Source organism: Chenopodium album, chromosome 16 (genome assembly GCF_948465745.1).
Source record: "Chenopodium album chromosome 16, dcCheAlbu1.1, whole genome shotgun sequence".
In the NCBI taxonomy this organism is placed as follows: domain Eukaryota; kingdom Viridiplantae; phylum Streptophyta; class Magnoliopsida; order Caryophyllales; family Amaranthaceae; genus Chenopodium; species Chenopodium album.
This window is the reverse complement of record NC_137849.1, coordinates 14,992,900-15,064,988: the sequence shown is the minus strand read 5'-3', so window position 1 is coordinate 15,064,988 and position 72,089 is coordinate 14,992,900. Positions and strand designations below refer to the sequence as shown.

The 72,089-nt window shown below is 36.6% G+C and overlaps 1 protein-coding gene across 1 annotated transcript; it reads left to right on the top strand.

The window, feature by feature from the left end:
- The first annotated feature begins 28,504 nt into the window (after window positions 1–28,504).
- Window positions 28,505–52,202, top strand: LOC145586259 (uncharacterized). Its single transcript, XM_081643041.1, has 21 exons — window positions 28,505–28,798; window positions 32,472–32,567; window positions 33,788–33,939; window positions 37,498–37,570; window positions 38,271–38,393; window positions 40,097–40,205; window positions 42,429–42,508; window positions 42,696–42,777; window positions 43,037–43,176; window positions 43,294–43,404; window positions 43,578–43,694; window positions 43,855–43,944; window positions 45,469–45,522; window positions 46,222–46,296; window positions 46,620–46,695; window positions 46,796–46,895; window positions 48,153–48,222; window positions 48,634–48,695; window positions 49,819–49,928; window positions 50,623–50,901; window positions 51,629–52,202. Exons 1-21 carry the CDS (start codon window positions 28,673–28,675, stop codon window positions 51,898–51,900), a joined length of 2,397 nt encoding a protein of 798 aa, XP_081499167.1. The 5' UTR covers window positions 28,505–28,672; the 3' UTR covers window positions 51,901–52,202.
- Window positions 52,203–72,089: the final 19,887 nt, after the last annotated feature.

Sequence of the window (72,089 nt, the reverse complement as noted above, 5' to 3'; positions counted from 1 at the left end):
TTTTCCATTTTTTATAATTCACTTTAGTTCTCAATTGGTTTTTACGAGTTTTTCATATTTTTAGTTGATAATTCATAATTTTAGTTTTAGTTTTACCTTGTTACGCTTCCTCTCTTTGTTTTATTTGTGTTTTGTAGGTGAAAAATCAAGTCAAATTGCTCATTTTGGGACTGCCATGTTCGCGGGCATCATCTCGAGTGCACTGATGATGGGGATGCTCGGGAGCACGGATTTTGATCAAGCAAGCGAAGGAGCCAAAGCCTATGCATCGCACAAGGGTGCGCGCGCGGCACAAGGGTACGTGCGCGCAGACCCAGCTGTGTGCGCGCGCGGCTGGGCTGTGCGTGCGCACGGCCTGTGCGGCCCTCTTCGCTCGATTTTTCTTATTTATAGATTTTGACTTTCTTTTTGAGGGACGACTTAACTTTGTACTAGAGAGAGAATTTTTCCAGAAATAGTAGAGAGAGAAAGTAGAGAGAGAAGCTTAAGATTTACTTGTTTGTACTTGAATTTGATCTTAGATTTCAATTTAATTTTGAAATTCCTTCTTCAATTCAATGAATATTTGTAAGATTTCTTTCCCTTGATTTACTTTTAATGCAATTTCTTCTAGTTTCTTGGATTTTGATTGAGATTACATTCCTTGCTTTAGAAATTGTTGATTGATTGATTTTCTTTTGATTTAGCTTTAAATGAATATGAATTTGATTGAATTTGTTTTGTTTCTAAATTCCACCGTGTTTAGTGAGTAGATTAGTTGCTAGGGAGAAGGGGAAGCATGCTTGATTGATGATTTTTGCTAGTTGATGATGCTAAATTGATTTGAATGGTGCAATTGAATTGGTTGACATAGTTGTGCATGTGATTGATTAGATTAGGAGTGATCAACCTATAAGATTAATCTAGATTGCATTGCAAATTTCAATGACATGAACCCTTGATTTGAGAATTGCTTTAATTGATTGAATTTGATTGTGATTTTCCTAGCTAGCCATTCATAGTGACCCCTAGCTTGGCTTATAGGAGATAGCCCTTGAATTCCTTTGATTGCAACTATTGTTTGTCCTTTGCAATGTTTAAATTGATTGAGTGATCTTTCAATTAGCATAATCATTGAGCTTGCATGTGGAACCCACATCCCTAGTGTTTAGTATATTGAATTTCTCGATTCATCTAGATTTCTTGATACCTTAGTTACCAACCGCATCTTCCGCAAACTTCGAAGTAGCTTGACTTAGGCTATAGCTTACACCTATTCATTCTCTTGGGTTCGACCCTTGACTTACCATATACTCGTATTAGGTTGGTCGAGTGTTTATAAATTTTCTTTGACTCTAGGAAAGGGTAGAGGACGACCTACATTTTCCTCGTGTCACTTGTGTTTATGAATAAGTCTTAATAAACTAACCAATGACTTAAGGACTTTTCTTAATTAATTAATCAATTAATTTGAGCTAATATATATGTCTAAAATCGAGTCATAGTTCCTTTGAGTCAACCCGGATTTTTATTCCCGTATACTGCACAAGCGTTTACTTGTTTTGGTCATAACCAGAGTTTTATAAAGAATTACAAGTCGTAAACGTATGGATCTATAGCCCCGAGTTTTACCTTTCATTTGGTGTTGGTTTCGTCCAATTCGGAGGCACAGATAAAAAGTTATGATTGAAATACTACAGCCTATCCAGTTTAGTGTATATACATGAGGTCTTAACTTAGTCTTTGTACGAGTCTAATCACATGTCTAGTCACATGGTCATGACACGAGTCTTAAAAATATCACTTACACTCACTAGTCTTAGCACACACTTTGTATATACTTCCTTCACACCATGATCATGTCTTAGGTTCATACATGAGTCGTCCTTTCCGTTATTCGAGTTGGGGGTCCATCTTATTCCAAAAATTTCTATAGCTTCCCACATTCTTTCACATCACTTTTTCATACATTACATAACTCACACATTTCTTCCATAACACTTTCCACTATCATCTTACATACTTTCTCCATACATATCATTCTCCTCATTCTTCCATGATCTCTTCCCATCTATGCATGTTGAATCGAGTTTAAGTCAAACAATTAACAATAAGTATTCATGACATCCCTTTCCACAACACTTGGTCAAGAAGAGAAGGGAGATTAATCAAGGACAACACCTTCATTCAAGTTCTACTCCTCGATAAGCCCATTAGACATAGGAAAAAGTTTGTACTAATGGCTACCCAACAAGAAGTTAATGCATTGAAACAAAACATGACTAACTTGACCGAGATCTTCAAAATTCTCGCTCTTCAAGTCAATGACCCTAGTAACCAACAACAGCTTGAGCGTATGGAAGAAAGCTTGAGCAAATTTTCCAATGACTATAAATTTCAGGGAATTAGCTCACAAGGGTCTCAATAGACAAAGAACTTCTTCTACAGAAGTTCAACGCTAATGACATCCCTAAGTTCAAACCAACTGATAATCTTTACTTCCATTTAAGAGCTTTCGAGACCATAATGAACATTAAGGCAGTTGATAATAAGGTATTTCCTTCGCTATTCTCACTATCTCTTGAGACCGTTTGTCAACAATGGTTTTTCTCCTTAGATAAGGAGAAGATTGCTTCTTGGGAAACCATTACAAACGCTTTCATTGATAGGTAAAAATGCAACATTCAAGTTGAAACCGACTATAGATAACTTGAGATGCTGAAACAAAAGGAAAACAAAGGATTTACTTCCTTCTTCAACAGGTGGAGGGAAACTTCTGCTAAGATGGTAGAGGTTCCTACTAAAAAGGAGTCTGTAAGAATGTTCATTAAGAACCTCTAAGAGAAGTATTCAAAGCATTTGAAATACCAACACAACTTAAATACCTTCAAAGCTGTTTACAACATAGGCATTGATATCGAAGACAACATTTTGAAAGTTGATAATGCGAAAGGAAAGAAGAACGACCATCTTTTTTCTCCCTCTCCCATTAATGAAGTACATGCTACAAACACCTCTAAACAACGAATCCAAAGGTCGAAAAGAGTGTTCACTCCACTTAGTATAACTTACGAGACAACCTTCGAAAAACTACACCATAAAGGACTAGTCATGCCCATAGGACCTATCAAAGACCCAGTCCCAGAAGCCAGGCCACCTAAGTGGGATCCCAATAAACACTCTAAGTATCATCAAGGAAGGGGTCACGATACAGAGGAATGTTGGAAACTCAAAGAAGCTATCCAAGACTTGATCGATGACAATAAAACTTTCGAGATTCTAGCCATCACAAAAGATCAAATATCCTTCGATCCTTCTCTCCTTATCACACCTGTAGATGAGCCCATGATCAATGCAGTATATATAACCTCTATCGATGAAGTGACCATGATTGAGGAGGATGAAGGAGTTTTCTTAGATGATACCAAGGAAAACTCGACGAGTCTAAAAGAAGACGTTCATAAACTGCAGAATGTCATTGCCATGCTCTTGAATATGGTGAAAGACCTAGCAAATCGAATGTCAGTAATAGAATAACGGTATCATCACCAGGACCGGAAGAATGAAAAGAACGACCACCTTCTTTCTTCTTCTTCCCGTTAACAACTTAAGGAAAAATCAGTGCTCCTAAGCCACGGGCAAAACGGACCATTGAAGAATACACTCCAATAGGAATGACTTATAATGAAGCTTTCGTCTATTTTCATGGTCGAAATATCATTCATCCCATCGGTCCAATTCAAGACCCACCACCTGAGAAACGGCTTCCTAACTGGGATCCAAACTCCTATTACAGATATCATAGAGGCCATGGTCACACCACTGAAAAGTGCTTCACCCTTAAGGATCGCATTCAAGATCTCGTTAATTCAAATTGCCTTCATGTTCCTCCAAGCAATAAGAAAGTCAAAATCAATAACAATATTGCCTTTGATCGACTCCTTGCTAAGGGACTCATCAATCCAATTGGGCCTATGCAAGATCCTCCTCCTAAAAGGAGAACACTCGAATGGAACCCGGACTCCTATTTCAAGTATCATCAAAGCAACGATCATATTACAAATCAGTGTTGCAAGTTTCAAAATCTCATTCAAGACCTCATCGATGCAAACAAGCTTTCATTCCCTCCAGCTGGCAAGTAGACCGAGTGATGATAAGCGCAAGACACGAGGCGGGCTTCAGCAATAAGGTTCCATGATGTTTTTTCTCCTTTTTTGATTTCCCCTCCCCTTAATAAGTCTAGCATAGGCACCCTTTGTCTTTCTTAGATTTATTCCATAGGTCTTTCTTTTTTCCCTTTAATAAAATGAGTATTTATTTCCTTGCATATGATCTTTGCATTACAAAAAAATAAAAAATAAAAAAAATATCCATGCCGAACTAAGCACAAGGTATACTAGTGATTCGAGGCACCCTTGTAGCCATATTATATCACTTTCACCTTTCAAATATATAATTCTTTTTATGATAAACCACTTTGAGCCTCGTCTAACGATATAACTTTCTTTTTTCAACCCACATTTACCTAACCTTGGGATGGGATGGTGTGCAACTTATGCAAGTTCTAAATACAAAAGCTTGAGTGATTTTACCTAGATCTCAAAAATCCAAAAAAGAAAAAAGCAATAAAAGTGTGCAAAAGGGCCAGTGTTCTAATGTCTTTGATGTGAACATATCTTTGATATGAACACGTCTCAGATTGTGGCTCTTATCGAGTGCTCGGTACCGTGCCTGAGAAACATGAATGCCAAGTGAGTGATAGACCGCAAGATCGGGATTGCCCACGCTTATAAAAAAAGGGTTTGAATTTGAAAAAATGAAAGAAAAAAGAAAAAAAAGAGCAAAAAATAATAAACAAAAGAGTTCAAAAGTGAAAAACCTCAAGCATACAAATACAAAGATTCAAAAGCAAGGTTGCACACCTTGGGGGCTTATCTAGGGTCTTGATCATTTATCCCTTCTTCTTCAACCTTTAGCCTAACCCCATTACAACCCTTCAAAAGACCTCTTTGAGGTATACACGCACTTGTGCGAGGTTCGGCTAGAGCTACGTTCGGCCTGATTCCTAACGGATACATAGGCAACCTCACATTGGGGTGCGGCCGTAATAAAAATGCATTCATTCACATTCGCATTCATACATGATCATATCAAGGGATCTCTAATGCTCATCCCTATCTATTTAGAGCTAGACCTGGGGGCTTAATCCCTACATCATCAGCCTACCCAGCTTAAGAGTCACCATCATTTGACTCTTCTCAAAATATTTTTCCATACCGTTAGCCTTTGTAACCTAACTTTAGAGTCACTTTCACACACATCACAGATACTTGACCAAATAAAGCTTCCCATAGGAACCCTTTGTCATGAAATCTTAACACAACTTTGAAGCATGCCTTGTCATATCAAAATCACCCACTATCATAATCATCATTACATCACAAAGTATGAAGTACTTAACCTCTGTGCCTAAGTTACCTAAATACTTTCATCATCAAACCATCAATCGAGATAGTTTAGGATTATCAATCTTCGCAGCACGAGATACAACGATCAACGCATACATTTGACTAAGCTCATTCAACATGCACCGCAAACACTCAAACACTTTACATCTTTCTTTTCACGTCTTTCTTTTTCGGGAGAAAGTCGGTACCCTCCACAAAAATGACGGAAAATTTTTGCTTTTTCTGCATCTCGAGTCACACAAGCACAATCACATTACAATGCACACACGAGTCATGCACATTAAGTCATGTCGTGTCATATCACATCAAGTCGAGTCTAACACATGTGTCAAAACACATTAAGTCACACAAGAGTCAAATACACTAAATCTTGAGTCAACCTCAAGTCAAAGTAATCACAATGAGTCAAGTACACCAAGCCTTAGTTCAACCCTAAGAAAAACACCAGCAAAGTCTTTTGGCAATATTTGATTTTACAGGATATAGCCAATCATTAAAGCTCCTAGTCACAGTCAACCAAACGATCTCAACAAACATTCAAAGCTCTTGTGTTTAGAGACGCATGGACATTTCAATCAAAAATTTTTTGTTCAGAGACGCACGTGGAAATATAAATCAAGCTCTTTTGCTCAGAGACGCATGGGCATCCTATTAAAGATCTTTTGTTCAGAGACGCGTGGACATTCCTTTCAAAGCTCTTTTGTTCGGAGACGCGTGGACATGTCATCCAAAGCTCCATCGTTCACAGACGAGTGAACATTCCTCAAGAAAACTCTTTTGTTCATAGACGAGTGAGCATCAACAGCGGCGAAGCACGACCACAATAGCTACAAGCAGCGGTCTTTTATAGTGGCGAAGCACTGCCGTGGCGAGGTAATGCCACAAAATTGGAGAAAGCTACAAGCAGCGATCTTCGACGACGTCTCGAGGTAAAGAGGAAATTATCTACAACGGCGAGGTACTACCGTGGCAAGGTGTTGCCACAACAACGGAGATGGCTACAAGTAGTCACCTTCGACGGTGTTCCCTAGCTTGAGGAAGATTGTCACATCAAAAATTGAAGATGGCTACAAGTAGTCACCTTCAATGATGGCGTTCCCTAACTTGTGGAAGGTCGTCACAACAAAAATGCAGCAAACAAAAATCGGTTACTCTAGAGACGTGTGCTTGACGGTGCAAGATACGCGTTTCTACTCTTTTATCTATTAACAAACGCTAGTTTGCAGGTATCGGCGTTGCAAGAATAATTTAGGATCGCAAAACGTTCTGAATCATTCTCCGTCCTTATCGCTACTTTGACTTTTGTTTTCGAAACTTACGTTTCTCCAAACTCAGTCAAAGTGGGGGCTTCGGTAGACACCAAATTGTGTCTCCCCAAAAACCAAACCCAGTGATGAATATCTTTCACGTCATTGATATCGAGTAAGGTGAAATGTTGAAGAGTCTCATGAATTCTTCTGTTTTCTAAAATGTGTTAATAAAAGTACTTCTTTCTGTTTTCGAAGAAACTTCATTTCGTATCCTATTTATGAAAAACGTCCAATCTAGTTTAGTATAGTCCATAATCAAGGTTCAATAATTGTGTAGTTGGATGGGGCTAGAAAAGACATTTACCCCCGATGACTGATATGTCTGTTTTATATAGTGATTTACCCCCGTCCCTTGGTCATAATTAGTAGTTCTTTTGGCTCTTTAGAGCCACTTTTATTACTAATTTGTGTTTTCTAGTGTCTTCGTAGTTTTGGTTGAGTTTTGTAGGGAATTGCACATTTGGAGCATTTTCCCGGGATTATTTAGAGCAACTACGAGCATTGGAGGAGCATGACCACCTTTCGTAGCCCAAGGCCGGATAGAGTCATCAAACCGGCGATTAAGAGCTCGACATATGGGATACCGAGGCATTGGACTGAGTTATCAAGTCCCAAAAGAGGAAATCTGAATTGGGCTAAAGAATTGGAGCCCAATCAAGAGTCCAAGAGCCTCGCTTGTCCGGATAGGGCCTCGTCCGAAGGCGCGCCTGACCGGGCGGGGCGGATGAAGAAGAGAAGCACTCTTCGCCCGAGCTCGTGCCCGACCGGGCGCGAGGGAAGCTTCGTGGAATAAAAAGGCGCGCCCGACCGGGCGGTGCTTCGCCCTACCGGGCGCGTGTTTTGGAGAGGCATTTTCGACGTTTTTCACTTAGTTTCTAATTAGGATTTTTAGGAGTTTGTATAAATATGTTTTAATAGCTTTAGATACAATTATCTCTATTCATTAGTTTTAATCTTCTCTTAAGCTTATACTTCTTGTTTTTTCTCTCTACAACTTTGTTCCTTAATTCAACTCATTGTTTCCGTTAACTTTGGTGACGATTTCTTCCTTATTAATTTCAGTAATTCAATTTCTTTAATTTGTCATGTCTTGTTTATTTACTTTGATTAGTTTAGATTTAATTATGTGTGAATAGTTTTCTTTCTAGGTTTGTGGGGATCCATAAATAATATGAAGGGGTAATTTATTGTTGTTGATTGTCAATGCTTGATTAATTTTCTATTGATTGATTACATGCTATGCAATTAGATTAGGCCTGGTTTAATTGTTTGAGTTATGCAATATTGATTCGAGATTCGAGAGATGAGAATTGATGTTTAGGCTTAGTTTCAATAGGCAGGCTAATTTATAAATGGTTAAGTCGAGATTCGAGAGATGAGATTTAATACCGCTAAATTAACTTTGTGATTGTAATACGTAGCGAAAGCCCTTTATGATCTGATTAATTGATGCATTGATGATTGATTATTATGTTTTACCCTGGAATATTGTTTATTGGTGAACCTATACCCTAGGCTTTTATTAATTGATTTCTCCCTACTTTTATCTCCTTAAGTTTAATTTCATCATATCTATAATTTAGTTACTATATAATTTAAATTATATTAATTAATTAGGAATAGGAAGACTTGTTTCCCTGTACATCGACCCTTCTTCCCTATCTACATAGTTAGAGGAACTTAGGAATTATTTTTGACTAGGTGATACGAATTTATCCTGTCAATGACCTGGTAAATACCTGATGGGAAATTTGGAAAAAAAAAAAACTGTTTTTTCGGGTCGGGACATGGGCCGCATTTTTTAATTATCGGGTACCCGATTACCCAATAATAAATTAATATTTAAAAAAAAACCCTCCCTCAAACTAAGCCCAGCCCATTTAGTTTAGACATTCAGTTTGCAAATTAGGGTTCTCATCAAACGCCGCTCTTTCTCTTTCTCTCTTGATCTTCCTCTCTCGCTCCCTACTTCAGTTTTTCCTGCCTCTCTCTCTCTCTTCCTGCCTTCCTTCTTCCTTGAGTTCCTTCACGGATATGCCTTCATTCAAGCCCTTCATGAGTTCATGCGAGTTCAAGCGACTCAATCCTCAGTTCACGCGAGTTCAAGCGACTCAAACCTTCAATCTCAGGTAATTTCTATTCTCACGCGAGTTTATTTAGGGGTATTTTTAATTTCGTTGTAATTTGTGGTAGATTTGAATTTATGTAATCCAATTGATAGTATTATCGTGGTAATTGGACTAAATCCATAGTGTATTTCGTTGAATTTGTGGTATTGCGTTTGTCTATGACTCTCTATTCTTCAATGTTCATGGAATCCCGACTGTCATGTAAATCATTTGTTTCCCTGGTTTTTTTTTCTCCATTGATCTCACAATTGTATCTCAAATTTATAAATATCATAACAAGCATTTATAATTGAAGAAATGAAATATGTTGATATATGTCTTGAATTTGTATGTCTGACTGTCTGTATTTGTGTATTAACATGTATAGCCTGAGGATTTGTCACCAGATTTCTATGTGCAGTATATTCCTTGTTTTCTTCACCCTATATCCTGTGACTCTCCTTGTATCAATATTACACGAAGAAGTAATGAGATTTTCGTAGATATATTCATTTACTGGTTGTATAATCTGTAAGCTTAACAGTTAACTATTAGGTTTCTAGTCCTCTTGATAGTATTATGGTTGATTTCTTAACTATCAGTTGTGATTATGTTTGTTTTTTTACCAAAAAATGTTAAATTCTGATGACTTGATGGTGACAAATTCAAATGAAACAGTTGGGAACCAAAGCTCTGATGATAGTGATGAGGCAGAGGTTTTGGAGGAGGCTCCTAAAACATGGCCTAAGAAGAAGAGAGCGGGGAAGAAACCAAAAGCTGAAAACAATGGAGGTAAGAAGAAAAAAACCTCTGATGCTTGGGAACACTTTCAAGTGATTGCAACTGATGTAAATCATGCTAAATGTATTTACTGTGGAAGAAAGATTGGTTGTGATCCTAAAAAATGGAACTAATGGCATGAAACGACACACTGCTAGGTGTAAAAAAATCTCCATTTTACAAAGATAAAAGTCAAACAATCTTAGATTTTGAGTCTGGGACAAAAATCTATACTGATGGGAGTGTTTAGACTATTATTGTTCCTAAATTGTGGAGATATAATTATCATGAGATTAGAAAAGCACTTGCTAAGATGTTGATTGTAGATGAGTTGCCTTTTGCTTTTGTTGAACGTGAATTCGTCAGTTTTGTAAAGTTGCTTGTCCTGAATTTGTTCCTCCGTCGCGTGCTACAGTTACAAAGGATTGTTATGGTCTTTTTATTCAAAAAAGGAAGGAGTTAAAGAAATTTTTCAAAAATTTGTCCTCTAGAGTATGTCTTACTACAGATACATGGACTTCGGGTCAAAATTTGTCATATATGTGTCTTACTGCTCATTTCATTGATGATAATTGGAAATTACATAAGAGAATCATTAACTTCTGTCCTGTTACTTGTCATTCTGGGGAGCTTATTGGTAAATCTGTTGAAAAATGTTTGTTAGAATGGAATGTAAAGAGGGTTTTAACTACAACAGTTGACAATGCTAGCTCAAATGATTTGGCTATAAAATACTTGAAAAAAATCTTTAATCTTTGGGATGGGTGTGTGTTGAATTCTGAGTTTTTGCATGTGAGATGTGCCACACATATTTTGAATTTGGTTGTCAAAGATGGCTTGAAAGATGTGAATGTGTCTGTTTTAAAAGTCTAAAGTCTGAGCTGCTGTGAAATATGTGAGGTCTTCTCCTTCTAGGCTTCAAAAGTTCAAGTCTTGTGTTGAAGAGGAGAAAATACTTCCAAAGGTCTTGTTTGCCTAGATGTTGAAACAAGGTGGAATTCCACCTATTTGATACTTAAGATTGCTTTAGTGTTTAGGAAAGCCTTTAAGAATATGAAAACAAAGTTCTCTCCTTACACTAAAGAGCTTATGAAGCAACTAGTAGGGGGTGCTCCCGATGATGAGGATTAGGATAAAATTCAAAGTTTCTTGCCTTTTCTTGAAATTTTTTATAATGCTACTTTGAAGTTGTCTGGATCCCATTATGTGACGGGAAATACTTTTGTGAAAGAGATTTATGATATTGGGTACACAATATATGACTATGTTAGTGATCCGAATAATGATGTTAAGAAAATGGCAAAACAAATGAAGTTAAAATTTGACAAGTATTGGGCAAATGTTCATAATATTAATATTTTGATGTTCATTGCATTGATTCTTGATCCAAGGAATAAGATGAAGTATACGGAGCATATTGTGCGTAATTCTTATGGTGCTAGTAGTTCCTATACTTTGTGTTAACGCATTCAAGATGCATTGAATTCATTATATGAATCTTATGCACAAAAAGTAGAGTCATCTTCTACTAACCTTGCCTCTACAAGTTAAAGTGAAAAGGGTGGACAAGAGCAAAAAAAGGTCTTAACAATGTATCTCGGTTGAGGGATAGGAATGATTCATCTTCCAAAGGAATGACCGAATTGGAAAAGTATTTAGGGGATAAATTAGAGCCTAGTGATGTAGATTTTGATATTTTGGTAAGGTGGAGTGGACAAGGAAAAACATACCCAATACTTATGACTATGGCTCGTGATATTCTTGCTATTCCGGTTTCTTCCGTTGCTTCCGAGTCCGCTTTTAGCACTGGAGGACGTGTTCCAGATTCCTTTCGCACTTCTTTGAGCACAAAAATGGTAGAAACTCTTGTGTGTGGCCAAGATTGGATGCGTAGTTCTAGTGTCCCTATTACTATAGAGGAAAGCTTGCTTGAGTTGGAAAGTATGGAAGAAGAAGGTGATTTAATTAACTTAATCTATTACTTTATTTTACTACTTTGTTATACATAATATATTTGATATGTAATTATGTGTTTGCATTATTTGGTTTTGTAGGAATGAAAGACTTGATTTTGGAGTAACCAATGATTGTGATTTATGAGACAATTGAAGTTTCAGATCTCACAAGTGAATGAAACACGACCTCCCATCTTATTTAATTTGCATTGTGGCTTTGTTATATTATTTTACTTTGTAACTTGTATGTTTTTAATTATGTAACTAATGACTTCCCCTAAACTTTAGTTTTTACTAGTACTTTAATATGTTAAAACATGTACTTTAATATGTTAAAACAGGTTATAAACAGTAGGTTTTTACCATAATATAGCAAGTACTCAAGGGCTCAAGGCATGTAAATACATGCATCTAGCAGATTTTTACAGAATTACTAGCAGAACAGGTTTTTGTTTATTATATATAGGCACTATAAATCTGGAAATCTGGAATTTTAACAAAACAAATGCAGCAAGTTTTTTTATTAAAAAAATAAATAAATCACAGCAGGTATAAATTCATAAAATAAAGTAAAAAGTTATTTAAAAAAATTAAAAAGAAATCCGTGTACCCTATGTCCCGACCCGAATAATTTGGGTACCCGGAACCTGGGTACCCGAGATATTTGGGTCGGGACATGGGACAAATTAACAACTACCCGAAACTCTAAGTACCCGTATTTTTGGGTACCCGAAAACCCGGTTATCCGGATTTGAACACCCCTACCAACTGGGTATCTGGCAACTTGCCCCCCAACTCTTAGGTCAACATCATGGGCTTCATTGCCGCCTGCGAGATGCTTAAGGTAGAGCCAAGCTTCGAGGCCTTTACCCACATGCACTACCTCAGCTGGACCCCAAAATTAAGTAGTACCGGATGGTTCACCCTTACTAGCCACAAGGGTTATATGATGACAGTTGGGAAAGAGTCCAAGTGGAAGGACTGGAGGAGAAAGTTTTACATCATCTCCTCCCCTAGTCGTCTACGAAACAAAATATACAACCGGTGGAACTAGAACCCTCCCTTTCTTTCTGGATGTGCTGCCTGCCGCCTGTCCCTAGGAAGGTGAAGGAGCAAATTTTTTATCGGGGTCTCTTTTCTGTGACCGTCCGAACCAACGAAAGGACGGGGGACAAGTAAGTCACCTCCCAAAGCTACATTCCCCGCCACGAGTGGCTATCTGATGAGGTTTATTTGGCCACTTGCGGTCTGAGTTTTGAGAGGCCGAGAGGTAGTCGAGTCATATGTTTACTCATGCTTTCTTTTAGTCTTGACTTTATTTAATTTATAATCACTTGACTTGTTGTGCAGACAAAGCTATGAAGAAACTGTTGGCCTCAAAGAAACCGGCTTCTCACTCGACCGCTTATTACCCTTCGTCCATTGGAAAACGGAAGAACGATGATCAGGTTATGGAACGAACGCCCAAGGTGAGTTTACACTTGGACACTTATGTTGCACAAGTAGATTCAAACTTTTCGCCTGCTTTTCTAACTCTTTAAGTTCGTGCAAAGCGGGTCTTCCAAACCATCTCCTTCTTCTCAGAAAGACCCAAAACTTCAGAAGAGGACGGATGGTGATGTAGGTATTTCTAGCAAGTCTAGAAAGCACGTTGCCCACAAGCCTGGCAAGAAGGTAGCTGACGGCTCCCACCCCCCAACTGGTCGAACACCAAACAAGCCGGATGCCCATGAGGCGTCAAAGAGTGGCTTTAAGCCACTCAACACTGCTAGCGGCTCAGCAGTGGGTGGGAGCAAATCTCCCGGGGAAGAGGCAGAAGGTATAACTGCTTTTAAACCTTTACCCTATCCTTGTAGGGTAAAGTTCAATAAGCAGCCGTCCAGCAACTCAGAAGATACTCGGTCCTTCGGCCGGATTTACAACGTCTATTTACAAAATGTTGAATGTGCAGATGCCCCCCAGAGGCTAGATGTCCAACAACTGGCGAAGACGGTGATGAGGGCGATTAACCCTAAGGACAAAGCATCCGTCAGAGGAGTCGGATCCCTCAACCTTGACGCTTCTCTGTGAGTTACAACACTTGTGAAATATTTTTAACTTGTATAATGTATGTGGGCTTTTGATTCTAACCCCTTCTTCATTTGGCCGAATGTAGGCAATGCTGCGAGTAAACGGCCTTAAAAGGCCGATTCTTGAGAAGAACAAAGAGGTAAAGGCTGTGAAAGCTCGGGCCGCCTCATCTCTAAATATAGCAAATTTTGAGATTGCCCAAAACGAGCTTCTAACACTTGATATGATGTATTCCCAGGCGTCGGCCAACCTACAGGTCAAGACCGACTTGGACGCAGCGAGGAGACGGATAATAAAGCTCTAGAATGAGGTCAAGGATCTAAAGGCCAAGCTTGAGCCCCTCCAAGAGACGGACAGGAAGGTTGATGGGCTTAAGGAAACTGTCTGTAAGCTAAAGAGCCGGCTGGAAAACCAGGAGGCTCAACTTGGGAAAAAATACAAGTCCTGAGTTGAGTAAGAGAAGGAAGACCTGGTCAAACGAATGATGGAGGATTACAACGCCGTCATGCGGATGACCTGGAAATCCATTCATCCGAGTTTCGACTACAAAAGTAAGAAGGAAAAGTTTAATGCGGGCAATGATGAATTCAATGCCCAACTTTTAAAGCAGGTCGAGGAGGCGGTGGCAGACGAGGCCAGGGTTGAGTCGTCCGACTCTACTGGGGAGTCGTCCTCTGCAAAAGATTAGGAGGAGGAGGATAAGGAAAATGATGAGCAGCCGCCTGGGGGTGATGAGTGTCATTTATGGCACTCATTTGTTCTCTTGTAGGGTGATTTTAGATTGCTTTTATACCTCTTTTCTTTCCTTTTTCCTTAGTTTTGCTCTTTATTTCTTTAGTTTGCACTTTCCTTAGTTGATTTTCCATTTTCATGCATTTCTTGGTTTATTTTGTCTTTTTCCCTTTTATTTGTTTGTTTTCTTTTATTTTCAAGTTAAGATCGTTGTCCAAGGTTTCCCGAGGTTTCTTCTCGAGTTTGTAATAACCATGAACTAGGACCATCTGCTCATTGTACAGATGACATTTTATCCGGCCATTGGCCTCATATTGTAGGTTTTACCGGCAGCATTCCCAGTAAGAGATGTTTGTAATAAACAATATGAACAGCATAAGAAAAAACAAAAAGCAATTTTTTTCATTGATAGGCTTTTCATTTTACAAAAATTTACAAGGCTCGGAAGTAGTACTTTTTTAAGTAGTCTACATTCCAAGTTCTGGCTAGGTGCCTACCGTCTGGTGTTTCAAGTAGGTAGGTACCGCCTCTTACTTCCTCACAGGTCCGGTAGGGGCCTTCCCAATTGGGTGTTAGCTTGCCTTGCTCATTGCCCCTACCTGTTGCCTCCATCTTTCGTAACACAAATTCCCCTACTTTCGTAGGCCTTTTGTGTACTCTTCTGTTGTAGGCTCTCGTCATTCTCAGACGGTAGATCTCATGACGCGAGGAGGCATTACCCCTGCGTTTTGGGAGTGACTCCAGTGCTAGCCGCATGGCCTCCCAGTTCGCCTCTTCATCATATAGCATGACTCGGAGGGTTGGTTCATAGTGCTCAATAGGCAAAATGACCTCTGCACCATACACCATGAGAAATGGGGTCTCACCATTTGCCCCTTTTTTAGTTGTTTTGATGGCCGATAGGACATGATTCAACTCCTCTGCCTAGGTCGTTGGCTCTTTTAATCTTCTTTTTGATGCCGTCTGAGATTAGTTTGTTGAAGGCTTCAACTTGGCCATTTGCTTGGGGTCGGCCGACTGATGCAAAGCAATGTGAGATCCCTTGATCTCCCAACCAATTCTTGAGCTGAGCGACTCAAACTGAGGACCGTTATTAAAAACCATGGACATAGGTACCCCAAACCGGGTGATGATATTCTTCCAGATGAAGGAGATGGCATCCTTTGTCTTGATGTTTTTTACCGCCTTTACCTCTACCCATTTGGTGAAGTAGTTGACAGCAACTAAGATGTACCGCCGTCCGCCTGGTGCAGGAGTGTATGGTCCTAGGATGTCCATGCCTAATTTGGAGAATGGAATTGGACTATGAACGGCCGTCAGATTAGTGGCCAGACGGTGGATTAGCTTGCCAAATTGTTAACACTTGTCACACTTCTTCACTATTACCATGGCATCTGCCTCGAGAGTGGGCCAAAAGTAGCCCTACCGCCTGGTCCTAATTGCTTAGGACCTACCGCCTATATGAGAGGCACAGTAGCCCGAAAGTAGTTCCTCTAGAACCTCATGCCCCTTTTCAGAGGTGATGCACTTCAAAATAGGCTTTAGAAAACCCTTTTTGAAGAGCTCTCCATTTTTTATCTCAAAATTTACCGCATGCTTTTTTAGTACGGATGCTTCTGAAGCCAAGTCTGACAAGGTACCGTCTAGCAGATAGGCCCAGATGCCATCCATCCAGGTTGAGCTTCGATCAAGTACTCCAATGGGATCTTCCTCAACAATATTTCGTTTTTCCATTACTTCCCAAAAGACTGGCCGAGGCGTATCACAGGAGGCAGATGATGCCAGTTTTAACAAAGCATCCGCCCGATTGTTCTCAAACCTGGGCACTTAACTCGGATGGAATTCTTCAAGTGTCCCAGCTTCAACTTTGACCGCCTGAAGGTATTTGATCATAGCCGGATGGGTGACCTCATTGTCACCGTGGTATTAGCTAATGACCAATTGTGAATCAGAACAGGCGTCAATTTTTATCGCCCCTGCTGCCTTACACATGCGGATGCCAGCTACCAAGGCTTCGTACTCTGCTTCATTATTTGAGGCCTAGAACTTGAACCGTAGTGCATACTCATACTTGTCCCCTTCAGGATACTAGCAGATAATGCCTGCACTACAGTCGTTCATAGTAAGCTCCCGTCCACATACACTTTCTAAACTTGATCATGACTTTCCAGAGCAGCCAACCTTGTCATTTCGACAATAAAGTTGGCAAACGCGTGGCCCTTCACTTCCTTCCTTGGTTCGAAAGTGATTCCAAAACTTTGCATTTCAATAGCCCATTTGAGCATTCTACCGGATGACTCCAAGGTCGTCATTGGCCGCTTGAGAGGTTGGTCTGTATAGACCACGACCGGATGTGCCAAGAAGTAAGGTTTCAATTTCTTGACAGCCATGTAAAGAGCAAGACCAAATTTTTCAACCATGGGGTATCGCAGCTCAGCATTTCTAAGTACATGGCTAATGAAATAGACCGGGAGCTGGATGTCATCTCTCTAAGCAAGGAGAACATCACTGAGGGCATGATCTGAAATGGGCTAAATACATGTAAAGAATCTCTTTGGGAAAGGGCTAACAAGCCTTGGCAGAGAGTGTAGATGTTCTTTCAATTTTTGAAAGGCCGCCACAGCATCATCCCCCCATTCGAACCTTGTCTTCTTTCTGATCGCTTGGAAGAAATAGAGGCACTTGTCACCTGACCGGCTGAGGAATCTCCTCAGATCCGCCAGACAACCTATTAGCTTTTGGACTTCTTTGACAGTGTGGGGTGACTTAATGTCAATTTCGGGGTTGGCCTCTATCCCCCTTTGATCAATTAAGGATCCGAGAAACTTCCCAGACTCAACACCAAAGACACATTTCTTAGGATTAAGCATGACCTTCTGCCACCTGAGTGTGGTGAATTTTTCTCGGAGGTCAGCAAGGTGATCCGCCTGTTGCTTGGATTTGACTATCATGTCATCAATGTACGCCTCTACGTTCCTCCCAATCTGATTAATGAAGATAATATTAATCATTCGTTGGAAAGTAGCAGGCGCATTCTTTAAGCCAAACGGCATCACAGTATAACAGAATAACCTCTGATCAGTGACGAATGTCGTCTTCTCTTAATCTTTTTTCCAGAGGGATATCTGGTGAAAGCCTGAGTAGGCGTCCATAAAACTCATCAAGGCATGCCCGGCTATAGAGTCGACTAGACTATCGATCTTTGGAAGCGGGTAACTATCTTTGGGACATGCCTTGTTCAAGTCAGTGTAGTCAACACACATACGCCAGGTACCATTCGGCTTTTTTACAAGCACAACATTCGCAACCCAATCAAGGAAGTTACATGGCCGAATGAACCCAGCGTCTAACAGCTTTTTGACCTCGGCAGTTGCCGCCTGACTTCTCTCTTCACCGTGATTTATTTTCTTTTGCCTGATAGGCTTCTTTTTGGTTCCATATCAAGTTTGTAGACAGCAAGATCCGGGCTGATGCCCGGCATCTCTTCTGCTTCAAAGGCAAAGATGTTTTTAAATTCCTTCAACAGAAAGTGCAAGTCTTCCACCAACTTTGCAAAAGCAACCGTCCCCACCTTAACAATTTGCTCTAGACGGCTATCGTCTAGAGGAATATCAATGTGATCACCAGCCGGCTGGGGACGAAGTTCATCTGACCGTTCCTTGGTCAATGATTGCTATTGCTTCTCTTTTTTCACGACCACTTGTTGGCTGGCCTTTCTCTTTTTGTCAGTTTCTGCAGGAGCAGGCTCGGCTTCCTTGACATTGTAAGGTCTATTGGCTCCTCCCCTTGGCCGGCTGCCGCCGCCGTGGGCTTGACGTCTGAGAGATAACACTCTTGGGCCATCTTCTGGTCCCCGTTCAAGGAGCCAACAAAGCCATCGTCCCTTTCATACTTAACCAACATGAGGGAGGGGATGATGACTGCCTTGGATTCGTTGAGAGTCGGACGCCCTAAGATAAGATTGTAGGCAGTCAGCTATTCAACGACCAAGAACCGGACTACCAAATGGCATCCTTTTCCTGTCTCTCCCAGTCGGATGGGCAGGTCTACCCGTTCGAATGGGTGCACGACTCCTCCCCCAAAGCCAACAAGAGGGTAGGAGACGTCGTGCATGCTGTCCACCTTATACCTAAGATTGGACATGCACTTGTAGCTAATGATGTCAGACGAGCTACCAGTGTCAATTAGGATGCGGTCAACCAGCTGGTTGGCCACTTTGCATTCAATAACCACGGGGTCATCATACGGCCGGCGGACTTTACCTCTGTCCTTTTCAGCGATAACGACCTCCTGGAATGTGCTGGTAGATAGCTGACCTTCCTCAGCACAATTAACATCCATTTTCCTCAAATGATCCTTGGTGCCCCGGATGGTAGGGCCCCCTCTAGCAAAACCACCTGCTATTGTGTAGATCGGATCTTTGTCAGTTTCCAAACTACTAGTAGGCTGGGCAGTCTTTTTGGACGACTACCCCCGGTTTGTCTTCGGAGTAACCTTGGCCTTGAGGATGTAGGACTTCAACACCCCCTTATCAGTCAAACGGTCTAACAGCCGCTTGAGGTTATAGCAGTCGTTGGTGTCATGGCCGATGTCCTCATGGAAATGGCAGTACTTGTTTTTGTTCTGATTTTGGGCGAAACCTTTCATTGCAGCTGGCTTTTCAATGGTCAGCTGGTCTTTTATCTCCATGAGGATGGAGTAGTAGTCTTTATTAAACTCGTACTTGGGTTCGTACAGTTTGAATTCCCTCTTTTTCTTCTGGGACGGGTGATCAGAGTCACCAACTGCCCATATCTCTTTTCTCTTTTTGCTCTCTTTAGCCTTGGGAGCCGGCTGAGCAAGCCGACTCTCTTTTTGTTTGTCAGACTTTTTAGAGTCCGACTGGTTACTAGGCGATTAGAGGTCGGTCGCTTGTATATAGGCTTCCGCCTCCATCAACTCCTCTTGGAGAGTGAAGACTCTCTTTCGGACGAGGTCGAACTTAAAAGTTGACCCGTCCTTTAAACACTTGAAGAAGTCTGTATAGGCAACTTCATCAGACAGTCCTTGAATCTGGATTCTCACCAGATTGAACCGCCTGACATAGAAGCGAAGTCCATCTCTCTCTCCCTGCCGAATGGTGCTCAGATCGAGGCTTGTTTTCTTAGCAGAGATGTTCCTTGAGAAGTTGGAAGCAAACAAGAAGGCTAGCCTCTTGAAGCTATCAATACATCTGGTCGGCAGGTTGTCGAACCATTGTTGGGAAATGCCCTTCAATTTAGTCGGGAAACACCTGCACAAGCAGGCATCATCCAACCCCTGTAAGTACACGAGATTGGTGTAAGCCATGAGGTGGTCCTCAAGGTTGGTGGTACCATCGTAGGCACCCACCAAAACATTCTTAACCTTGGCCGGTTGTACTGCCTCGGTTATTTCCCTGGTGAACGCAAAGGGTTGTTCACCAAGTTTGAGCAGACGGAGCTGCCAGTCCAGGGGCTTGACGTTGTATGCCGCCTGACCTGCAAAGAGGGTCAGCTACATGTAAGGTGGGGCATATTGCCCGTATGGAATCTGGGGCACATACGGGGCTGATCCAATCATATGAGGGCCAGTATGAACGGTCTTACCGCTTGAGGGGCTCTCATGAACTAATTAAGAATACCTTGCTTCTTGAAGCTGTTTGGGAAGCTCGATGTAGAGGCCGACTCCGACAATTGCTGGTTCCTCTTCTACTCGATGATGTGTCGAGCATCAGAGAACGATTTTTTGCCGCCACCTGGCTGAATGTGCGGGATGACCTTCCTTGTGCTCGTTTGAGGCAAAAGGACTTTGGACCAGTCAATCGTAGGTGTGGCCTTCTCCTTTGGGTGTGGAGTAGGCTGCCTATCCCTGACTAACTTTCTCCTCTCAGCCCGAGGACTCTTCTTGGCCGACTGTCCCTTGCTAGGGCCAACCGTCTTTTTGTTGATCAAGTCCTTGATCTCTCCCTTAAAACTAGTCTTGAATTTCATGAGTTCGTCTCTAGTGATGGGAGCTTGTCCTCTAGCCGCCCGGGATTCCCTAGTCGGCTGTCCGGAAGGTTTACTTGGACCTACTTCATTGTTGATCCATTCTAGTTTATCTCTGGGACGGATGCACTTAGAGATGAGTGACCCATTAGGGGCCATACGGGTTTCGAATTTAACGTCGACATCCGTATCATTGTCCGAATGGACCTCCCCGTCAACCGGAGGCTGGTTGGGCTCAGGTGGCGGTACAGACTCTTGAACCACCTTAGAGGTACTCTCCCCATAGATGGCGCCAAATGTTTTGGGGTTTTGCGTCCTACGGGAGAGTTACAACACCAAGACTGGTACGGGATCGTCTATACCTACAAAAACAAGGAAGCTTCGGATGGTCGGAGTTCCGCCTCCAACGGTCAAGTTAGTAAACGTTCAGAGTGAAAAAGTATGGAAAGTAAATATCTTCTCGGATTCCGAGATCAAGTGTTTTCTCTGTTTTTGAGAATAATAAATGATGTAATGTGTAATACCTCGTATTTTTATATGTATTTTATTTAAAATAAGTATTTTGTGGGTTTTTAAATAATTGAAAATGAATTATTTATGATATTTTAATTATTTATTTTAAACAAGTTTGGAAATATTTTATAAAAGGAAAGTTTTATTTAAATTAATTATTTTATTAAGTTAGAATTTATTTTAGGAAAGTTTTATTTTAGTAAAGTTTTATTAGGAAAGGGATTAGGAAAGATTAAAAAAAGGGAAGTTTAGGTAAGAAGGGTTTCTAGAAAAAGGGGTATAAATATTCAACACTTAGTCAAATTAAAACTTTGCCCAAAATGGAGAAAACCCAAGGTAAACTTTCTCTCTCTTCTCCTTTATTTTTCTCTTTTTTCTTTCTTTCCTTTTTCCCCTTCCCCTTGTTTTCGGATCACCACCGCCGGCCACCACCACCACCGATGGGCCGCCGGCCACCAGCAGCACCAGCCGGCAGCGGCGATGATCGGCAGTGACGCCGACCTGCTGTCCGGCATTCTTCCCTTCGGGAAAAAAAAAATTCAATCTTTGTTTCAATTTTTATTCAAACCTTAGATCTAATTATAAATTAAGGGTTTTGTGTTAATATTATGGTGATTGATATTATGTATGGTGTAATTTAATTTTCAGATTTTAATTTTAATTAAAAAGCCCCAATTTTGAAACCCTAGATTCATAAATAATTAATTATTGAAGGATTATGATTTAGGGTGGTTTAAACCTTTAATTTAAGTGTTTTAAAGCCTAATTACAACAAGTTTTTATTAATATATATTGCTGGAATTTTTGGTAGTATACTAAAAATCAAGTTTCTTTAAGGAATTTTAATTACCTATTAATTGGGATTAAAGTATGAGGTTTTAAATAAAATTTCAGCTTGTTTTAATTAATTTATGAGTGGTTTAATAAAAGTATATATTGCTGGAAATTTGTGTCTAGTGGATTTTAATGCTCTATTATGATTTTAATTTGTAGGAGACTTTGAAGTGAGTGATTTCTATTAGTCATGGCAATATTAAGATCGTATTCAAGGTGCGTTCGCGTACTTAGCATATTTTTGATGACGTAGTAGCATGCTAGATGTGATTAATTAATTCTAAATAGTATCATGTTAGATTATGATTGGAAATTGTGATTTGGTTGTTATTGGTGATTGAATTATGAAGCATGATTTATTTGTGATGGATTATTGATTGGAAATAATCGTTTGGCATGTTAAATATGAACCACACTTTTATTTGTGGCATGATAGAAAGCATGTTTAATTAAACTAAATGTTTAATTTGGTTTGGAATATTGAAAAGGAATTTTATTATGGTTTATATAATTTTTATTGATGCTATAAGCATGGGAAAGGAGCTATGTAAGTGTCTATGTACATGAGGAATAAATTGTATATTGGTGCCTTAGTGCACTTAAGGTGTTTTTAACACCAAGGGATAGGATTTTTGGCGCATTAAGCGTGTAAGGTATCTTTGACACCGAAGTAGATTTAAAAAGGGTTCAACATTAAATATTATGTGGTCACTAATTAACTATTCAAGAATTAAATTGGAGTGTTTAATTGTTTGAATAATTATAATGTTTGATGTTATTATGATTTGAGAGTCATCACCAAGTTTAATAATATGTAAAGAACGTAAAGTGAAAGAGATTACGCACCAAAACTCTTGGAACGTATATACCTTGAGTATGAACATGTGGGGGAGTTATGCGACTTTATATTTGACCATAACTTCTACTGGGAGTACAAGACGCTGTATTTTCCTTTTATTATTATGCGCAGGAATTCCGCCACTTACGAGTGGTTCTTTTATACTGGCAAGGTTAGCTCCCGTATTAGTACCCCTTTATTGGGGCAGGTTAGGGGGAAAACCCGTTTGACGTGTAATCAAAACTAAATAAATTATTTAGTTACTTAGTTGAGAAGTTTTGATGTATGTTGTATGCTTGAAAATAGGTGCAACAAGGTAAGTTGTGTGTTGATAGGTAAAAGCATGTTAGTGTGTCTAACTACGCTTATGTACTCAGCTTTGCTAATTGTGTATTTGTGTGTTTGTTGGCCTTGTCTTTACCTTGGCCCTATGATGACTCATTTTTAATGGAGAGTAGTGGAAACAAGTAGAGAAAAGCTTTTTAGGTGATGAAGCATATTCATGATGGGCATGAGTGAAGAGCGAATCATGCTAGTTTCCATAACATTATGATGTGTTATTGCTTTTATTTTATTATATTATTATTGTTGCGAGACTAACGTAAAGGTTTTTAAATTAAATTGGTTTTGTTAAGGGCCTACAATGGTTCCAAGTTGTAGGTTTGACTTTATTTTACTTTGGTTTGACTTTACTTTCATGAGTTGACTTTTTAAGTTGAGTCATTTTAAATATTTTAAAGGAGAGTCTTCCGTTGTATGTCTTTGATAGTTGCCTTAGCCGTTTTCACGGTGGAGGTAATATCTTAGATTTTCTTATTTAAAGTTTTAAACAGTGCAAAATAGGTATTTTAAAAGAAAGGAATTTTTAGGGTGTTACATAATGATTGTAAGATCCCCCAATTATTGGGGGAATCTCCCTATTTATAGGGTCGTGGAAAGGTGTGCCTCTGCCTAGGGTTTGATGACCTAGGGATTTGGGTTGCGCCATTTTGCTGCTACCTTGGGAATTGGGCCTTGAAGGCCGCCAATTCCAGATGGGTATCTGCCCGCTATGTGCCTTTCCTTGGTTGGTCCATTTGGAGGCCTTCCTAGGGTGACACGTGTTATGCTCAGAGTAATCCACGTGGCAGGGTAAAAATACACAAAACAATATTCAAGGTATATACGTTCCAAAAGTTTTGGTGCATAATCTCCTTCACTTTACGTTGTTTACATATTTTTAGACTTGGTGATGACTCTCAAACCATAGCACAATCAATCATTATAATCATTCATACCAATTTTATTCTTGAATAACTAGTGACCACATAATCATTAATGTTGAACCATTTTTAATCTACCTTGGTGTCAAGACACCTTAAACGCATAATGCGCCACAAATCCTATCCCCCGGTGTTGGAAACACCTTAAGTGCACTAAGGCACCAAAATATAATTTAATCTTCGTGTACATAGACACTTAAATAGCTCCTTCCTCATACTTATAGCATCAATAAAAATTATATGAACCATAATAAAATTCCTTTTTAATATTCCAAACTCCATTAAACATTTAGTTTAATTAAACATGAATTCAAACATGCCAATGATAAAAGTGTGGTTCATATCCAACATGCCAATATAATTAATTCCAATCATCAATTCACTACAAATAATTCACACTTCACAAAACAATCACCAACATCAATCCAATCAACAATTCCAATCAATATCTATCATGATACTACCTTGGAATTAATTAATTCAAGCCTAGCATGCTCCTATATACTCAAATAATTACCAAGTACGCGAACGTACCTTGAATATGATCTCAAATCGCCACGACTAAATAAAGTCACTCACTTGGAAATCTCCTACAACCCAAAATTACAAAGAGACATTAATACCTATTCAGTTTAAATTTCCAGCAATATATACACTCTTTAAATCACTTATAACCCCCTAAAACAAGCTGAAAAATTAATCTAGAATCCTTACTTTTATTCCCAATTAATGGGTAATTAAAAATCCTTTCAAGAAACATAATTATAATTTATATATAAAAATTCCACTTTATTAAAACATGTAAAATTGCTGTAATTGTGTTTTAAAACACTTATTTCAATAATTCTAATCATCCATAATCAATTTCTATCAATATAAATTAATTTAGAAACCTAGGGTTTTCAATTTGGGGCTTTTTACTTCAAAAGCTTAATCTAAAAATTATATACGTAATACTTATAATCAAACATCATAAAAATCATTGCACAACCCAAAGTCAATAATTAAATCAAGGCTAGATTAGGATAAAAACCAAAAGAGAATTTTATATATATATATATATGCACATGAAAGGGGGGAGAAGAGGGGAAAGTGGCCGGCACCACCTCCCCGGGGCTGCTGCTGCTGCCGCTTTTTGCTGACGGCGGCCGACTATGGTGGTGGTGGTAGCCAGCCACCGGTGGTGGTGTAAAAATAAAGGGGAGGGGAAAAATTAAAGGAGAGGGAGAAAATTAGAGGAGAGAGAGAGAGTTTACCTTTGGGTATTCTCCACCTTGTACAAGGTTTAATTTTCCCATGTGATGGGTATTTATACCCCCTCTCTAAACCCTCCTACTTAAATTCCCCTTTCTACCCTTAATAATGATCCCTTCTCCTATTCAAACTAGTCTTTTGACTTTCTTTAAAATCCCATTGACATTATAATTTCCTTTTATAAATTATATATGTCCTAAAGTTTCCAAATTATGAAATTAAATATTTTAAAAACTATTAAATAAATAAAAAATAGTCCTTTAATTAAAATAAATTCTTTTTAAATAAATAAAATACCATAAATAATTTATTTCAAATTAATTAAATACAATATGAAATACCAGTTTAAATTAAAATACGTATAAAAATACGGGGTATTACAGGAGATTAGGTTTAGAAGTTGTCATATTGAATCAGGTATGTTTCCAATCGAATCTGAAATCACATAAATAAAAGAGTTGAAATGATCAACTAGGAGCAACAAAATTGGCATCACAAGAGTCATAACTTTAAACACCCTCAAAGTATATTGTTATACATAAAAAAAGATGTCAAATGTTGCTAAAAGAAAGCACCCTATAATTTTGCATATTACTCTGCAAAGAAACCATATTAAGTCTAATGACATTCATATCAAATCAACATTATAGGCAACGTTGCAACATAAAGTACATGATATGAGCTCCAAATTTTCTACGACGTATCCATATGGTCAAAGAAGTATCAAGCCTATAACTGAGTATGTTTAGCATTTTTAGCACCAAAGAGGATTAAGTACAACTATCGAGAAAGAGGGGGAAATTAAAAGAAAAGGAGTATGTTGGAAACGGATGTTTGGTTTGCACGGGGTAAATAAAATGGAATGAATAAAGGGAATGAAAGAGTATGTTGTTTGCTTTAGAAAAAACAAAGAAAATCACCACCACCACCCCCACAACCCCCTCTTTCTTCACTTTCCCACTTCTCCAGCCACCCCACCGCCCAACCACCACCTTGTCGGAACGAATTCGCCGTCTCTTGTCGCACCTCCACCACCCCTCGCTGTCCTTCCCCCACCCACGTAGAACCGTCAGTTGTCCCTTACACAACTTAATCAACAACAAAAATTCCTTAATCAAAAGCCAAAGAATAGCAAAATCTAACTACAAACACATCACCTATATAAGACAAACATACAATCTAAAACAAGCATTTCAGATAAATGAAAGGTACTTAGGTTTCTAGTGAAAAATCACACAAAGTCTTCAATCGAAATTGATTCAACAAATGTAATCAATCAACAAACAATGGCAAACACAATCAAGAAGAACACGAAACCCTAGAAATGGAGGAGAGAAAAGAGAAATTACATATGGAGAATGGGTCCGCGACAAGGTGGCTGGGTGAGTTCTCGCAAACTGACTGGGTTAGGTGGTTGGGCGAGTTTCGTCGAGGTGGCTAGGCAATTTCTGTCGAGCTAAAGGGTGGTGGGTATGGTGGTGTAGTAGTGCTAAGGAAAGGGAATGGAAAAGTCTTGGGGGTGGGGCTAATTGACCAGATTGGTAAATAAAAAAGACCCATATCGACAATTGGGTTAAAAAATAACTCCGGCTACACTTTGGTTAAAAAAAAAAAGCTAACCTCAAGCGACAATTTCGTAAAAAAAAAAAAATTATCTTAGGTTACAATTAACCCAAAAACAACAAAAATTTTGACAACCCTACTTAATTAACGAAAAAAAAATTTCCCACTCTTTTAAGGAACTAACAATTTGAAGTAAAAAAAATTACATTTTCCAACCCCTAATTAACGAAATTCTTTTTTAAAAAGAGGTTGGAGATAAATTTGATATCGGGATATAGCAAAATTAAAAGGGATGACATATTAATTCAAATTTTTAAATGGAAAAATACATTAAAATAACTAATTAAATTAGGATTTTTGGAAAGCTTATTGGAAAAAAATTTAGATTTTTGGGTCCAATAGTCGCCTGAGATTATTTTTTTTTACCAAATTTTTTGCTTAAGGTTAGCTTTTTTTTTTTTTTTTTTACTAAATTGTCGCTGGAATTATTTTTTTTAGGAAAATTGGAAAATAATAATCCAACCTTTCAGCGGTCTTCTCAAAATAGTCCCAACTTTAATTTAACTCAATAATCCAAACTTTCTCACCTGTCTTCTCATATTGGTCCACGATGACTGGCAACCTATCAAAGAGGTCAATAATTTACTGACATGTCATTGTTAATTGCACCTAAATTTGTCCTTTTGCCTTCAATATCCTCCCAAAAAAATTAGACTGATCGCCATTAACTCTTCTCTCTCTTACCTATTGTACTCTGAAACTTCTTGAAGAAGATGCTACCATTGTTGTAAGGATATGTACATTGCCCAAAGAAGAACGACTATAGTACATGAATGTTATTTCTCCTAATTAATTAGAGCAGCGTAATTTGGGTTTTATTGGGGGTGGCAATTGCGGTGTAATTATGAAATTAGAGCAGCGAATTTTGGGTTTGAAAATGGGTATGTTTGAAATTTGCTTGAACTATTAATTAATTATGTCTAAAATTCGAAATTATTGGGCATAGTAGATTAATCACAAAAATGCACTATAATTCTCAAATTTGTATAGTACATTTATAAGTTCGAAATTGAGCTTTGTTGTTGCGTTGTTTGACTGAAATTTTACAAATTTCGAGTATATTTTGCTGAAATTGCATCATATTATTGATGGAAGAACGCGAGTACAAACTCTAACAATAGAATTTTGACGGGGATAATAGGAGAGAAGGTTTGTTTATATTAGGGACTTTGGAATTTATATATATATAAAAACAATAGTCATTGCCACGTAGGGTGGATCACCTCTTATTTTTAGTTAAATTAAACTTGAGAATATTTTGTAAAGAACTTTGAAAGATTGGATTATTATTTTCCAATTTTATTTTTGTTTATCAAATTTTTTACAATGCGAGGACGGGCTCGTAAAAAAAATTGGGTTTTTCTAAGCTATACCCCTAAGGTAGTCGAGTTTCCAAGGTATACCCATGCTTTTTCAAGTTTCTAAGCCGTGTCCTTCAACTGTTTCAATACTAAAATGTACCCTTATAAGTTGTTTAAAAGTTAATTGAGAGTGTGATTTTTTGGCTTTAATTTTCGTTATTAGGGTTGCGGTGGCTAAGATTTCTTTCTCCTATCATTTCGTTACCTTTTATCATTTTTTTATTAAATTTATAGTTAATTTTAGGTGATGTGGAAATCCCAAAGAGGGTACCATTCATTAATGGTAGTGAGTTGAGGGGCACAACTTAGAAATTTGAAGAAGGACACGTACACATTAGAAACTCGACTACCTTAGGTCAGTTAGGTGCATAGCTTACAAAAACCCGAAAAAATTAGAGTACTCCGTATTATGTATGAACCATTGAACCTCTCTCGCAAAGGCCAAATTCTTTTGGTATTGCTTTGAATATTTACTGATCGCACATCATTTGTTCGTTCGTTCAAGTTGGCCTTGCACTGCTCTCTTTCATCTTCATCTTCATCTTTCATCTTCAATCTCAATCTCCGAGATCGAGAAGCGTAAAGCAAACAGCTAAAGATGTTCAAGTTCTTGAAAGGAGTAGTTGCAGGATCTGGCACTGGCGTTAAGGATCTACCCTACAATATTGGGGAGCCATATTCTTCTGCTTGGGGTTCTTGGGTTCATTCTCAAGGCACTTCTAAGGTATTTTTAACTTTTTTCTGCATTTTTTTTGTAATCAATTTCCTCTAATTTTGGCGGGTGATTGATTTTTTTGGTGCCCAAGTTAGCAATTGTTGTGACTTTGTTGATTGAATTGAATTTTGTTGTAATTGCACTACGTTTTAGGTGTGATTGGAATTTTTTATTGGGGTGATTAGTGGGAATCTGAATCCTATTGTCGGCGAATCGTCATGTTAGTCGGAAAGTCTTCTTGAGTTGAATGTACTATGTTTATTGATTGTATTTGTTGTAATTGAATTCATAGTGTTCATTTTAACTCGATCTCGTAGTGATTTAGTTCGGTTCGTGTAGCTGGATGGTATGAAATACTTGATTGCTGTGAATGGGTTGGATTTGTGGCAATTGGGATTTGGGAATTGTCTTGAGGGGTGTTTACAGGTCTTTCCAAGTTTTTTATTTTATTTTATTTTTATTTTTTATTTTTTTATTGTTTGATATTCAAGCTCATTTCATTAGTTGGATATGCTGGATAGAGTAAGACAATGGTTGTCGATTTCTCCTCTAGCTAATTGTGATTGAACGATGGATGGATGAATTGGGATTCTATGTTTTACTAGGATCTTAGATATGCAATTGATATTTGGCTTTGGTCTAGTGATGCAAACTGCACCTGGGACGAGTTAGTTTGGTGAGGCGCAGAAGAATGTTGCTGGTTGATATTGAATCGACATTCTGATTTTATGGGTTAGTTGGGTGCAGCTTGAATGTGTTTAGGGCATGCGTGGTATCAGCACATTTATTAGAAGAGTTGATTTAGGAAGAGATAGTTTCAAAGATATTTATTCTAGGGGTGAAAAATTTTCCTTCTAGAAATTTAGTATAATTATTATATAATTTCCCTCGTTTTAAAAGCTCCTATTTTCTCTTACTTTGTCCCCACTTTTCCATCCCTTCTGTTATTAATTGGTTAATGAATAAATGTAGGTTTGAACATTTTAATGTTATCCCATGGAAGTTGTCGCCTTAAGAACTTAATTTCAACTTAGTAAACTAGAGAAGGAAAGGAACGGAAAATGAGAAGAGAGGGAAGAAGGTTAAAAGCGTGTTTTTTATTTTTTATGTTTTCTATAGAGGATTGGTCTTTGATGCTCCTAAATGGAGAAAATAACTAATGGATTTTGTTTCTTCTTTTACAGAGAGAAACATCCAATCTTCAAAGAGGTCCAAGATAATACTCCCTTCGTTTTTTTTTTATAGGGTAGAGATTGGATTGCGCGGAGTTTTAGGTGGTATAATAAAAAATTATGTTAGTGGGGTAGATAAGGTTATTATTTTATTGAAAAATAAAGTGGTGAGAGGGAGTGGAACCATTGGAGTGAGAAGTGATAAAGTAAGAGGGGGACATTAGTGGGTAAAGATATATTATTAAATTTTAAGAGATTTCCAAAAATAGAACTCTAGCTTATAAAAAAAATGGAAGAAAATAGTAACTCTAGCTTATTAAAAAAAAGAAAATGGAAGGAGTATATGGATGGAAAGGAGGGAGAGGGAAAGCGATGAGAATAAGATTACGTTAGTAGTGGTAAGGAGTGTTTGGATTTGCATGATGGGGCTTATTGCATAGTGTTAGGTGAAATGTGGCAATTGATGGAACTAGAAGAGTGTAGGAGATCATGTTGGAAGCATAATTGTAACTCACTCCTTTCCTAAAAGTTCTTATATAGAATCTAGACAGTATTGATAGCTTAAGAGAATATTCTAAGTTCTTTCCTATATATGAGAAAAAAACATAGTAAAGTGTGGCGTTGTTGTGTCATCTTGATGAATACTTTTAGATTGAATACTTTTAGATTATCAAACATAGATAAATGTTACTAGCATGTAATTATGATATTTTAACGATTTAAAATGTTCATCGACAAACGTTTCAAAAGGAAATGAAAATAACTTGTAAGAACGAAAGTAGCAATGTATAGGAAAGGAGAAAGGGTATTTGGTTATTCATAGGCTATGCTTGGATTGGTGGTAATGTATTAAGGGGCCATTTGGTTCGCACGGGGTAAAAAAGAATGGAATTAAGAAAGGTAAGAGAGAATGGAAATCAAAACCCTTTGATGTACATTGTTGTTTGGGTAATATTTGGTTATTCACCTTTCTCTCTCTTCTTACTATTGCACCACCGCTACACCACACATTAATATATAAATGTCACCCTTTATTGTCGCCACCCCCCTTCTCCTTGCTTCCATTGCAGCCCCTTCTTTCTCCTCTTCTTATTGTTTCATCACCATCATTGAAGCTCAAATTCAAGGTTTTAATGGTCAAATTTGAATATGAAAACCCTGGATTTAGTGTTTTCATGGTCAAATTTGACCTTTTAAAGCCATGATTGAAGATATTAAAAGGTGATTTCTCATTTCTAACTTTTTTTTAGTGTTAAAGGTTTTTGAATGGTTGTTTTTTGGTGGAATAGGGTTGGGTTTTCAGGGAGGTGGTGTCGTGCGGGTGGGGCGTTGTTTTGGAGAAGGTGAGGTTGGTTTTGAGTGATTGATAGGGGTTACGTGGTGGTGAAGGTGGTATTTGGTGGTTGGGTTTGGTTTGATTTGTTATGGGTGGTGTTGTTAGCGGTGGTGATGAAGGTGGGGTGGTGGTGATGGTGATGAAGGTGACTTTATTAGTGTTGTTTGGACAGGTTGTTATTTATGGTGGTAGTGTTGGTGGGTACTATTTGTGTGGGTGGCTTAGGAAATGGAATGGAAATACTATGTGGGGGTTGGGGGGGGGGGGGGGTTGGGGAATCATGGTAGAGGAAAGTGGGGGAAACAAGAGTGGAAAGAGAATGAAAAAAATGACCTAACAAACAAGTAAGGGAATCAAGCTAATTTATTCTCTTACCCTTTCTTGAAGACCCCATACCAAATGGTCCCTAAGGGAATAATAAAGTTAAACTAGGAAAAATATAAATGATTGGAGGTGATGTTAAATGAGATAAGGAGTTGAAGATGAAATAAGGTGGTGGTGATATGAGGAAAAAAGTGTGATGGAAAAATTATTACCCTCATAATGAGGGTAACGGTATCCCCCTCACTATAGGATAAGTATTACCTCCAAAATGAGGGTAATGTTTCCCATTTCTTCACCTCTTACCACACCATCGCAACGTAAATACATATTCCCTTACAATTATACTATTACTATCTCATCTTTCCTTACTACTACTTCTATTTACTTTCATGTTCTTTAGTTTGACTTTTATTATCCTATTAATAACTTATTCCCAATTCATGCACGTCTTTAGAAAGAGAAGAGTAACTTGTGTCAATGTACTAGTTACCTTTCAAAATCCATTCCCCGCCTCCCCCCTTCCAAAATGTTGACAAGATTCTTGGTGATAGGGATAGGACACTTTCACCTCTGAAAAGCTCTTTCTAAAGTAAGAATTACTTCTATTGAGATCACATTGAGTTTTACTTAGTGCCATTCATTGTTAAAGGCATGGAATGTTGGAGTGCAAGTGCATCTGCAAAATGTTGGTGGTTTAATATTTAATATAATCTTTTGTTTGACAAAGATCAAGTATGTTTTTCCATGTTTTTTATTATTTTTTTTATTTGTGTGTGTGTGTGTGCATTGTTGAAAAGTTATATATCTGGTTATAGTTTTTTAATTCCGTATCAATGATCTATTGTTCCAGGATGATGGGTCTCCGGTTTCAATATTCTCTCTTTCAGGAAGTGCCCAAGATGGTCATATAGCTGCTGGGCGCAATGGGGTAAAGCGATTGCGGACGGTATGCCACTCACGTTACTGTATTCCCTTAAACCTATTAATTCCCAATTGTATTTTGATTCTTGAATAAGTTAATGTCTTCAAGTCATGGTCAAAGTAATCTAGAAAATTCTAATGGCGTTCACAAGCTAAAACTTGACGGAACTAAACAACAGCCTCACAAATTGAAACTCCTTAAATGTCATTGCCTTTTACCTCTCCAAATTTATTGCCAAATTGCTTAAGGATTTATTTTTCAACTTTAACCAACCAAACTTTATTCAACGGTTCAATCTTTTCTTGGCAACAAACACATCCTTTAACAAACAAGGTTATACCCATATTACCCCTAACAAGGCTAATGATAAGTGCCAAAGAGAAAGAACTTATGGACAACTGAACTTGTTGTTTCTCCTAATGGCAAAACTGTTGCGACTTGGAATGGAAAAAGTTCTTTTGTAGTTGGGAATTCGATATCTTCACTTGTGACCCCACCCAAGTTTCAAAAAGCTTCAGGAGGACTGGGGATCATTCTTCTTCTGGATATCAGCTGCAGGGAAACCCATGTGCAACTCTTTATCAAGGAAACCCAACTTCTGTTTTAGAATATGGATTCATATTACCATTTAGGACATTCCTGAATATGTTCTTTTTACATTACAAAATAAAATGTAATGGTTTGAAATTAGTTTTACTTCTCACTCCAATACATCTATTCTTTCTGACATTAAGCATTATCTAAGTTGCTTTTTTCTTCATCCACTTCCGCGTATTTTTTTTATACTCAACAATTACTATTAAAATTTGTGCCTAAGTCAACTAGGAGCTTTATTGTGGGGGCGTAGAGAGTATGGACCTGGACATGACATATATGGAAGCATACTAGTGTCACAATTCAATGTGGATCAGGGTACACAATACCTTCGGTAGGACAATTACAAACCATATATTAGAGAGAATTGAGGTTCTCGTAAAATTTGGTATTCAAGACCCACATATAATCGTTTAATTGAAGTATTGTCTGAATTACTTTTGTTCTGTCAATTGAAGATAAAATCCACCATATAAACAGCTATCCAGGGGTGACAGGCATGTCTGGTTCTCTAGCTGCCTTGTTTGGTACATTTTTCTCCTTTGGTAGTTTGGTGGTAGACCATCTGTTTTGCTTGATGCTTCTTACTCCACTTGATTTTTCTCGAATATTTTGTGTACTTGAAGATGCTGTTTTGGCTGTTTTTGCAGGTCAGACATCCTAATATATTATCATTTCTTCACAGTACTGAGGTTGAGATGTTTGATGGATCTAATACCAAGGTCACGATTTATATTGTTACTGAACCTGTCACACCATTGTCAGAAAAAATCAAGGAGTTGGGTTTAGATGGCAAACAAAGGTATGTGTACTGTACTTAATATTTCACTCATAACTAGAAATGTATTACACAAGTAGATCCAAAAGGTAGAAAGCCCTAAATAGGGGAAAAGTCATTCCCAAGGAAAAAATGAGTTCCCTAGGGAAAATTCTAGCCCCACTCTAGTGAACCTATGAGTTTATATATGTTTGAATGATTGGACTAATGATAGGCCTATATGCCTTGGATTTTGTTTGCTAAAATTAAGCTTTTTATATATACATGTGGGTGTGTTTGAAATGACATCTAGAACTTAGAAGCATAGAAGAGTGATTAGAATTGTACCTTTCACTAATTATATTTTGTATGCTGTTAGACTTGTAAATATCGATATAAATAATTAAGGATCTTAAAAATAAATCCAAAGTTTAAATTTTTTCTAGTGTGTGACAACCACAAGTTGTGAACATTGAAGAATAATCGAAACAAAACCTCTTACTCCCTCATTTTTATATATCTTATATTTAAATTGGTATTCAAAAAAGGAAAGAAGAAAAAGAAATCCTCCTTATCACATCAGTTTTGGGGCTTTTTCTTACTCTCTTCGTGTTTTAATAAGTGTTACAGTTTGACCGGCACATAGTTTTAGGTAATTTAATTGACATAAATAAAATAAGAGGTAAGTGGGGTAGTTGAAGTGTTAAAAAATTGTAAAAGAAAGATCGTGGGGTTAATAGTTTATTAAAAAGTAATGAATGTGAGAGGAAAGATATAATAAAAAATTAGTAGTGGGTTTAGGTGGGACCATGAGAGGAGAGAGATATAATATTTAAATGTACTTTTTTGCAAAAAAAAAAAAAAAAAAGGAAGTGTAACACTTATTAAAATACGGAGGGAGTACTAAAGATAGGCGACCTTTGCGGGTTAGTCTTGTGATTGGAGGCTTGTTGCCTATCATAAATTTTTTTTTCTCTCTCTTATTTATTTTAAACATTTTTTAATAATCTTTTTTGAGAGGAGAAGGAGGGGAAATTACATTGGTTTGATATGATATTGAGAGTACCATGACTGATTGAAGGCAAATGGGGTTGGGTAGGTGATATGCCCAAATGGAAGGGTTTTGCTTCAAACTTTTATACTAATTTGAGCTCTACCTTTTTTTTGTTGGAAAAATGGAATCTAATAATCCCACCTTTAGTCGGTCTTCCACATTATATTAACCGTTTGGATTGTTTTGATAACTGATTTTCGTCGGTTAAAAGACACGTGTCGAATTGTAATAGGTTTATTCTAATTTTTAATAATAAAAAAAACAAAACTAATTAAAAAAGAAAAAAAACCAAAACCCTCGGCCCCAACTCTGCCACCGCATCCTCTCCCCATCTCCGCCCTTGCTTTCCTCGGCAACCCAACCTACCCTTCCAAGGTGCCGGAACCCAACCCATGAAACTCGAATATCACACCCGCAACCACCGTTGCAACCGCCTAGCTTCCCCTAAAACCCAACCCAAACCGCAGCCCATATCGCGCTCTTGTTCTTCGCACGCTAGGACCAAAACCCCTCTTTCTCCTTCTCCTTCTCTTTCTCTCTTCGCTTCTGTATGTTTCTCTCTCCTCTGAATTCATCAATTTCTCTTTCAATTCGATTTTACAGATGATTGAAATCATAATTTGTGTTTAATTTCAAACCAAAAATCGAATTGAGAGGCGATTGGGCTGTCGGGGTTGAGTATTCAGGGTTGAGTTTCAGGATGGGTGGCGATTTTCGGGGCTGTGGGTGGAATTTTAGGGGCTGGGGTGGAGAATTTGGGTGGAATTTTCGGGGCCAGGGTGGAGTATTTCGGGGGCTGAGGGTTGAGTTTCAGGTGCGTGGGGTTTCGGGGCTGTGAGTGGAGTTTTCGAGGCGGGGGTTGGGTTTTGGGGGTGGTTATAGGATTTTCCGGCTTGGTTGGAGAGTTTCGTGGTGGCTTGGTGGGTGGGGGTGGCGGTAAGGGGTGAGTGTTGGGGTGGCCATGGTGGTGGAATGGTGGCTTGAGTAGAAATCTAGTTAAAAAAAAAAGAAATTTTTTTTAACCTGTTTAATAGGTTGTAGGTCAATGAGATCGTTAATGGAAGATGAGGGTAAAAGGTGGGATTGTTTCTGGAATTTCAAAAGGTGGGATTGTTTATGGAAGACCGACTAAAGGTGGAATTATTAGATTCCATTTTTCCTTTTTTCTTTTGATTTTGGATGCTTGATTCTTTATATCTTGGAGAAAAGACAAGGGGGCATTTGCAAACAATAAAGGTCAAGACATATGAAAGGGACAGAAGGAGAAAGGAAAGCAAGACCCTCCTTTCTCCTAGGTTGTTTATTTTTAAAAAAGAATCAGAAACCATACAACCAACATCATCCATCCCTTTCATCTACTGCAACCACCACCAATCCTCCCCTCTACCCCCATTGCCACTCCCCTCTAATGCCACTGTCACCACTTCTTCTCTTTCTCTCCTTTATCCTATCTTCTTTCTTGGATCTACTTTTTTTTTGGGTGAGATTTCTTAATGTGTAAGGTTAATTTAGGGTAAGTGGTGTGATTTTCAAATGGTTAAAAGTTGTTTTGGTGTTAGTGGGGTGGTTTTTTTTTTTATTTATTGATTTTTTTTTTTTTTTTTTTATGTGGCTAGGTTATTTTAGAGGTGTTTGGGGTGAAATTTAGGGTGTTGGGTGGTGTTTTTGTGGTCATTTGGGTATATTTACATTGTGGAGTGGGAAGGTGGTTTTGGTGGGTGGGGTAGTTATGGTGAATTGGTGATGATGGGTTTTGGACGTAATTAGAAGGTGGACTGGGTGTTTTCTAAGGTGGGTAGGTATTTTTGAGGTTAAGGGTAGGTTTTTATGGCGGGTGAGTGGTTTGGAGGGGTTTGGTGGGGTGGCATTGGTGGTTGGGCCGGTTTGCCAGTGATTGGGGTTAGCAAATCTAGGCATTAGGAAAATGGGATATGTGGTGGTATGATGTACTGAATGTTCAAATTTGTAGTTAAGTTGGTTGGGTGTAGAAGAGTTAAGGGATTAGGATGATTCATTTGGGGTTTTAAGAGAGAGAGGGGGGGGGGGGGGGGAGGGAGGGGTTCATAGTAGAGGAAAGTGGGGGCATGGGAGAGGGGTAAAGGGAATGATAATATTGGTCAAAAGGAAGGGAATAAAGGTAGTTGATTGCCTTTCCCTTTCTTTAGGACAATATGATACTGCTGTTTGTTTTAAAAAATTTATTCAATGCCTTGTGTTCATTACAATTTTTCATTATTAGATGTTTGCAGTTTGGTGAAAGTGAATAAGAGTGATGTATTTTTTTTTTTTTTTTTTTTTTTTTTTTTTTTTTTTTTTTTAATTTTATCAGAAGAAATCCGACAAGATTCTCAAAAATTGCTTTAATTTTTAATTTACTGCAGAAAAGGATGTTATTATAATATGTATGTCTGTTCCTAATTCTGGTGTCTTTTGATACTGGAAGTGATTTGATGTAGTTTTGTGTTTGGTTTCCTTTCTTTTTGGTAACTTGTAGCTTTTCAATGCAATTTTTTTTTATTTGGTTTTGTTTCACTATTTTTTGGCGGCAGGGATGAGTATTATGCCTGGGGATTGCACCAGATCGGCAAAGCAGTGAGCTTTTTGAATAATGATTGTAAGCTTGTAAGATTTCTCTTCTATGGCTTACAGCTTTAATAGAATTTGATGATTAACAAGTTTTATTATTTATTGTTATTGTTATTGTTATTTGTTAAACTCTTACTATTTGGGTGACTTGGAAATTTTATGGTGGTTGCATGACATTACTTCCTTTTTCTGTTGTATTCTATCTAATTTTAATCTGTATGAGTGTTGCTTATCTTCCTTAAGATGGCTCTATTTTGTTGGCGTAGATATTTGATTTTGTATGTATATTTATTTTTTGTGTGGCTGGATAAACTTTGTATTTATTGGTCTTCAGTGCTCACCTTAATTTTAAAATCTTTTCAGACGGTTTAAAAAAATATAAAAATGTTAAGATGTTGAAAATGAACTTTGAACAAATTTGGCAAGATTCCACATGATTATGCTTTATGTAATAGTATAAAAATTGCGGTGTTAGTTACTGAGGTTTGACCATATAAGAAGTGGAATATTCAAAGGAATACAGAGGGTGTAATTTGAGCTCTATTGTACTTTTATTTCTGCCCCATGTTTGTTTGGGATATGAACCAAAATTCATCATTTCTTTGTCTTTGGGACCCCAGAGTATTCTTTCACAATTAGTTCATTGTTTTCAGTATATAAGTATGAATGTGTTTACGTCTTTCCATTCTAGTTGCTGGCAATTTGATTTCTTGTCCTAATACTTTTTCTGAAACAGATTCATGCTAATGTTTGCTTGGGGAGTGTGGTGGTTACTCAAACATTGGACTGGAAGTTACATGCTTTTGATGTCTTATCTGAGTTTGATGGAAACAAGGAAGGTTCTACAGGATCAATGCTGGTAATATTTTTCAGCGCTTAATTGCTCTCTTTATGCACACTATTTTTTTTTTTTTTTTTTTTTTTTTTTTTTTTTTTTTTTGGGATATCGAGTCCTTGCATACATCAAAGAATATTATGAGTTATATAGCACTATAATTGAGCTACTGTTTAAGGGATATTTTGAGGTCATAGAAGGTTTGTGCATTCAAAGTACTTGTTGCTAACTTCCTCACATCACCTGCTAGCATAGCAGCCCTACCGAATATGTAAATCTATTTGAGATCACAAAAGGAATACACAAATGCTATAGACTAGGATACTCGAGATATTTGTATGAAACAATAAAACAGAGAAACAGGGGAAAGCTTGGATCTTTTTGATAAAACTTGAAAATAACGGCTACAATGGAGAAAGCTAAAGCTCATTCATTGAAGGCTACTGCTCTACTCTACTACTACACTACTTACTATTACATTGCTCTCTCTTTTTATACCAAGCTCTACACCCTAACACAAGTGCCCTAACCATTAAAGCTTTTATCCTGTTCTGTAACAACATGACTGCAGCCCCTTTGCCACACTCCTTAGTGGAACATTAAACTTGTTTGTCTTCTTGTTGCTACACTTGCTGCTGCCCCTGATCTTGCTTCTTGGCCTGTTGCTTGTGCCTCCTTTCGCACACCCGAATAGCTTGTTGAGGTGGATCGACCCGGTTCATAACAACAAAGCCACAAATAAAAAGATGAAACATTTCCTTGAAGAGAAATGCTACTGCAGTGTAAATATTTCATAAAGGAAATTATTTGTTGAATAATTATTACAAGAAGAAGCTGACTTTGTAAGAAACTAGATTCATGAAGCAGTGTTTGAACATCATTATAAGCGTGTTAAGACTGGTGTGAATCAAGGAGAAGTAGTTCATTGATGCTGTTAGCAATTGATGAATTTAAAGAGATGCATTATTAATGAATCCTTCTGAATCCTTTAAGAGAAACTTCCAATCTTTTGCTATGTTTTTAACTTTAACTGCTGCAGAACAGATAAGTATATGTGGTTGGGTTTTTTTAAATAATTTTTTTTCTATAATTATTATTTTGGACAAGAGCTAGAGGCAAATCGATGGGACTGGGACCTGGTTAGGGGGGATTTAAGTTGAAGAATGTGCTATGAATTGATATTAAGGGAGGAGTATTAGGGAGTCAGGTTATAATAATGTTGTTAGTAGCTTGAAGGAGAAGTTAGATTGCTTGTTAGGGAAAAGCTCTACAAATAGAGCTAATTAGAGAGAGATAATCATGTTGAATATTGTGATGAGTGATAATTTGTAGTTTTGGGAGTGTCATTTCTCTTGAAAGATTGGCGAGGCTGTAATTGTGATGAATCACCTTAATTAGCGTTAATTTAGTCATATCTTTACTTGATCTTCCTTAATATCTCTTTTCAGTCTGTAATATCTTCGTTTTGGTCACTAATCCGAGCTAATTTATAGCAGAATGACGAGGCATATAAAATCAAATCTTTTGTGTGTGTGTGTGTGGGGGTAACTGCAGTTACTGTATTTTGACAAACTCATAATTTTTCATATCACTTGGGGTATCTTTTTCTGATTTTATCTGCAGATTGTTTTGTTTTGTTTGGTTTTCTGAAGGCCCTCATATGACTTGAGAGTAATATCATATTGAATAAAACCGTGATTACTGATTTTTGTTCCTTCTGTATGCAGCAATATGCGTGGCTTGTTGGCACACAATATAAGCCAATGGAATTGGTCAAGTCTGACTGGGTAGCTATAAGAAGCTCTCCCCCATGGGCAATTGATTCCTGGGGAATGGGTAAGTATCTTTCTTGTATTCAACCGCTTATCTGTGCTGTGAAATTTATGTCTGAGTGTTAGACCATGATACACAGATGGAGAGAGAGAGGACTGTTCTATATTAAAAGAAGAAACTTATTTTAAATTTAAAGAAGGTTAGAGGTTTTTTATTGGTGACCCAAGAGATTATACAAGGTTTTTTATTCTCAGTCCATCAATCTATCTATCAATCAAAGCCTTAATCCCATAAGTGGGGTCGGCTACATGAACCAAAAGTGATTATTCCGTAGAGTCATCCACAAAATTTAAAAGTGATCAACCCCATAAGGCTTTCTATTCTCAAATGACAGAAAAAAAGAAGGTTGAAAAGGCAACCAGGTGGCCAAATTCTTTTAAGTTCCTCTGGAATATATGGTATATGGGTACATAGAAATCAAATTTTGATCGAAACTCAAAACTTACCAGCAATATTTCGTTCCAGCATTCAAAGCCTTTCTTTTTCTATAGTAGTATTAATCAGTATCAGGATAATAAAAGACAATATGATAGCATTCATATTTCATAGCACCTTGACTACTAATATCATTTGAACTAAATGCATGCAATGCGTGATTCAAACTACTAATAAATAAAGTACTACTTCCTCCATTCCAAATTAGCTTACACGTTTTGAATTTGATACTATTCTTAAACTTTAATTTGACCAACAATTGTGAATTATACATATGAATAAATGGTCATGTGGGATCTTGTTAGATCCATTTTAATTTGCACTTAATAAAATTCAATTTATAGTATTTTTTAACAATAATATAATTAAAGATATTTTCGATTAAATTTATGCGTTGGCAAAGGTGATAAAAGAAATGTGTCAACTAATTTGGAATGAAGTATGTAATAAGGGTTGATAAAAAGTTAATGCGCTTTAGGTATTTAGATGGACATTAAACTCCTCATGATTTAGCTATTTTAGTTATAAGCCTTATCAATACTGAAGCAAATACAATGACTCACTGGATAGAATGGAACACATGTAAATACTGAAAAGATTGTTTAAATATATTAAGCCTTCAAACTGACAAAATCCAATATTAAGTACATGGAGTATTGTGGAACTGAAAGAGGTTTCTGTGGTCAAATTAGTGAAAAAGACCTCAAACAAGCAAGCTTAGCGAGAAAGCCAATATTTTGTGTTTTTATAAGAGTCATTACTCATTTTTTGATGTGCTACCACTAAAACAAAACCATAGTATTGTTCCCAAAAGGAATTTGATGTGCTGACATTTTAGTTGGAGCTTCAATGTCATGTGTCATCTGTTTTGGTGCAAGTTTTGAATGCTATTGTTATGATTCCATGCTCAGTTAGTTGACAATAAGTTAGCATATGAGAATGCTATTATTATAACCCAAGCCTCTGGGAACTTGGTACTGCATAAGAGATATGTGTTTAATTGTTCATCATGCAACAAACAGTTCTAAAAACTTGATATTGACAATAAACTACAGAGTGGGAGAATCATTCTCAAATTTGCACTCTGGCGAGATTGCTCATATAATTGTATGTAAGAATAGGGTCATTACCATTATTTAGGATTGGTTTGATTTTTTCCAAATTAATAACAATTTTTAAATCTTAAAAAAAAAAGGCTTTTAGATGGGCATCACTTTCTCTCCTTTGTCTTTTCTTTCCTGATAATCTGAAACTTTTCACAAAAGCAAATCACCAAAAGCATGCTAAATCTCAATTTTAAAAGACCAAGCAAACCATTAAGATGTGGTACTGATATATAATGATGTTTTTGTGAAAAAAATAACACTTCACAAGTGTATATATTTGAGTATATTTGTATACTCTACATAATTGTATGCTCCAATCTCACGATCTGATTCTGAGAGCCCCTTCCAATCCAGATATTCTGATTACATCATCTTTTATAATTTGAGGATTTTGAAATATGGAATTGGTAGACAGTGTGTATGCCCCTTTTATGTATATTTAACCCATCTAATTATGTTGGAGCATTAATTCATCTAGGGGTTAGATTTCAGATGAGGTGTCTTCAAGGGAAGACGTGTAGACAAGCTAGTATGCTTATGCGTGGTGTTTCATATTGTTATGCCTGTAGGCTTTTTATATTTGTCCTTATTGCTTTTTTATTCTTTTCCTTGTTTTGATAGGTGTTATATGCTCTTTATTAAAAAATTTATATGTATATCTAAAAGTATGCATTGTAACTCTCAGGTTGTCTGATATATGAGATCTTTTCGGGTACAAGGCTGAGCAAGACAGAAGAACTCCGAAATACTTCTTCAATTCCAAAGGTTGAACTTTTTATTTTTGTGAAATGTTGTGAATTAATAACTAATTATTAACCTTAATAACAATTTATTTTTTTATTCCTTTAGCACAATTGTATACTGCATGTGTTGTATTTGTTGTATTTGGCTAGTCTTGATGTCTTCAAACTGATGACAAATGCTTTTATGTGTTGATTTCCTGTTCTTTCAGTTGTTGCTTCCAGATTATCAGAGGCTATTGAGTTCCATGCCTTCCAAGAGATTAAACACTTCCAAGCTTATAGAAAATAGTGGTAAGTCCTGCAATTTTCTTTTTTAGGTTTTGTGACTTGTATCATATCATTGGAATCTATAGTATGGTATATGCTTGAGGCTAGAGGTTCAATTCGTTGTCAGTTTGCCTTTGAAGGTTTAGGTCTTTGTTTAAAAATCAATATAATTATATGCTGCTATGATGTGTTTACTATGTAGTTTAATTTTTTTCTTAGGCTATTCTTGTTTGGTAGCCATTTTCTGTTATAACATGTTTATAGTATTTGCCCAATCTTTCAGAATACTTTCAAAATAAGTTGGTGGATACAATACATTTCATGGAGGTTCTTAGTTTAAAGGACAGTGTCGAGAAAGATACATTTTTTCGCAAGCTTCCAACTCTGTCTGATCAACTTCCTCGCCAAATTGTGCTGAAGAAAGTACTACTCTTATCTGAACTTCAGTTAACTCTCATTTATCTACCTTCACTTTTACATGTTTTTATGAAGGCTGCCTTTTCTATTATTTCTCTAATTACTGGTTTTACTTTTTCTTAGATACTTCCACTACTAGCTTCTGCTTTAGAATTTGGCTCAGCAGGTGCTCTTGCTTTGACAGCATTGATGAAGATGAGCTCTTGGCTTCCACCTGAAGAATTTAGTATCAAGGTCATGATCTTTCTGGTCCCCCTTAATTGTACTCCTCCTTATTTGTGCGAGGGATAACAGATCTTTTATCCACATATGCAATTCCTGACCAATCTTTGGCATGAATTGTTGTCCTTTATATGAGCTTATATGCTATTTATTGATAGGTTTGCCACTTTGCTTTTTTTTTTTAGGTGCTGCCAACCATTGTGAAGCTCTTTTCATCCAATGATCGAGCTATAAGAGTTGGATTGCTTCAGCATATTGAGCAATATGGAGAGTCATTATCTGCACAAATTGTTGATGAACAAGTATGATAGCGATCACAGCATAGTTATTATGTCCTTTTTAACCGTGATATGCTTCCCTTTGTCAGATTAAGCTATCTATGCTTTTTGCCACTTGATATAATAATAATCTTTCATTCTTTCTCTCTCTTGTACTTAATTTTGTGTTGTTATTTGTGATTAGGTATATCCTTATGTTGCTACTGGATTCAGTGATACATCAGCTTTTCTTCGAGAGTTGACATTGAAATCAATACTTGTTCTAGCACCAAAGGTATTAGTAATTACCAATATTTTCTGTCTGATTTTGAATGATACTCTCATTTTATGTCTAATTTTAGGAATAGGATTTGTATTGCTCTTTAGTTCATTAGCTGTTTGTATATTGTGCTCATAGTTGAATGATTATGAATTAATCTTACCTTTTGTCTTACATTGTTTATTGACTTCATCATGTGATGCCTGATAGATTTAGGACTGTAGAATGACCTGATGACTGAAACAACCAGTATTCTTTTACCTTTATGTGCTTTTCTAGTACTTTTAAGTGGGAAAGGTTCAGAGTTTTCAGACTTTTGTTATCTTCTCTTATTTAAGAAACACTGTCAGAGAAAGTGGCAGATGACATCATACTATAGAGCTTAGTTTTCGGTAGATGGGAGGTGGTTAGTGTTTGGCGATGGCTTTTCAGGTTGGGTGGTGGTTTACAGTGGGTGGCTTATTGTCTTAGATGTTGAGTGGGCGGTTGTGTTGGTGGTGGGGAGAGAATGGGTTGGTTAATAAGAAGGGTAGGTTAGTAAATTTAAATATTTAAGTTAAGTGTTAGCCATAAAACATCAACAGGGGCACACTAATTAATTATGCACCAAATAAGTTACTGTAGAAAATGCTAAAAAAAAAATCCATCAAATGAAATGTAAAAACACGAGGCCTCCATATATAGTTTTCTATATATTTTTATTTAATTTATTTTATTTTTCAAATTATGTGCATAATGTAGCCTTTCATGTTGCAAAGCTTGTTTTATGGTAATTAAGTGCTCCATTGTCCCAGAATAGTATACTCGTTTCTTTTGGAAGTAACATGGTGATGGTAGTGTATCAGTAAAAAGTAAAGTGGCACACCTAGAATCTTTACGTTATTAACTATTTGTATCTTTCGCTTATACATAATTTTGACCATCATTATCTTTAATTATTTATTATCAAAAGTATAAAAAATTATGTTTTGGAAATATATGATGACACTAATCCACCTTGGTAGCAACAATTTATTTATTTATTTTTTTTTTATTTATGAATTAGTAAAAAAATATTGTTGAACTATGTGTATGAAAAGCATAAAAAGTCAAAATGGATAAGGTATTGAGAGACTAAGGGAGTACCACCAAAAATCTAGGAGGCAGGTTTTACCCATTACCATTTTTATCTACACAACTCCTGTTATGAAAGGGACAAGTTCTAAGCAAGCATTTTACTAATGAGAAAATTGCTTGTCCTCTGAACGCTGGAGCATGAGCTCAGTTGATAGAAGCCTCCTAGGTTTATCACCCTTTAACCTTTTTGATTGCCTATGCAGTGGTTATGCTTATGCTGCCTTATAATCCATTTTCTAATGCATTACTGTAGCTGTAAAAAGTCTTCACATGGTTATATTCTTGGCTAGTATTTTTTTAAAGATTGTGTGATAGGAGTCTTTGTTGGTGAATATTATCTTTGCAAAAGTTTGTAGAGGAAGCCAAAATTGCGAGTGTATTCTATAATTCATACTGAACATGACATTATTTTGATACATTCAGCTTTCACAACGGACAATGTCGGGATCATTGCTGAAGTATCTTTCGAAGCTGCAGGTATTATTTGTTCACATGCCAATAGAAATTAATCCCTCTTTTTATGTTTGTCCCATTTGGAATGCTTTATTGGAACAGAGTAATTGTGACCATGATTATTCATTATAAGACAAAACATATTCATGGGATCCTGTTAGATTTGTTTCGTTGTGTAATTTCAAAATATAGATTTTCATTTAGTTAATTATACTTTATTAAAGATATTCTTGCTTGTGGATATGCGTTAATAATTGTAAAAAAGAGAAATGGGATAAACATTAAGGAATGGAGGGAATACGCTATGTTGGTCATAATCTATTTTGTTGCATGTTTGGCTCATTTGGTGGAAGGTTACTTATGATGGTATTTAATTTATATGTAACTTTGTAAAGTTAGCGCCATGCCCATGTCATGGTAACGGAACTCAATCCCCAAGAATGTATTTTTCTTCTCAAATTTCCCTTCAAAAAATCACCTTTAGATGTGATGCAGATTTATTTTGAAGTGATGTTTGAGGGTGAACAAGCATTATCGTGGACATTGGCTTGATGCTCTCCTTACAGAATTAAACTATAAATGCAATACCATCCCCACCAATTATGATACTTGACCTTGTTTAAATGACTTTGGTCGAGTACTAAATGAGTTCCATTTTCAAGTTCCTAACTTAATAGGACTTCCTAAATCATTGTCTGATTTGTATGTTTATAAGTTTTTCAGGTTGACGAAGAGCCAGCAATTAGAACAAATACCACCATATTACTGGGAAATATAGCAAACTATCTCAATGAAGGGGTAAGCATTTAGGCTTTTGGTCTTTTGCTTCTTTCTTGTTCTCTTCTCAATGTATTCATGTGTTTCTACTGTTTCTGTATTTTATTCATTTTCAAGTTTTTATTCGGTTTGATGTATGAAATCAATTAATTGGAACTTACTTTCAGTCTGGTTCTGGGCTTCTGGCTGATTATGTTGCCTTTGGTTTGCAAATCCATTATCTGTGATTTTCTTGTTAGATTTAACTTCAACGTACAAAGTGCAACTGTTTTCAATTATACTAAATGAGTATTTTTTGTTGGTAATATTATTTAGTTTCTAACTTTTTTGTTTTTATGTTGAAGACAAGAAAGAGGGTTCTCATAAATGCTTTTACAGTTCGTGCATTACGCGATACATTCCCTCCAGCAAGAGGAGCAGGTATTGCAGTCAGTAGTTTTCCACTAAGTTGAATACCGTTTGGTTTTGTTGTTTTATGTAACTACTAATAATATGTTTTTTCTATTCTTTGTTTTGACAGGAATTATGGCCTTATGTGCCACGAGTTCCTATTATGATGTCTCAGAGATTGCAACAAGAATTCTCCCAAATGTAGTAGTGCTTACTATAGATCCTGACAGGTCCTCTCTCTAGACTTATTAATCTGTTCTTACAGCAATATTCCTTGTATTACGGGGTTTGGGAAATTGGGACTCCTAAAGTCCTAATGCAATGTATGTCTAGCAATTGTGTTAATTATCTTAATTTGTAGGCACTTTATGCCCTTATTGGGTCTTTCCTGGATAAGATTAGCCCCATTAGCCTAGCAGTGCCAGATGGTGCTTGCAGTCTATGTAGCTTCAAATTTCATGTATACTCCACTTGATTTGCTAATGTACTAGAGAAGAAAAGCCTCCAAGTGATGATGAACATGTTACATTTTGATAAATTCTATTAGAAAGTTCTTTGCAACTAACATATTTTTTTTCTGTATTTATTTTGAAAATTAGAAAAAATATTGGCGGTACAAAAATTAATGAAGTAGTCGACTCCAATGGGGATTTGGTTGGAATTGGTTCCTTATATAATATTGTAAACCAGAATTAAGGGAACCAGCCTTTCCTCAAAAAAAAGAAAAAAGAATTAGGGAACCAGCCAAACCGGTTCGTAAAATTAAGAATTTAGACTTCGAATCGCCTGGTAGTAGTCGGTTCTCTGTACCCGGTTATATACTTATATTCAAGTTTTTTTTTTTTTAAATTTTCCAATCACCATCAATTTCAACTTCTTCTATTTGTCAAAAAAAAAAAAAAAAAAAAAGAATTTCTTCTAAATCCACAATATCCCCTTCGACATTCTCGTCCGCCAAAAGAATGTATGTATTATGAGTACGTAACACCAATTATCTTTTCTAACTCAACCCTCAAGGTGAATCCGATGCTTCCTGCATGCATGTATAATCATCTATTCTTTATTATTATTATTATTATTATTATTATTATTATTATTATTATTATTATTATTATTATTATTGCTATTGCTATTGCTATTGTTATTGTTATTGTTATTGTTATTGTTATTATTATTATCATTATTATTATTATTGTTATTAAGAATAATAATAATTATTGTACACACTGTCTGTGTCTCATAATGGATCTGGAAACATACATTTAGGGATTCTCTCTAGTCTCTCCCTTTAGAAAACAATCATACATTTGTGTATTCAATTTCATAGCAGCCGTAAGCCTTTGTGGGTTGTGCTTTATTAATTTATTTATTATGTTTAGTCATTCCAGTAATTGCATTTGAAAATTCACGGCCAATCAGCGTTGTTTCTTGACTACATGAATTGTTTTTAACTTTGCCTTGCTGACTGACTTTCTTTTTTCACCAAGTGATGTGCGAACCAAGTCCTTCCAGGCAGTCGATCAATTTTTAAAGATTGTGAAGCAGTATAATGAAAAGGTATCTGTTAAGTTTCTAATATACTCATTTTTTGAATGATTATGTGCATTTGGATCCAATTTGTAAAGTAAGAAGATTATGTAAACACTAGCTGGGAACCAAACCTAACCTGTATGCATCCTGTGTTTTTTTTATTATCTTTTTTTTTTTTTTTTTTTTTTTAGGTGTTGTGGGCTTGATTTGAGTTTTTCCTTTAAGTTATTATATTTAGTCAATGTTAAGTTTGACTTTTTCCTTTAAGTTATTATATTTAGTCAATGTTAAGTTTGACTTTTTCCTTTAAGTTATTATATTTAGTCAATGTTAAGTGTCTGATCATGTTAATGTAGGTTTGGTGAATGTCACATATAGAGGCATTCGACCAATCTTTTTTAGGTTATGTTAACCATTTGTAATCTATTTTATTGACAGGGTGATACAGGAGATTTAAGCATGGCAAACATTGGAACCAATGGAAACTCTAGCTTGCTTGGGTGAGTAATATCATATGCTACTCTGTCTTTTAATTTGTAAAACTAGTGCATGGCTCGAACGATGTTTCCGGTTGCTACTTTGAATGTCATATTATATTTATTACACTTTTTTTTTTTTTTCACTATTTTAAAAAGTTTTTATATTTCAACTTGGTTGTGTTTCTGTTGTATTTTGAGTAACTTTAATCTTTATTCTTTTTATTTGTCTAATCTCTTGTGTATTTTGGTTCAAAGATGTAAATAAATGAATGTGATTAATAAGATGTTATTCTATTACATATGAAAAGTAAATACATTATTGTTCAAAATCATATTTCTAGTTTTATTCCGTAACAATATTTATAGTCTTATAATCGTCTCTTAATACAATTCAGCAGTAATAAGCAGTATCATTAAACATACTTCCCCCGTTCCCCTAATATTGCAACATGGGCAGGGGACACGGATTTTAAGAAGAGGAGAGAGATAGAGAGGAATCATTGGACCCATGTGATGAGGAAAGAGAAGGAGAGAAAACATGTGCAAATAGGGAAATGTTATAATATTAGTGAAACTTCCTAAATTGGTAATTGTTGCAATACTTATGGAATGGAGGAAGTATAAAAAAACTTAGTGCAATTAAACAATCACCTGACCTAAGTTTGCTGATTTTATATTTATAGTGTATTCAAAATACATTTAAAATAAGATTATTGTTGTATACAATGTACAATATTTTTCCCAGAAAAATGAATATTAGAGTTGCTGGTATATAATAATGTCAAGGATGATATTATTTTGTCATTTGTACACACCTTTCTACTGGTATGTTCAGTAGTATTCCTCTGCAGATCATCATGCTTGAGCTGCATTTTTCTTCTTGGCTGCTAATTTATTGGATTACTATTAGATATATGTTTGCAATGGAGTTTTTCGTTCCTGTGTTCTTATTTGAATTTCAGGTTGTGTTTGCTATCAGTTTTTTGTTTTTCTGATCATTAAAATTTTTATGCTGGGTTTCCTTTTTCTCATTCCTTTTCTTTTTTTGGTGTTGGGTTTTAATTCCTTACTGTATTCTGTAGCTACTCACTATTTCTATGTAATTTTCTCTAAAATATGTAGTAATAACAAATGTATGGTACAGATGGGCTATGAGCAACTTGACTTTGAAAGGAAAAACTTCTGAGCAGGCACCACTTGCCTCTGGGGGTTCTAGTGCACCACTTGCTGCAACTAGCTCTGATGCCAATTCAGGTGTGTCTATTGTCCTTCCTGAAGCTCAATGTCTGCTCCAACATGATAAATTGCTAGTGGGATCGGTTTCACTTTTAGTCTTTTCTGTGTTCATTTTACTTTGTAATCTGATTGGAATCCAGTTAAAAGCAGATTAGGTTCCAACTCTTCTAAGTTCTTTTTGCTGGGTTTTATAGTAAGATATGCCTGGTTTAGAATTCACAGGGTGAAAGCACATATCATGTGTTTTGTGCAAGCATTTGTTGATTTCTCATGCAGAAATGTCGTCGGTATGTGCTAGTTTTAGAAAGGATACCATAAGAGCATGTGATGTCAGCTGCTGAACAATTGAATTCCTTTTCGTTAGTTTCCATGAGGAGTGGATGAGAACCATTATTCTAGAGAATAAACTGGAATGAACTTTTAGATGAATCTATAAGTTCTAACGTGTTTTAGCTGCTTGTTTTGGGGTTCTGGCTCTGCTTTTTGTAAATTTCAGTTCTCTGTATGATATATCTGTCCCAATCTATCTTTTTTATTAGTAAAGGCCCGATATATTGGTTATTCTCTATACATGTGTTGTATAATATGGGATATCAAGTAAAACTTAATCACATCAAATGTGATAGTGGCAGTATTTTGTATAGTTATTGATCTGTGGTTATATAGAAAATCTGCTTCCAGCAAAGTTATCTCACTTTGTTAATGGTTTCAGTTGTGGATGCTGTTGCTACTAGTGCAATAATGTCACCTCTTCGCACAAGTTCCAGTGTGGATTTAGTTGATCATCCTGTCCCAGCTTCTCCAACCTCAACGGATGGTTGGGAGGAAACTGAGAATGGGCTTGATGAGCATGATAGTGACAAAGACGGTTGGAATGATTTTGAATCGCTTGATGAACCAAAGCCATCTCCAGTCCTTGCAAACATCCAGGCTGCTCAAAAAAGGCCAGTTGCACAGTCTAAGCCTGCATTGTCTCAACCAAAACCAGCAGGTAGTTTTCCCTACACGTGTCTTGACCGTATAAATATGCACATTGACCAAGTAACAGAATAGGCTTACTGTTGCATAAAAATTCTTGCTTAGCTTGTTGGTTAGCCTGTGGTTGCCAATTTATGTGTCAAAACTCTAAATTTCTGTTACTTCAAAAATTAAAAAAAAAAATCAATCAAATTATCTTAAAATTATGGTTTTTTCTTAAACTTGTAGCTGTAAGTAATGCTTCATAAATTGTTGTATACAGCACTCTAGACTCTGTAGTATATAAGGAACTTTATATTCAAGTCCGCTCTTTGAGTGTTTATCTTAATTGGGAAATTACTTACTATTTTTTGGGATATTACTTACTACGTATTCTGTAAATACGAAGTAATAAGATGGAATTTAATCTGTGTTTGAAAATAGAAATAATTGACGATTGATGTAAATAAACTTTTGCTAATCTGCTGTATATTAGTATTTTCAAGATTCCAGTGTGAGCCTGTGCAATTGACTCGCATGTCATGTTTGTATCCTCTATTCTGTAGTGTACTGTCTGGCTGTTTTTATATTATTGCTTAAAAATTCAAAGAAAGTGAAAATGCATAGAGTACCTCAATGTGAAACAAGCAATGGAGAAAAAGATGTTAGTGTCATAGATCTCTGATCTTATCAAAACCGGTTATTTTTTATTTTGATCAGTTTTGATAAATTAGTAACTGATGGATGTTTTTCTTTTTCAGCTTCAGGTTTGCATTCAAAAAGCACTGTGCGAAAAAACAAAGATGACGATGAGTTGTGGGGTGAGATAGCTGCCCCTCCTCCCAAGGCCACTTCAAAGTCATTGAATTTGGGAGCTTCAACGACAAACGATGATGACTTGTGGGGTGCTATAGCTGCTCCACCTCCCATGACAAAAGCCAAGCCCCTTTCTTTAGGCAGAGGTCGAGGAGCAAAACCTGCTGCTCCAAAATTAGGAGCCCAAAGGATTAACCGGACATCATCTGGGGTGTAGATATGATAAAAGAAACTGTAAGCTTAAGTCAAAACTTAGATGTGAGAAAATTGTTAAGGTCAGTTTTGTATAATCCCATTCTTTTTACTGATTTAATATATACTTATATAGTATACCAGTGTCTACTGAAAATGTATTTTTGGGCCTTCAATGATACCTTCAGTTTGTTATATTCGAAGTAATATTCTTTGTTCATTTTTTTCCCCTGCTAATAGACGCATAGTTTTCTGTAAGGACAGGATCGTGATTGTGGACAATGTGAAGCTTATCTGAAGTATATTTGAAGTTAATTTTGGGTTTTATTTTGGTTCTTTTTTGTTGGGTTCTAAATGCATCAACTTTAGCATTACTAATTGTAAAGGAACACTTGTTGCTGTTTCTTTCCTTTTTCCTTTAACTGAACTGAACTGTTTATGAGATAAGGAAATTAGAAACTGAATTGATTGGAGGAAATTAAGCTGAAGAGAAAAGGTCCATAGTATTGATGCATAGGTCATATGTATTTTGCAACAAATACAATAACAAAGTTATAAAATTTGTACTTAAATGGTATTTAAACATAAAAAAATAGTACATAAAAAAATGATACATTGCGACTCCGACTTGCTTTCCCTCACTCACTCTCCCCATTGGCCACCAAATAAGCAATAACCATCCACCAATCTCACTCCACTAGCCACCAAACGAGCAACCACTAATCTCCTTCCCACCAGATAAGTATTTTACTCCCTTTGCTTTGTACTTGTAATAGTAGGTCTTGTACAAAGTTTTAGGAAATTTATAGACTAAGGATTATAGGGTGATTTTATAATATATACTATAGTTAATGAGGATATATTTAGTTAGTATGAGAAGATAATTAAAAGTATTATGAGTGGGGTTAGTAGGAGAGATAAAAGATAAAATATTAATGGGTGAGAAAAATAATAAAATAGTAGTGAGTCCTTACCAAATAAAGAAGTATTGCAATTATTATGAAACAGATTGTAAAAGAAAAATGTTGTAATTATTACGAACTGGAAGGATTTTTTATTTATTTTTTATTTTTTTAAAAAAATATCTTAATTTTTAATTGTATTTTTTTTTTAATTTTTTGATGTATTTACTTTAATCTTGAATGTAATCTACAAAGGTTCTTAATTTTCATGTTCCTTTCAAGTAGATTCAACAATTTTGTTTTATTTGTGAGTAGTTAAATAAAATAAGCATTTTAAGGATTTTACTCCCTCTGTGTCTCTCCTCTCTCTTCCTTTCTCTCTCCAAAACCCTAGCCTCCATTGTTGAATTTTGAAGAGGCTTCATAAACAAGTGGAAAGCCCTAATCCTTGTTTCAAGTTTTTTAGATTTATAATAATGCTTCCTCCTTTTGGGAGAAACTTTTTTCCCTCGAAAAAAAGGGTTTTCAATCTCCTTCGAAAGACAAGGTTTATCTCCTCTTTTCGGGGAAGAAATTTCTTTCATGATATTTGATCTAATGGATTGTCATGAAATTATTTCGTAGGTGAAAAAGTTATTTAGTTTTCGAATACAGACAGATAAACCAGAAGGAAAACATCCTCACATCTACAAAGGATCGTTAGATTGTCTCTTCAACAAGATTGTATTTTCCAACGATATAAGCGGGGGATGTTGCATAGTGCAAGATCTACTCGACGATTGTGTTTTTATGAAGGAAAATTTTATTTGATTCAATATCCTATGTATTAGTTAACGTCGAATCTCTATTGTAGATGTCGTATGACTTTTAATTAATGAATTATTTTTGCTATTCAAAAAAAAAAAAAAAAAAGAGCAAAAATGCGGAGTTTAAATTAAAAATGGTTTTTTTTTTTTTTTTTTTTTTTTTTTTTTTTGAGTGGTGCTAAAATACTAATTTTTGATTCATCGGCTCCAAAATTAGATTAGTCCAAAATTTTCAGGTCTAGACCAAAACAAGGGCGGATGACTCCGGTCTGGTCTCCATATCCTAGAAAAAGCCAAATTTCAATTCTAATTTATTTCAGTTTCAATTCGGTTTGGTTCTTGATTGGTGCACAGCTTACACGTTTCACTTTTATCTTATTAACCAGTTTATTAATTGATCATGTTCTATTTATAGAAGATGCATGTCATAGACTATTTTATAAATAATCAATCATTTTATTTTTGAAAAAATGGTGAAATGTCATATGATTCATTACAATTTTTCCTTTAAGATATCATATCATTTAATATATTTAATATTGTTTTTGCAAAGTTATCGGCTAAATATCAAGATGGTCATAGATTAATAACTTTTACAACTCACAAATAACAAACTAAAAGTAGTCGTGTAGCAAATTTAATACATACTAGGTTAACGCCCGTGCGATGCACGGGTTTACCAGTAATTTATCTTTGGATTTTGTAAATTTTGTTTTTGAGTTTAAAATGTTCATAAGTTCAATTTAACTGATCTCAACTATGCTAACAACTCCTATAAAGACTCCAACAACCTAATATCAACATAAATCACCAAAGTAATAAGTACTTATTTTATTTTAAATTAATTACCTAAATAATAGTTACTATCTGTTTAAAATTAATAGCATTTTCTTTCAAAAAAAAAAAAAATAGTATTTGAGCGGGAAATCTTTTCATGAAATAGCGCCACGTGTACAACTTTGAAAAAAGATGACATTAGCGATTTGTTACTTTAGTACTTCCTCCGTTTCTTTTTTGTTGACAGGTTTCCTTAGTCACGTTTGCTAACGCACAAATTCACCCATTAATATCTTTAATTATTGATAAACAAAAATTATTAAAAGTTGATCATTTTAAAATATATAGGGTGACGAATCTAACGAGATCCTACATGACTATATTTTTATTAGGTAAGCACAAAACGCGGTCAAAGGAGAGTGAGTGAATAGTGTTAAAGTCAAAACGTGTCAACTAATAAAAAATGGAGGTAGTATTAGTTATAGATATTTAGAATTGATGTTCCTAGTTTTATTTTTTTTTTAAAAAAATTGAGCTTAAATTGATGTATATAATTTGACCTTAAGTGATTTTCTTTATCAAGTTGATACCTTACAGGTTCTAGCTTCAAAAAAATTAAGAATTTAAATCGAAACCTGTTGAAACTTGTTATCAATTTTACTATCCAAAACTGAAACCTCTTGTTCAGATTCTGATTTCGAAATATGCGAAAACTAACATGTTTTGGTTTCGATTCAGGGTACCCTAATTTTTTTACTCACCCCTATCAGATACCAAATTAATATCATTGAAATTTTAGTATTTAATTAGTCTACACTAAAACTCTATTTGCACTAGCACTAGAAAAAAAAAACATGGTATACCTTCAGGAGGTATTATAATATAATACCATAACCCTATCTGACTATCTATTTCTTTACTACTCTCAATTCTTTTTTTTTTTTTTGCCTTATTTGACTTTTACGGTCCCCAAGACATGTCTTATAGCGTACATAACTCTATTTTCATACGCGTTAAAATCACTCCTTAACAAATCAAACACATGCACAATTCTATCAACCAATTTAATCATAACATTTAATAAATCAAAATCAATCAACTATCTATGCTCATCACTAAGCATGGTGGAAATGAAGAACAAAACAAAAGAAATCACAATCATCATCATCATCTTAAACTAAATCAAGTAGAAATTCAAATCAGTTACACTACCAACCAAAAGTGCAAGCAAATCAAACAATCATTCATGAATCTAAAGAAAATCAAAGTAATGGAGAAGAATTAAGGGAAGAAAATCTCACTAATTATCATTGATTGAAGGAAATCCAAACTTGATTGAAGCAATTGTTGAAGTACAAATCAAAATCCAAGAGTTTCTCTCTCTACTTTCTCTCTATAAATCTAAGAACTAGAAAACCATTTCTAAAACTTTCCTCTCTAAAAATAGAAGGAAAACCTACATATAGTAAAACTAACTAAGGAGAAATAAGTTGGTCGTCCAAAAGAAACCTGTACAGACGCGCCCTCACTCCGGAATGCGCGATCGCAAAGAAAAGGGTACGGAACACGAAAACCAGGTTGCGCGCCCGCGTCCTTAAAGCAGGGGATTTCCTCCGTGCGTCCATCAATGCAAGTGGTGCGCTCTTCTTGAATGTCATTGGGTATGGCAGTCTTAAAATAAGTTGACGGTGGGTTCAACATCGTATTTTCATGTGAGTGCAGCATGAGAGCGCAAGCACCAAGTCTTGGAGCAAGCCATTCCTTGCTTTGTGAGCCATAAGGGAGCATCTACCTTGCACTTTAAGCATGCTCTATCCCTAGGATTCACCATGAAAGGCCTTGGACTCCATCTTTCTCCTGAAAATAAAGAAATACAACTAAATAAAAGGAAAAAGGTGATAAACATTATTAAAAGACTTTTCTCTCTCTAGCTGAGAGTTTCTCTCTCTAAAATTTCTATTTCTGCCATGGCGAAGAAGAAAACTAGGAAGAAACTGATCAGAGGGGAGGGAAGCGATGTTCAAAGGCAAATTGATGATGGTCTGAAGGAAGCTAGTGCGGAATCTAAGGACAATTCTCAAGGAACTATGAGTATTCCTCAACCCGATTTTTGAATTTTGGATAATATGGATAATCTGGACGAGTTGATTCTAACTCCGGAGAAATCGATTCAAGAATTGATTCATGGGTCTAGAACGAAGTCGAAATTGCCTGAATGGTTGAATGTGATGAATTCGAAAGAGGGTATTGCTGGAAACCCAGAAACAGAGGTGTTGGAAACAAAGCTATTAGAGGTAAGTACTTCAAATTTGAGTAGGAATTCTAAGACTCCATTATTGCAATGGTCAATTGATGATATGTTGGACGAAATTGCTTATTGGAATTTAGGGGTTGTTGCTTATGTAACTGGGGCAAATCCTTTTCTAGGTACTTTTTCGGGCTTTTGCAAGTGATTATGGGGGTGAAGAATATTGATAAAGTGATTGCATTAAAGAAAGGAGTGTTCCTAATTCGATTTCTGAATGTTGAATCTAAAGAAAAAGCACTTAATGCATCAAATGTGTTGTTTGATAATCGCCCTATTTTTCTAAAACAATGGGAGGATGGTATGGAACTTAGTACTGCTGAATTTACTAGGGTTCTAGTTTAGGTTCAATTACTTGATTTACCATTGAAATACTAGGGTAAGAATTGCTTGGAAAAGATTTTTGCCTTGATAGGTAAACCAATTAAGCCAGATTCTGCGACCCAATTGAAAGAGAAGCTGTAATATGCTAGATTCTTTATTGAGGTTGCAATTGATGGGGAGTTTCCTGATATGATTGAATTCTTGAATGAGAAAGGAGTTTTGTTCAGCCAAAAGGTTGTATTTAAATGGAAACCTATAACATGCAAGGTGTGTAAGAAGATGGGACATAGTGAGGACACATGTGGTAAGGTTAGGAAGGAATGGAGACCTAAAGCTCAACATAATCCTAAACCTATGCCTAGTAGTGGTGATACAGAGGAGGGATGGAAGATTGCTGCAAGAAAGAGGAAGAAGAGTAGGGAAAATGAGAAGAGAAGTTCTGAAAATGGAGTAGAGGTTCAGAATTCTTTTGAGAAGCTGCATCAGATAGAGGACTTGGAGTTTGGGGATGGATTAGGTAGAGGGGTCCCAGGAGGGGGGCATGAGGAAGGTGTGAATGGATAGTATTCTTTGCTGGAATGTGAAGGGTCCCAATGGCCTCTCAACGCAGAAGGAAATCAGAAATTTCCTTAATGAGCAAAGAATAGGTTTATGTTGTTTAGTTGAAACAAAAATAAAGAGGGAAAATTTCCCAATAGTACATAATAATATGTTTCAAGGGTGGTGTGTTACTTCAAACTTCTCCTTGATCTCTGGTGGCAGAATTCTGGTTGCTTGGATGGCTGATTTTTTTTCAGGTTCAGGTCATTTCTATTAGGGAGAAATTTATTCATTTGAAGGTGAATAATTTCTCTTTGAAAGTGGAGTTTTTTATGTACTTTTGTATATGGGGTTAATGATAGTGATGGGAGAGAGGGTATATGGAATGGTCTTAGTGAATTAGGTGAAGGAATAAAAGAGCCTTGGATTATTTCTGGGGATTTTAATTGTCCTCTGAATTTTGATGATAGGGAAGGAAGGGTTGTGGCTTGGAATGAGATTGAGCCTTTAAGATATTTCACTAGTTCCTATGGTCTGAATGATTTAGTTCAGACTGGTTGCAAGTTCACTTGGAACAATAATTAGCAGCAGGGTAGTAGCAGGGTGTACTCTAAGATTGATAGATCTATGGTGAATGAGGAGTGGATATTGAGTTTTCTTGATTCTTTTGTTCACTTCTTGCCTGAATCTTGGTTTGATCACAGCCTTGTAATTATTCATCTGGACAGGGTTTAGAATAATGGAAGGGGAAATTTCAAATTCTTAAACATGTGGGCTTCCCATCCTGAGTTTGAGAATTTGGTTAAGGATGCTTGAGTACTGATATGCATGGAGTGAGAATGTATAAAATTACTAAAAAGCTGAAAATTCTGAAGCAGTCTTTAAAAGCTTTACATAGAGCTGACTTTGCTAACATTGAAGTTCAGTTTGGCAAGATGAAAAAAGATTTAGATGAGATTCAGCAGAAAGTGCATCAGGGAGGTTATTAGGATGAAAACTTGAAGGATATGGAGCTGCATACCTTAAAAGAGTTTCAGAAGGTTAAGGATAGATACTATTCTTTCCTTAGCCAAAAAGCTAAAATTAAATGGCTTCAGATTGGAGATGAGAACTTTTCTTATTTCCACAGATCGTCAAAGATGAGAAGATACAGGAAATCAATCATTGCAATTCTTGGAGATTGGTCTAATACACCAAATCATATCTTAAATGCATTTGTGGAGTATTATAAAAGCTGCTTGGTTCTGATCAGGGTACTAAAATTCCAATTAAGGAGGAAATTGTACAACAGGGTAATGTGCTTAGTGAGGAGTAGATTCTTGAGCTGATTGATCCTTTCACTAGACAGGAAGTTAGGAAGGCTATGTTCTCTATCCCAGGAGAAAGCTCCTGGCCTAGATGGTTATAATGGCACATTTTTTAAGAAGTCTTGGAGTGTGATTGGAGAATATATTACTGATGCAATACTGCAATTCATGGAGAATGGACAGCTGTTGAAAGAGATCAATAGTATTACTTTGACTTTGATCCCTAAAGTTGAACATCCAACTTCTGTAACAGAGTTCAGACCTATAGCTTGTTGTAATGTCATATATAAATGTATTACTAAGCTTCTTTGTTTCAGATTGAAGAAGGTTCTTCCTAATCTGATTTCACAGAACCAAACTGGTTTTGTTGAAGGTAGACAGATTGTGCAAAATATCAGTATTGTTCAAGACCTGGTGGATAAATATGGGAGAAAGAATACCTTTAGTGGTTGTTTACAAAAGGTGGATATCGGGAAGGCCTATAATTCAGTCAAATGGGAGTTTTTGTCAGAAATGTTAGCAGCTTTGAATTTCCCTAGCAAGTTATTACAGCTGATTATGGCTTGTTTTTCTTCTCCTTCTTTTTCCATCTGTATTAATGGGAGTTTGACTGGTTTTTTTAAGGAAAGAGAGGTTTAAGGCAAGGAGACCCAATGTCTCCTCTCTTATTTGTCCTTTGCATGGAATATCTTCCCAATATTCTCTTTCATGTTGGGTCTTTTCCTCAGTTTAGGTTCCACCTTAAGTGTAAAAGTTTGAAACTGAACCACTTAGTTTTTACTAATGATCTTATCATTTTTAGTAAAGGTGATAAAGTGTTGGTTAACTTGATTTTGAGAAGTATGGCAACTTTTACAGCAGCTTCTGGTTTGATTGAAAATGAAGGAAAATCAAATATTTACTTCTACAATGTTAGTCAGGAAGATAAAGAGGAAATTATCAGGAGCTCAGGTTTTGTGGAAGGTTCTCTCCCTTTCAGATACTTGGGTGTGAATGTCAGTGCTAAGAAGTTGGGAAAGGATGAATGCCAGAGTCTTATTGATAAAATTACAGGTAGAATTAAGACTTGGGGAGGTAAGAAATTGTCTTATGCTAGAAGAGCTGTTTTGGTTAACTCCGTTCTTATGTCCATGCATGTCTTTTGGTCTTCTATTTTCATTCTCCCTAAAACTTTGCTAGATGGATTGGTGGCTATATGCAGAAATTATCTTTGGGATGGTAAACCTGCCTATTCCAGGGCTCCTCCCATTGCTTGGGATTGTGTTTGTAAAAGTAAAAAGCAAGGGGGTCTTGATGTGCATAATATTCATGCCTGGAATATTGCTGTAGTGGACAAGCTCATCTGGAACATAGCTCAAAAGATTCTTTGTGGTTAAGATGGGTGAATAGTCTGTATTTGAAGAATAAGAATTGGAAAAGATACAAGTGCCCTCCTACTTATAGCTGGAACTAGAAGCAGATTTGGTGGGTAAAGGATAAGCTGAAAGCTGGTTACAAGAGTAATACTTGGGCTGCTGATCCTAAAGGTTATTCTGTGGCTAGTGGTTATAAATGGCTGACTCAGGACACTAATGATGTTGATTGGAGTGATTGGGTTTGGAATAGACTCAATATTCTTAAGTATAGGTTCATATGCTGGTTAGTTATGTGGAGAAGAATCAAGGTAAAGGAGGAGTTAGCAAAACTAGGAATGACAAATGATGATCTTTGTCCACTTTGTAATTTGATGTCTGAAAGTGCGGATCATATCTTCTTTAAGTGTCAGTATAGCAGAAGGTGTTGAGATCACCTTCAGAATGCTATAAGGATTTAGCTTAATCCAGCTAATATTGAAGACTGTAATGCAAAATCGGAACATATATCAGGAAGATTTAAGAGAAAAGTAATGCAGAGTTGTTTTGCTGGCCTTATATATTGTATTTGGCAGCAAAGAAATAAAGCTGTTTGGGAGAAATTCCTAAGAAGACTAGAAGATGTGATCAAAGATTTGAAGTTCGATATTCTGCAAAGATTTAGCTTTGTAATTCCTGTAAAGACTAGTAGAAACCAATGTAACTGGTTTAGGAATGTAATGTGTAGTTAGGGGTGGTGGGTTGCCTGGTTTGTGTTGTGTGTTTTTATTTGTGTTTTGTTTTTGTGTAGCAGTTTTGTTTGGTGTTTGATGAGTGTCATTTATGGTACTCATTTGATGAGTATTTAGCTTGTTTTTACCTTATTTTCATAGCTTTCTTTCTAAATAAACGCTTAGTTTTATGCATTTTCTCTTTATTTCGCTTTTCTATCTTGTTTTGTGTTTTAATGGTTTTTCTAGTATTTTCTCTTTTATTTGTTCTCTTATTGTTGTTTTAGTTGCCTTTCTTTTATTATAGATTTTATAGATTTAGTTTTCATTTTATTCTAGTTTATTTTCATTTTCATTTTCATTTCATTTTTCTTTCCTTTATTTTATTTTATTTTGATTTCTTTTATTCTTTTCATTTTCATTTTAGTTCTATTAATTTTGTTTGTTGGTTTTAATTTCCTTTTACATCATTTTTCCCTTAGTTTTATTTTTGTTTTGTAGGTGAATAATCAAGTCAAGTTGTGCATTTAGAAGGCTGCCCTTCTCACGGGCATCACCTTGAGTGCACCGATGATAGGGATGCTCGGGAGCGCAGACGAGCCGCACCAACTTCTCAACCACTCAAGTGTTCCCCTGCTCCCGCAATCGACTCTTGGCAGCCCTCGCAACACCCAAAACAAACACCAATCAGCCACCATATTCACGCCACAAACCACCACCTTTCTCACCTCCAAAATCAGCCACCAATGCAACCTTATATCAGCCGCACTTCACCAAGCAAACACCTCCCCTGCTCCCGCAACATTCACCACTCTACAACCCAAACTAACTAGCTAATCAGCCACCATTTTCACCTCCGCAAACCTCCACCTTCGCACCACAACTCCAGCCGCAACTGACCACCACTCAACCAACCACCAACCACCAACCACCAACGCCACGTATTTCGCCTCTTTCCTCTGTTCCAGCCATGACCACCAATTGCCTCCTCTACCAACCGTATTTCACCTCCAAACGCAACCCCTGCATCACCGAGCTGCTGCCCCTTATAACCACCACCTTTGCACCACCTTCTACCTCCGTATTCCGCAGCTAGCAGCTATGAAAATGGTGCGCACGCGAAGACCCTTTTATGCGTGCGCACCACAACATCCCGAAGCTAGAGCTAGCAACCTCAAGTATGGTGCGTGCGAGAAGTCCCAGCTGTGCGCACGCATCAATGGGATTATTTTGAGCCATTGATTTTGATGGAGCTTCATGATCAAAGGGCTGTGATGGTGTTTGATTAGTGGGTGATTAGGTGTGCGAAGCATGGGATTATATCCCATAATTTAGAGCAACCAAAAGCAAATCGAAGTCCACTGACTTCTTATTTCAACTTGGTTTTCTTTTCAATTCTTTTTAATTCTTTTTTTTATTTTTCTTTTCATTTTCTATTTCCTTTTTACTTTCATTTTGTTTTCTTATTTTATTTTTATTTCTTTTCCTTTTCTTTTATTTTCCTTATTTTCTCTTTTATTCCCTTTTTACCTTGTAAATATAAATACCCATTTTTGGGGTAAAATTAGGGGAATTAACAAGTAGAATTAGAATTAGAATTCATATTTTAGCTTAGGTTGAGAGCTTCTCTCTCTAGTTTTAGGGGTAGTTTTGGAGTAGTTTTAGAGAGAGAAAGTGAGGGATTTCAATGGTTATTTGAGAGATTGAAGATTCAATGGTGACAATTGTATTGAAGATCTTCTTAATCAATCAATGAGGATGTCTCACTCTATCTCATCTTATTGCTTTGTTTAATTTCATGTTTGTTTGGTTTAATTTTGATGTTTGATTCTTGATAGTGGAATTGTTCTTGATATTTTGTTGATTCTTGATTTCTTTAGTTGTTTGTTGATAGATGATGATTCTTGAGTAGTTGTTTGGCTAGGAATTAGGTGAAACTTGTGTGATTGATTGATTGTGATTAATTTGGGAATTGTGTTGATTGGTTGTTGAGATTAAAGTGATTAATGAAAGTTTGCATGTGTGTAATTCGATTAGGCCTTGAGAATTATGCTAGATTGCATTGTAATTGCTAATGATACGATCAATTGATTTAGGAATCGCAATTATTGATTGGTTTGGATTGTGATTCTCTTAGTTTGTTATTCATAGTGAACCCTAGCTTAACAATTAGGAGATAGATCTTGATTCCAATTGATAGCTCTTATCATTAGTTTTCACAACCTTTGATTGGCATGATCTTCTCAAGTTGTTGCAATTGTCATGATTACTTGTTGATCCCCATTCCTAGTGTTTCATTTCTTTGTTTGGTTCTTGGTTTAGGTAGTTGATTAGGGTTACCTTTTCACCTTGACTTCGACCTAGCTTTGACATTAATTAGAAATACTTGAACATAACCGTTCCTAGTGGTTTGACCCTTGACTTACCCCTTTACTTGTATTTAGGTTTGTTTAGTGATTATAAATTTGTTTGACACTAGGGAGGATTAGTCAACGACCTAGTTTTCCCTACGTCAGTGTTATAAGTGTTAATAAAATTTCTTTTTAATTTTTTCAAAAAAAAAAGGTGATAAAAACTACGAAAAACAAGAAAAAGGGAGAAACAACTAGAAATATAGACCAACTAATGAATAAAAGACTAAAATTAAGGAAAAAGGCATAAAGAAGGCTATAATAGTAACTAAAATCATCCCAAAAACGCTATTTGAGTGCCATAAATGACACTCATCACGTATTAATACACTTATTTATATATATGTCAATTATATATATAGTTTCATATAATTTGTTAATTTATGAATAATTTTTATATAATTTGTTTATATTATTTGAACCCACTTGGAAAAAATGCCAGATTCGCTATTATGGCAAACTACTATTCATTGATAGGTGTTTTATTATCTAAAATGGCCAATAAGGTCATTGAAATATTTTATTATTGATAATTAGTAATTGCTAAAATGTAAATATATGGATAGATTTTATGGGAATAAATTGTTCAAATATGAAAATAATATAGAAGTGTAGTTTCTAGTGTAGAATTTGACATGAAATTTAGGTGAAAATCGAAAATGAATTCAAGTAAGGTGGTGGAAATGGTGCAGACAATCAGGAGTTTAGAGTGAGAATCAGCTATAGTATACAAGTCATTTGAGCAACAAATAGTATGGCATATTATGTTAACTTGACCACTTTTTCCGAGCTGTAGTATACTAATTATTCTTTTGCATGCCTAAATAGCTTGCTAAAGGATACTTTTTTTTTTTTTTTTCCCGCAAGGAACGTGATCAAGTACAAAATTTTCAGCGGTGTGGTTACAATGTCAATGATGTATCTATCCATTATTTGCGACCTTAGCCAAAAAATGCAGGATATGGCCCTAATCAGCGCGAATTATTCTACTTAGCATATCCAATTGATACCAAATTTCAGCAAGATATAGATAGTTGTTGGTATGCATTGCTGCAAAAAAAAAAAAAAAAAAAAAAAAAAAACTACTTTAACAAAGAAGAAGAGAGATGTCAATGTATTTTTTGTCAATGGAGAGTTGAATAATCATGCGAGGCAGATTTCTCAGTTTAATAGTGTAGAAGAGGCGGTCAACTTTGCACTCACCCGATTTAAGGACTTAAAAGTCAATGAAAGACTTCAATCACCCGTAAGTAATGAATTAAGTTTTTAATTGCATTTTTGTATTTTTCTATAATTCTATAAATGTAAAGTTATGCTCTGTTTGGAAATATTTTCAGTTTTACCCGAAGAGGATGAGTACTTCGATGTTAATCAATATTCTTGGCGAGGCTTGTGGGCTTCTGATTACATAGGCAAACTACAAGATGTGTTTGAGATTGCTCCTCGCTTTCAACTCGTCAGGAGAGATGGAGGCAATTTTGTGTATGAATATATCTTTTTGTTCGACCTTAGGAGTGGCACTTGTGTTGACCCTGATGTTGTTCTTCCTGAAGATAAGGATTTGAGGTGGGCTAAAGAAAACTGGAATACTAAACGACCATTAGAAATTGAGGATACTTATATTAACGTTTAGGTAGTGTTAGAAATTCCTGAATATTTTGTTCAACAATGAATCTCTTTATACACAAAACTTTTTCATAGGCTATGTACCAGGTGAAAGAAATAAAAATGCTAGTATATGGATTTTGGCAACTTTTCTTCTACAAAATACATTTTAAGAACAACTCAAGGTTTACTTATATTATTATTTGCTAAGCTTGGTCAGCATCATAAGAGCCCATGTAGTTCATCCTATCTCTGCTGTGCAGATGTAGTGATCCATGCAGGAATAGATTTATTATTATTTGCTCTTTGAGGAAGAAACACTTTGCAAGAAATCTTTTTCTCTTTCTGTTTTTCTTTGAGCTACTGGTTGCCAGGAAACTTGTGATTGGTATGGCTTTATACAACCCTCTAGGTAGAGGATTTTTCGCTGGAAAAGGAGTTGTGGAGGCTATGCCTGAAAATAGTTTCTTGGTAAAAAAAACATTTGTTGCATGTTCATATTTGGTTTATGAAGTAGATAGTATATTTTAATGATTCTAAACTATGTTCTCTTGCTCTAGATAGGCTAATCATCCTCAACATTGATCTATTCGAGAGTTTGGACAAGAACAAAGCAATATATGATATGTTGGAGAACATTTTCAAGAAACATGGATGCACGCTTGCTCAACTAGGTCTTTCATGGATTCCACCGTTATGCGTTAAAGAAATGCTATTCCCATGCCTGGTAAAGATAACTAAATATAGAAGTGTGTTTATTTTGTTTCTGATTGATGTAGGATATGCTGGATATCTAATTAACATATAAGAATATTTAATTATTATAGGAATAATCTAAATCAAGAACTTGGATACCAATATTGGAACCTTGAAGATCAATCTCATTAAATAAGAATCTAAAGAAGTGTCTAATGTTGTGCCACTGTGCGGGGTTGTTAGTGGCAGGGTTTCTAGTGGCAGAACATATGAAGGCATGATTGCGAAGACATGGAAGTTCGCAAATACACCTCCGTTGGATCACCCACAAAACATTTGTTAGAAGTTCAGACGAAAAGTTTACCTGAATGTATCATGCGCTTCATGCTGTCCCTTTTTTGACAAATTAGAATCTTTTTCCTTTAGAAGGGGCTTCAGTCTCTCTGGTAGTAATGGTTTTAGGAGGAGCAGACCATAACCATCTATATACTTGTAGAGATCATAGCCAATTAAACTGGCCCCCAATTGCATGTTACATGAGGCGTAACTTGTATGTGTATGATGAAGGGAAACAATGATGAATGGTTGGGTATTTTTGGTAGAATTTGAAATGAAACATTGATTTAAGGGAGCTATCAGGAAGGAACAAAGGCAAGATAGCAGCATAAGTAAGGGAAAAAAATAATGGGAGAGTCATTCATTGGCTCGATACCATATAGAAATTATGAAGGGTTCCAACCCTGGGTGACACTATTTAACTCAATCCATCATAATTGTTTTTTCAAATAATTGGTGGTGAATTGAAATGGCATTGCTTTAAAATTTCAATTAATTTTGCATATAAATAATCTATTATGGTTTATATTGCGATGATTGCTTATTATCATCTCTAAGATGAATTGTTGCTTTCATATGCAGGGGGTACTTTCCAATTTCATGATAAATAACTGGTACTAGGAAAGCATCCTTTCCCTCTCTACAATCTTTAATTTATTTGTTAATTTTTGATTCAATTCAATATAAATTAAGCTGAGTTGTATATGAATTTTACATTTTTTTTTCTGTTATTTTGTTGAATTATTTTAGGAAATATGTGGGATGACTGCTAAAGCTTTAGTTTCTTCTTGTTTTAGTTGGTAGGAAATATGGTCGGTACGTTGTTTTTTAAATTGAAAATCAACCTTATTTTATATAACAACTTGGAAGCATTACATTTTAATGATTGTTTATGTTAGAATTTTCTTGTTGTTGAATGACAAGAAAAAGTTTACATTATACACACACACACACACACACACTAAGATGAGGAGCAATAACGATGTAGTATCAAAATGAAATTAAGAAGCTTTGATAATCAAGCAAGGGAGGAAGGTGGAGGCACTACCTATGGGTGGCAACGGCAACAACAGGAGGTAGAGCGGCAGCTGGTGGTTAGACAGTAGGGAGTGGTGGTGGTCATGGTGGTTCTCACGGCCTAAAGGAAAAGAAGGGGAAAAATGGAAACAGAGGAAGAAAGGAGGAGAAAAAGAAGCTTGAAGATGAAATGAATCAAGTTTCTTGGAGAAGCATCTCAATGACTTATTTATAGTCTCAATTAGGTACTATTCTAGTTGCCCCAATCAATGCAAGAGCAAGTGGGAACCTTGGTTCCATTTTTGCCGACATGAAGAAGTTCTAGAAGCAAGAAAACGAGCTTATGTTCGGTAGCCATAACTTTTTATCTATAGAATCAAACAACAATCACACCTTTGAAATTGAAGTTTTGGCTATCTTGAACAAGCTGTCAAAATTTCAGCCAAATCAGACCACGGATGGACCTTGATCGGAGGTGATTTCCGAGACTGCTCATCATGTTTGGAATGTGAACAAAGATGGATGGTGCATAAGGGAGCTACGTGAAGCAATTTGTGTAGAAGTTTAGAGTTGACTTTAGCAAGGAGGATATTAAATATTTTTGGCACTTTGTAGTATGACTCGGGAACAAAATATTTGGCTCGTGAACAAACACCTTAAGAATAAAATTCGGTTTTTGGGTACGACAACTTTAACTTGATTAGTATAATCAAACTCAATATAAAACGTAATTATAAAATTATATTTTGTATATAATGCATAAATAGATGACTTCGTATAATAATAACATAATATTTGAAATATATCGGAAATAATCCATAGTTAATAATTAGTAAACGGGTTTAAAAATACAGGGTATTATAACTACAACCAATTCGTCCCTAAAACCACTAAAACCCAAACACCAATAACCTCCCAAATCGCAGCACTTAAAACACCCAAACAATAGAACACAAAACTCAAACAAAAATCCAACGAAACTCGAGATTTCAACAAAATCAGAACAAAAATATAAATGCATAAACAATTCTTCACAAAATTGCGAAGAAAAAGAGGAGAGAAGAAGAAGAATACCTTATAAAACCGAAACCCTAAAAATGGTATTAAGAACAACCACAACTCAGAAACCACACAACAAAAATAGCGGTGTTGATTGCGGCAGTAACGCAACAACAGCAGCAGTGCAACAAGAGATCGAAGAGAGAGAGAAACGTCGTCGCTTAGGGATATATAAGGAGAGAGGTGGATCGAATGACTAGAAAGGTTTTTTTTTTTTTTTTTTTTTTTTTTTTTTTTTTTTTAATCTCAAAAACAAAAGTCATACAACCTACAATAAATTAGTGGGAAGCCGAGATACAATCAGGGCCCCACTCCTCTAGCTATTATTATTATTATTATTATTATTATTATTATTATTATTATTATTATTATTATTATTATTATTATTATTATAATTAACAAAAACCTACAAAGTCAATAAATTTACAAAAAATTAGTGGGGAACCGAGATACAATCTAGGCCCCCACTCCTCTAGCTATAGCGAACCCGATCCTGCTGAAGATGTGAGCAGTTGCTCGAGCACCTATATCCTGAGTCCTTGTGAACGTCTGAACCTGCTTCAGCAACGAAACAATATCCTTTTCTAACTCCCCCAAAGAAGAAAAGGAGAAAGGAAGAAAACTGTAACTAATAGCCCTACAACGCGCCCTATACTTTTCCCGTTTCCGCTGTGCAGCAACCGACACAACACGACCAGGAACAAAGTCAGACAACCCTGATTGTTTCAAAGGAGAAGATCATGTCAAGTCAACACACACATCAAGACCCCTATCCCAAGAATAAAGCAACATATCTGCAGGTCGTAGAGCCTCATCGTTGCCTCCAGTCAACCCAACGTCAACCCCTTTCTCGCAGAAATCCCGGACCGAAAACAAATATCAACAAGGGTGTCGCGAACAACATTATGCCGATGTTTAATACCTACCATCCCAACATAGGACACTGCATGATCTCCAAATATGTCCCCATGGAAAACCCTAGAGCAAGCGGAACACGGCGCCGAAACCGAGAACAATGGAACCCCTAATCTGTAGCAAAGAACCAAACAGTAAGCCTTACCATTCATAGTCTAACCCAACCCCGATATTGGGACCGCCCGCAACCAGGCAGAAGAGTGATCCCCCTGTTGGGATTTCCATAAGGCAACCTGACGCCGAGATAAGGAGAAAATGGATGTTGTAGAAGCAGTAACCTTCTTAAAATATATATCTGCCAATTTATTCATGAGTTTGGGGCAGTGATCTCAGTAGGGTTACGCATAAGGTCAGTTTCCACAGTCCTATGAAAAAGACTAAGAGCATCATCGAAGGCTGCTCCCGGACCAACGTAACAATACTAGAATGGCGAAGAAGTGTAGCGTGAAGACCAGTTGACTGTAAACATGATGCAAGGAAAGCATAGTGTTGAACATCACCGGCTGAATAAACACCGAGTCCACTATAAGAAAAAGGCAAGTTGGTGAGACGCCATTGCCAATCACCAAAACCAGGTCCCGAAGCAGTAACAATGCGCTCCAAAGATGCCTGAAGGGCCACATCAAAAGAAATCTGGGCCGCTTTAAAAAGACGAGGGGGACAAGTGCGTATAGCAAAGTAGAGTTTTGAAACCCATGTACATGCACGATGTAGTAACAACTGACATTGGGGATCATCAAGCTTAGCAACAGCATCCATTAGCACAATGGTCTTCGACACTCTCTACGAAACAAGCTCACCAAAGAAAGAGGAATCCGCATTGACAAGACCACCCAACAACTTAACACCATGCATAGGACGACCAACATCTAGAGGAAAGACACCAACAAGACGGCTACAAGGGTCCTCCGAGGGCAAGAAAACTTCCGTTTTCTCAACGTTGACATGGAGGTCGAGTCGAGGTCCCTCCGCTAAATCAACTCCAAAACCTTTCCTACCACTAAAGTGTCACCAATAATAGTGCCGTCATCTAAATACCAAGCTTGCAAACATAAGTCAAAAGAATCCCTGATTTGGCACACTAACGGATGAAGAACCAAAGAAAAAAGCAAAGGGCCTATAGGATCACCCTGTTATACCCCCTGACATGACAATAAGGTATGCTCCCTGTAAAATAGCCTAGCTGGAGAAGAGTAACAGAATTGAACCCAACGCGAGAGAACTGGACAATGGAGATGAACCTCACGCAACATAGCCGAACGATTTACCAAATTAAAGGCATTCTTGAAACCTACCAATAACATAGAGAGACCAACATCACCACCACAAGCCTTAACCAAACGATTAACAGCATGAAGAATAGCCGCACCACCCACCAGCACCCCAACACCAAACTGAAGACCTCCTAGATAGCTTCCCAGACGCGGACCAATTAAAGCAGCCCCAACTTTTAGAAACCAGACGCCTCCAAACGATACCCACAACAATAGGCTGAATACCACCTACAAAAAAATTAATTTTATTTATTTATTTATTTATTATTATTATTATTATTATTATTATTATTATTATTACCATTATTATTATTATTATTATTATTATTATTATTATTATTATTATTATATCTCAAAAATAGACAAAGTCATACAACCTACAAAAAATTAGTAGAAGTCGAGATATAATCTGGGCCCCCCCTCCTCTAGCTATAGCAAATCCTATCCTAGTGAAGATATGAGCTGCAACACGTGCCCCAATGTCCTGAGTCTTCGGGAACTTCTGGATTCGCTTCAGCAATGCAACAACTTCCTTTTCTAACTCCCCAGCCCCCGAAGCAGTAACAATACGCTCTAAGGAAGAACGAAGTGCCCCATTGAAAATGCGTTGAGCCGCCTCAAAAGTACTAGGAGGACCAGTACGCAATGCAAAGTAGAGTTTAGAAACTCCGGTACATGCCCTGAGTAACAACAGCTCACACTGATGATCATCCAGTATAGCGACCTTATCCATAAGGGTAATGGTCTTGGTCACCCTCTGCATCACAAGATCACCACTAAAACCAGAATCGGAACTAGCGGGACCACCAAGCAACTTAACACCACGCAAAGGTCGAGCAATATTAGGTGGAAATACACCCACAAGCCTGCTTCGAGGATCTTCTGTAGGTAAGAAAAGTTCAGTTTTTTCTATGTTAAGAGTTAACCTAGAACGAGTCCCTTCCTCCATAATCAACTACAGAACCTTCCCCACCACCAACGTGTCACCAATAATCGTGCCGTCATCCAAATACCAAGCCTGGAGACATACATCAAAAGTCTCTCTGATTTTTCACAGCAGGGGCTGTAAAACCAAAGCAAAAAGCAAAGGACCAAGGGGATCACCCTGCTACACCCTTTACGACGACCATAAGGTTTGGTCCCCATAATACAATCTGGTTGGATTAGAATAGCATAATTTAACCCATCGCGAAATGCCAGACAACGGCGACGTACCTCACGTAACATGACTGAACGATCAACTAGATTGAAGGCGTTTTGAAAATCCATCAAAAACATAGAAAGACCAACATCAGAACCACGGTTCTCAATCAACCGATTCACTGCATGAAGAATTGCCTCACCACCTGAAGAAACCCCAACACCAAATTGAAGGCCATCAAAGTAACTCCCTAAAGACTGACCAACCATAACGGCATCCACCTTTAAAACTAGACATCGCCAAACCGTACCCACAACAATAGGACGAATACCACCACCGGGCTTGACAAGTGGCGTAAGAGGAGCACTAGCAATGTACTCTCCTAATTCTATAGGACATCTTCCAACAAGAAAGAGATTAACCACCCCGGTAATAGAGTTAACCAACTCATCTGAGACTGCCACAACTGTACCACTCAAGCAATCCATAAGACGTTGAGCATGCAAACCATCCTTACCACATGATGTGCCACGAGGGAAACTCTTAATCCGATGAAAAACAACAGCAAAAATCGTAACGAGATGAAGGTGATCAACAAGTATATCAGGCAAGGATGAAGCTGGAGACGAAGGGTGCTTTGATTGTAAATCCGCAAGAGTGGCGTCATTATAAGGAGCAACGCCTGAAGAAGAAAGAACCCGAACTGCAACGGTGAAATGGCCATCGCAAATCTTCCT

Excerpts from the sequence above, each read along its gene's own strand:
- LOC145586259 (XM_081643041.1), top strand. The coding sequence starts at position 28,673 with ATGTTCAAGTTCTTGAAAGGAGTAGTTGCAGGATCTGGCACTGGCGTT. Across the intron at positions 38,394-40,096 it reads GTTCTACAGGATCAATGCTG|CAATATGCGTGGCTTGTTGG; the intron begins GTAATATTTTTC and ends TTCTGTATGCAG. Across the intron at positions 43,695-43,854 it reads CACAAATTGTTGATGAACAA|GTATATCCTTATGTTGCTAC; the intron begins GTATGATAGCGA and ends ATTTGTGATTAG.